Below are 68,610 nucleotides of genomic sequence, written 5' to 3'. Positions count from 1 at the left end.
CTAATCTACTTTCTATTCAAGCTTCGTAGACATGATTAAATCGATGATCATTGACTTGACAACAAGAAAAATTATTTTTATTGACCAAGACAATATTAGAGATCACCATATAAATCACATAGCTAAAGGCTTATCATTTTTACCGGCAAGAGTTTTAAATTCATTCCTAATATCACTTTTAACGACTAGAGGTTTTACTGTAGAAGAGTATTCCTAATATATTGATCATAAATACATAAGCGAAAAAATTTCTCAACAAATAAAAAAGTAATTGTAATGAAAATTCTATCTAGAATTAGCAACGATTGTAATCATCCCTAAAAATCTTATTGTAGTAGAGTATTGCATGCCAACAAGTTGCACATTACCATAAATAGTAAGTATTGTTTGTCTGTTATAGTCTAATAATTGACTTTTTGCATTCCAATTTATCTTCGCAAAAGCTAAACCTTTATCGACAATGTAAAACTCGTAGATACAAATTTATCTTTAGTGAAGAAGATTGTAAACTGTCACTACTATTATTTTTAACGACCAAAACATTTACCATCATTTATATTGATTAAAAATACAAAGGTGGGAATATTTCATATAGATAGCTATAAATGATAATTGTAATCTTGCTTTGCATCTTAGTAATATATACTTTTCAACGATGCTTTTAGTTTTAATTGAGCTCAATTTGTTGTTAAGCTTTTGAAAGGCACAACAAGATAGATAAAAGATGGATATATCTTACTAATAGATTTTTTACAACATATATAGAAAGGGTAAACTAGTTTATTAGGATTTCATGTGCATGGTCATGCAGACAAGTTTAATAGGATTAGGCCGTGTTTATGTGTCAAGTATAAGAATGGGTATTATAGGACTTTAAATATGGTGGAAGATCATCTATTCAATAAAAGAATTGATAAGAATTACACACGGTGGATATTTCAGGAAGAAGAGGAAACATAGAATGGAAATAATTAAGCTGGATGGTGACAATACTAATGAGAATGACTGGGTAGAAAATGTTGATGATGTTGAAGAAATTTTAGATGACGTAATATTAAACAATTAACCTTTTTTAGTTATCAACAAATATTAATAATATATTGAAAAGATTATTGAATATACGTTTAGTAATGGGTACGTAGCACCATTTGGTTTTATGACAAATTTAGAATATTTGTTATCAGTATGGTTGGCTTATTGTCGACATATGGTTTTAATCCATTTAGCAATATTGATGGGTTTTAATTCATTTTGTAACGTGCAACTCCGCCACTTTCTCGTTTTTCAAGTAAATTTCTACAGATTTTTACTTAAATCTCCATATTTTAGGATGCATAGAAAAATGCTTATTTTGTTTTCCTAAAAGCTAGGTGTATACCCCTATTTTCTAGGCAAGTGGTTTTCTCCCGCACACGTGTGAAAATTGGCTTTACCCCGATCATTATCTTTTTTTTTTTTTTGTTCAGTGCTTATTCCCCATTTTCCCAAGCATAAAGTATACATGCATGTCACCAAATTAATGAATTAATTACAACCCATCGTTGCCGAATGGATTAAAATCATACGTTGACAATAAACTAACCATATATATTCATAACAAATACTCCAAATTTATTTATATAAAACCAATTGGCGTTTATACCCATGTTACCAAACATATATTCAGTAACCTTTTTAGAAAATTATTAATATTTGTTGATAATAGAAAAAGGTTAATTAATTAATATTCGATCGACCATCTAACGTTTCTTCAATATCATCCACATTTTCTAGTCAGACATTCTCATTAACATTATCTCATTTTCATTCTATGTTTATTCTTTTACATAAAATATCCATTGTGTATAATTCTTATTAACTCCTTTAATGAATAGATGATCTTCCACCACATTTAGTTCTATAATACTCATTCTTACGCTTAACACATTTACACCTAATCCTATTAAGCTTGTCTGCATAAGCACATGCAATAATAATAAACTAGTTTACCCCTTTCTAATTAATAATGTTGTAAAAAATCTATTAGTAAGATGCATTTAACTTTTGTCCATCTTGTTATACCTATGGAAAGTTTAACAAATAAATTGAGCTCAACTAAAACTAAAACCATTGTTGAAAAGTATATATTACGTATACTAAGATCCAAAGCAGGATTACAATAATCATTTATATGTTCTATCAAGACAATCATTTGTATATGAAATATATTTTATCACATCTATATATTCATTTCCTCTCAATTTCAAATATATGACTATTTTAGAAAATTGTCAAGACTTTGGACAGTTCAATGGGAAGAGATCAAGAACCGCATAACAAAGTTCATGGTTCTCTTGTAGATGGTAGATCGTATTGCTACTTCATGAGATCTCATTACTTAATTACTAATTCATGGAACCAACCAAAGATAGCTACAACGTAAAATAAAATCCAGAACTCATAGTTCCATTAATTACTAACCAAGTCAAAGAACCTGACCACAACCGAAAATAGAAGCATCACTGCTCGTAGCAAGAAAAAATATCTATTGAGCTACATTAAGATTGCGTTTAGATGTTAAAGTGAGTTGAGTTGATAAAATATTATTAGAATATTATTTATTATTATTATTATTGTTTTGAGATTTGAAAAAGTTGAATTGTTTATTATATTTTATGTTAGGATTTAAAAAAGTTGTAATGATGAGTTGAGATGAACTTAGATGAATTATATTTCCAAACGAAGCCTAATATTTAAAAATGTCACCAATAAAGTGTTGGATATATAAAGAGATTTGCAACGTACCCAACGAAGAAAATAAATATACGAAATTCCCAAACCTATCACAACCAATTAGATTATTCCCAAAGTCTCAGAATTACCATGCATGCATAAAAAATAAAAAATAAAAATCCAAAAATCAAATCATAATAATCATTATATAACCATTGAAATTCATACCAATTCATCATGGGATCAGAGGTGGTGGAGGGTAGACGAGCCAATCATTGAGTACTACGAGTAGCTGAGAAAGGAAAACATATATACCAATAATTAAAATGTTATTATGTTAGGCTCAGACTTTAAATTTAGAGAGAGAGAGAGATCAGTTGCGGGTTGCCTAATAAAAAATAATAATAAACTATTGGAATGATCAAGAATACAATCCATTAACCAAATATATATATATATATATATATATATATATATATTTTCAAAGAGCCAAGATCACATGTACAAAAGTTATTCCTTCCCATATATTATTAAAAACCCTCATTTTAGATCGAGGAATACCATGTAAAAAAAAACAAATAACATCTTAATGTTTACAAAAATAAACTCAGATGCTAATAAGCCTCACCCCAGCCAATCAAGCACCAAAAAAAAAAAAAGAAAACCCCAACCATTAACCAAATATATATATATATATATATATATATATATAATGGATGAGACGCAATAAAAAAAAATCTCAAATAATATATCAGAGGTACCTGAAAATCTAAATCGCCAATTGCATCATGAATTTATAACCTTTTTTTTCCTTTTGCTAGCTAGTTAGATGCATGGATGTATTCTATATTTACTGTCATGTGCTACGATTACATGCATCTCTTTTGTTATTAATTATTAATAATATTTGTCTTGTAAAGTGTGTCATGAACGTGTATATCATGTGTGTACATGTGTGTGTCTATATATATATATATATATATATATATATATATATATATTCCGATCGAGCATCGATCTGCGCTCAACATAGAATATTGCAACGTACATAACTTCAAATTTATTTATAAACATAACTATTAAGACGAGCACATGAGAGAGAGAGAGAGAGAGAGAGAGAGAGATCAGAGCTGGGATAAGTGGCATATATATTTAGATCTAAATTTGCTATCACACTTGACAATGTTTTTGTCGCTTGCTGGCAAGGGCATGAAGATTCATTCAATTCATGCGTGGGAAAAGCAATATATAGGTGTTATCGTTGGTGGCCTAGGCATTCATGAACAGGTGAAAGGAAAAGCTGAAAAAGAAGAAAGTAGAAAGGAGAAAGTAATTAGGTTAAGTGCACATGTGTGTGTGTATATATATATATGTGTGTGTGTGTGGGAAAATTACAAATTCACCCTCCATTAATAATTACAAAGAGACGTGATTCAATTTGAATTCTAGCCCGGCCCCATTACCTAGACAATTGTCTTTTGAATTTCAAACTCATGTGGGCCAAAGTGTTGATAGACTTCTATAATTTCTTTATCTTTGTAGCTGGTTTCATTCATGTATGTATGTACGTACCCTAAGAACATAAATGTTAAAAAAATATATATGTTTCATTTAAAAATTGCCATATCTAATCATTATTCGATATATGATCATTAAGGTCACCAAAAATATATGTTTCATTACTCTTATGTCCCATAAGGATTAGCAATATGCTTTATTTAAATTAGTAAAATTATTATGCACATTTATTATCAATACTATACCACATTAAGAGTACCTTTAGCAACATTTAAAAATCGTCATCCTCGTCACGACTTCGTTCTAATGTTGTTGGAAAAATTCACAACTACGTATTTGTGACCAAGATGGACAACCATAATAATTATGGTTGATAAAGTGATATTAGCGATGGATTTATAATCTATTTTTGCTAAGTTTTTACCTTTTGTGAAGATAAATTCGGCCGCAAAAAGTCCATTATTAGATAATAATTAAACAATTATAACCAACTCGCTAAATATTATTATTTATCACAAATTACAACTCATTGCTAATACTCTACCGCAATATGACTATTAGCGATGATTATAATTTTTGCTAATTATAGAATTTTCGTCGCGATTACTTTCTTGGAAAATTTTTCCACCTTTATATTTGTAATCAATATATGTAGACCATGGTGGCCTGAAGTCTTAGTCGTTAAAAATAATATTAGTGACAAGTTTACAATATTCTTCACTAAATATAGTTTTTAGCGACAAGTTTAACATTGTCAATAAAGGTTTACCTTTTGTGAAGATCAAGTGGACCGCAAAAAGTCAATTACTAGACTATAATAGAAAAATAATTATAATTTCACCAAAACTTACTATTTAGGATAATGTGCAATTCTTTGGCAATATTCTACTACAATAAGATTATTAGCGATGATTACGATACCGTCACAATTACTCTCTCATTTGGTATGAAAATTCTCCTCGTATGTATTTACGACTAATATTAATGGCAATAACAATTTTAGTTGTTAAAAGTACTAATCGATAATAGCGACGAATTTAAAATTTTCTTTACTGAAAATAAACATTTAGCTACGAGATTTATATTTTTGCTAAAATTTTGGTCCATAAAAATGATTTTTCTTACTAGATCAGTTCCATGCAGCTTATACATACTATGCTCGGGGGTTTCCTCATATTAACGTTTACATTTTTCTACTGAACGATAACGTACCTACGTTTTCCATCTTTTTAAGAACTTTTTCTGTCTCTCTCTCTCTATATATATATATATATGTTGCTGCATGTGCGTGCTCGTGAGTGTTAGCTAGAGTCGCATATACATACGAATACATGAGAATTTTCTGCCTCAATACTAATATATATCAATACATGTAATTTGTTCGACGATACCGGCCAATAAAAAAAAAAAAGGGCTACTTGATTACATATTATTTCAAAAACCAATTAGTTCTATAATTGATATCTATATGATTAAAACGAGTCTTGCTAGATACAAGCGGTTTGGAGTACCAAATCGCGTACCAACACTTACATGACTTTCTTTTTTTATTGAAAAGACAAGTAAAAAAAACAAAAGAAAAAATTTGAGAGAAGAAAAGGTCTCATGTGTCATAAAAATCATTTCTTTCTTCAATTCACATAATTTCATTAAATAAATACCTTACATATCAGTATCGATGCGCAATTTAGTGGGCGAAATCGCTTGCAAGAAGACTTTTCCTAACAAAGAAGACAGGAAATTTCTAAAGACGTTATAAATGGAAGTTACCTATGAAACTCGTTTCTATAATCAATGAACAATCTTTGTCCTTAACATCAAGTTTGCCTCCATTGATCATAAAGTGATCATCATTGTTGAGACAAATCAGGATAATTAAGTAGATACATGAGATACATTAATTATCAAAAAATAATTCAAAACAACCAACCGATAAGGAGAACAATTCAAAATAGGTTGCAGAAAATCTTCAAACACCGGCAACAACAGCACACGATCGATGAGGATAAACTACCAGAAGCTCAAGGGATTAGATATCTATCTATACATATGAAATCACTTTTTGAATTTTGTATTGATCATGTAAATAAATTTGATCTTGTACAACTGTCAAGTCATGTCATCACATGTTTAGTACTATAATTATCCGTATTTGTCAATAGGCTTTGGGGCCCATGGGCCGACCCAGTGATCATCAGGAATAATAACTGTCCCAAGAGAAAGTGAGCAGGACCGGACCAGTACTGTCAAATTAAAAAACATGAGCGCGGAATTTCAACTCTACCGATATTAATAGGGGTTTAAAGATAAAATGGACAACGTGAAAATTAATAACGCTCAGCAAGATATTCGCCCCCACACTAGCGAGATTATGACCCTAAAAGGCCTGGCATTCCAGTAAAGAAGGGAGAGAGCCAAACCAGAGGATAAGCCTTACCATATGAGAGCAACCGATCCATATAAATATGGATTAAGGTATGCATCAAAAGAGTACTTTCAGAATACATAAAATATTCGAGTTATTATCATGCACTTAGGCATCAGAAGTATCTCTTACCACCCCGAGCCATTTTCCAATATCTGATTGCAGGTTGTTTATAAGGACTAGTACTTGCTGGAAATACGAAACGTCCGTAACAGATCTCTTTGTCAAAACCTTGAGTTTAGATTTTTCTGATCTTTCTAATTATAGTACGTACAATTACTAATACTTGGATTCAAGTACGAGAGTAGTCAGCCATTAATCAATCTGAATACAGTGAAGATTTTTCATTTTTTCATTTCGTAGAGAGGCATGATATATATACAAGTGCCATTTATTACCTCATTCGATCTCTTGGAAATCATGTCTAGTAACTATATTAAAACTTATTATGAACAGGAAATTAAGCAAAATTTGGCACGAAAATCATGTCTAGTAGTACTAGTACTGTCTTCTTACTAATAAAAGCCATGAAATATTGGTTAATTAAGAGACAAAAATAAATGAAATTTAATTAATTAAGGTTAATCTTATATTAATTGTTATAATATATATATATCTCTTTGGATAACATAGGGAATAAAACTGTGGATTAAGAAAAACATAAAATAGCTATATATATATATATATATATATATATATTTTCTGCCACAATGCTAATATATATCAAAACATGTAATTTACTCGACGATTCCGGCCAATAATTGTTGGACATATCAGCTCCTAGATATCAGGACCTCATCCAGATCAATCTGTTACGATGGTTATCTAGTTGTTGATGTAGTTATCTAGTAAATCACTGCAGAGTTCATCAGTATGCTGTTAGTGTTCTATAGTTATCTAGTTATCTAGTTCTGTTAGTAGAGGTTTTAAATATTTGAATTGTTGTATCTATCTAGATAACATAATTTGAACTACTTTGTACTCATCTATATATATATGAATACACTCAAGAAACTGGTATTCAATTGAAGCCAGACTTCATTTTATTTTGGTATTCTGACTTGGTATCAGAGCATTAAATTGCTCACGCAACTCGATCCAATATGGCCTCATCCAATCCCTCTTTTGTTATCCCAAACATTACCTCTCTGGTTTCTGTCAAACTAGATGGAACCAATTATCTGAATTGGATTACCCAATTCATTCCTGTGCTTAGAAGCCATGACTTACTAAGCATTGTTGATGGATCAGAAATCTGTCCATCTCAATATCTTCTTGATTCCACTGGGAAATCTACTTCTGATCTCAATCCAGATTACTTGGTTTGGCAGAAGAAAGATCAATTTATTTTGGCCTGGTTAAACGCCACTCTCAGTGAGAAGATCCTATCCACAGTGTATGGATTGACAACATCTAAAATGGTATGGAATACATTGGCTAGCAGATTTGCTCCTCAGTCCAGATCTCGCATTTCCCATCTCAAAAGACAGCTTCAAACATTGCAGCAGGGCACTAAAACCTGCTCTGATTACTTGATCCTTGCCAAAAACTGGTCTGACCAGCTCACAGCAGCAGGTAAACCTGTTGATGAGGAAGACTTGATCTCTTATGTCATCGGGGGTCTTAATTCTATTTATAATCCTTTCATCACATCTCTTAATTTTGCCACTCGAGACAAATCAATTTCATTTGATGATTTTCAAACTGAATTGCTCAATTATGAGCAATTACTTGAATCTCAAAACAAGACCCTTCCAGTGATGGCACTCAGTTTGCTTTCTTCACAAACAAACCAAAGTTTACCCATGGCAAGAAATCCAAATACCCCACCCAGCAAGGCAAGTCTTCCAACTATAATCGACCTCCTGCCAGTTCACATCCTAGCAACTTCTCCCTTAGGCCACCATCATCCAGCAGCCCCTTCACCTCCTCCAAATTCCCACCATGCCAAATCTGTGGCAAAAATAACCATCAAGCCCTTGATTGCTATCACAGGATGGACTTTACTTACCAAGGTCGACATCCACCAGCTCAGTTGGCAGCTATGGCTGCCCACACTCATGGCACACAAGAAGTTGAACAACCTTGGTATCTTGACAGTGGTGCCAACAACCACATTACTTCTGAATTGGACAACTTGACTCTACAACAACAGCCTTATCAGGGCAAAGATCAGGTCACAATGGGCAATGGAGGAGGCCTGCTCATCACCAACACTGGTTCTTCTATGCTCCTTAACTCCAAAAACAAGTTTCTTTTACACAATATCTTACATTGCCCTAATGCATCTTCTAATCTTTTATCCATCCAGAAATTTTGCAATGACAATGATTGTTACTTTGAGCTCACATCATCTCATTTCTTTGTGAAGGACCTACAGACCAAGGAAATACTTCTTCAAGGGCAGAGTGAAACTGGACTGTATCCCATATATCTTAAGCAGCTGAAACTCAAGAAATCTAATCTTAAAGCTGCTCATATTTCCTCTTTCACTGCATTACAAGGTGTCAAAGCTCCAATAAATATCTGGCATTCAAGATTAGCTCATGCCTCTGAGTCCACAGTTGCTAGGGTCATTCGAGAAGCTTTGCTTCCTATTTCTGGTCCTGTAAAACAGAATAATCTGTGTGAGTCTTGTCAAGTTGCTAAGAGTCACAAACTTCCATTTTCCGAGTCCAATAACAGATCCACACATCCTCTTGAGTTAATACACTCAGATGTTTGGATCTCTCCAGTTGCTTCTCTCAGTGGATGTAAACTCTATGTTATATTTATTGATGATTTTTCCAGATTTACCTGGTTGTTTCCTTTGAAATTCAAATCTGATGTATTCTCTTGTTTTCTTCAGTTTAAACAACTTGTTGAAACTCAATTTTCTGGAAAAATCAAACAACTTATGACTGACAATGGTGGAGAATACCTCTCTACTAATTTCAAAAATTTCCTCTCTGTCAATGGAATTTTACATAAGCTCACTTGTCCTCATACTTCTGAGCAAAATGGGATTTCAGAGAGAAAACATAGGCATATTACTGAGACAGGTTTATCACTTTTAGCTCAGTCCCATCTTCCATCATGCTACTGGGTTGATGCTTTTCTCACTGCCGTATATGTCATCAATAGGCTTCCTACACCTGTCCTTAACAATCAGTCACCATTCTTCACCTTATTCAACAAACCACCAGATTACTCCTACCTAAAGACATTTGGTTGTGCATGTTACCCTTTGCTTAGACCTTACAACACCCACAAATTAGCCTTTAGAAGTACCAAGTGTGTCTTTCTCGGGTATAGCTCAAATCAGAAGGGATATCGATGCTTGGATTTAAATTCTCAGAAAGTCTACATCTCCAGACATGTCATCTTTGATGAATTGAATTTTCCTGCTTCTGATACAAGGGCTCCAGCTGCTGCTTCCTCACCCTTGCAGGATACTTTTCCTCCTCTGTCAGTGCCTCACAATCAGGTTCTTTCTCTAATCCTTGCCTCCTAATTCAGTTTCTTCTTTTCCTATTATTACACCTCCTACATTCACTGTCACAACCTCTTCCTTTGATACATCATCCTCATCTGTCTCACCTGAACTTATTTTTCCCAATGACACAAGCCCACCTAGTCCACATAATGCTCCCATATCAAAAACACAACCTGCTCTTTCTCCACCTGCTCTTCATAATGATCTTATCTCTGAAACCCCACCTGTTTCCTCCTCACCTGATCTCCCACTTCCTTCACCTAATTCCACGCCTCTCACCACCATAAATCTGCCTGCCTCCTCCTCCACTCAAATCATTACACGATCCATGATCAACTCCTCCAAACCTAAACAATTTCCAGACTACCATCTCTACTACTCCACCAAATATCCTCTCCAAGCTCTCTCTACCATCACCTTACCTTCTAAACCCAAACCTATAAGGAAGCAGTGAAGAACCAGCATTGGCTTGATGCTATGCAGGCTGAATATAATGCCCTCATAGCCAACAAAACATGGACTTTGTGTCCACGACCTTGCCATAAGAAAGTTGTCAGGAATAAGTGGGTGTTTAAGCTCAAACAAAAATCAGATGGGAGTATTGATCGTTATAAGGCCAGATTAGTGGCTAAAGGATTTGATCAAATTGATGGGATGGACTTTAATGAGACATTTAGTCCTGTTATTAAACCAGCCACAATTCGATTGGTACTAGCATTAGCTGTTCATCATGACTGGTTTATCAAACAACTTGACATCTCCAATGCCTTTTTACATGGTTTTCTTGAAGAGGAGATTTACATGGAACAACCTAAAGGGTTTGAGGATCCTCATCTCTCTGATCATGTGTGCAAATTACATAAGTCCATCTATGGACTCAAACAAGCTCCTAGAGCTTGGTTCTTGAGACTGTCACAAGCTTTACTTGCTCTCGGGTTCAATGGCTCCACAGTTGATACATCTCTTTTTACATTCCATTTGAACCACATTTCTGTTTATGTGCTTATTTATGTTGATGACATAATAATTGCAAGTAATTCCTCCTCTTCCATTGATCATCTTATTATTCATCTTAGTGATGAGTTTGCTGTCAAAGATCTTGGTTCCCTTTCTTATTTTCTGGGAATTCAAGTCACAAAAACATCAGAAGGTCTCCATCTCAATCAAGGAAAGTATGCTACTGATCTGTTGAATCGCACAAGGATGGCTGGTGCTAAACCAGCTTCCACACCATGCACCTCAGGTTCCAAACTTTCCAAATTTTCAGGGGATCCACTCAATGATCCTACTGAATATAGAACTTTGGTGGGAGCTTTACAGTATCTCACACTTACTAGACCTGATCTATCCTTCAGTGTGAACCAACTATGTCAATTCTTACATTGCCCAACCACTGACCATCTAGTAGCAGCTAAGAGAGTGTTACGATATCTAAAGGGCACCTTACAGTTTGGTCTCAACTTCAACAAGGGCTCCCTGCAACTTAATGGTTTTTGTGATTCTGATTGGGCAGGGTCTCCTGATGACAGGAAATCCACATCTAGCTATTGTATATATCTTGGTCCCTGCCTTATTTCTTGGTCAGCCAAGAAGCAACCCGTTGTAGCAAGATCAAGCACAGAAGCAGAATACAGGTCTATGGCATTCACTGTGGCTGAACTCTATTGGCTTCGCATGCTCTTGAAGGAGCTGCACATACCACTAACTAGTGCTCCATGTCTATGGGTAGATAATCTTGGTGCTTTGGCTCTATCTTCTAATCCAGTATTTCATGCACGTACCAAACATATTGAGGTCGATTATCATTTTATCAGAGAGAAGATCTTTAACAAAGACATACAAGCAGGTTACATCTCTACAGCAGCTCAACCTTCAGACATTTTTACAAAGGGTCTCACTTCAGCCAGATTTTTGTTCCTTCGTGACAAGCTGATGGTTCGAGATCTTCCCATCACCTTGAAGGGGAATGTTAGACATATCAGCTCCGAGATATCAGGACCTCATCAAGATCAATCTGTTACGATGGTTATCTAGTTGTTGATGTAGCTATCTAGTAAATCACTGTAGATTTCATCAGTATGCTGTTAGTGTTCTATAGTTATCTAGTTATCTAGTTATGTTAGTAGAGGTTTTAAATATTTGAATTGTTGTATCTATCTAGATAACATAATTTGAACTACTTTGTACTCATCTATATATATATGAATACACTCAAAAAACTGGTATTCAATTGAAGCCAGACTTCATTTTATTTTGGTATTCTGACTATAATAATAATAAAAAAGGCTACTTGAGTACTTATTATTTCAAAAACCAATTAATTCTCTAATTGGTACCTATACTATTATGCCAAACTGATGAAAACTCAATGCAAGAAAAGAGAAAAAGATGATCGAAGTTAGGCATGAAATCTAGCAAAAAAGGAAGAAAGAAAAAGAAAAAGAAAAGCAGGCATGGTCGATGCACGTACATTGTTGCCATATTGGTGCATATTATATGGGTTATAAAGTGGATAAGGATCTTCTCAATTCAATTAAAAGAGTAATAATATATATTGATCATTTGTATTTCTTAGAAAGATTAGATTGATGATCATACATAAGCTAGCTAGCTAGCTAAACGAACAAAATACAGCAGTACCATGTTTTGAAATAAATGGTAATTATAAGTACTATATATCCTCCAAAAGTACAAGTAGCTTTCTTGTTGCATATTATATTAAGAGAAATACTTTAGTTACAATGAGATTACACAAAATACAAAAATAAACTTACAAATTGACATGGATTGATGCAATATGTTAGATTGTAAAGTTACTTTTATTGTAAAGTAGATCTAACGGATCACATAAAACGACATAAGTTTATGGGTTTATTTGTGTATACTCACTTTATGTATGTAGTACTTCTCTTATATTAATCTGGGTTTAAGTAAGTTTGTTTTTCATTTGCATTATATAAATTGGTAAACTCGAATTAGGGTTTCACATGTATGCATTAATTTTGTGTGTGACCAGGAAGGAATTGCAGTACTTCCGCGAGCCTTGGAAATGGGTGGGGAGCTATTGCCGGCGTGGTGCATGCCATGCAGCGTATTATAATTAAGAGACTATTAATGCACCGGCCTTAATAAGTTAGTAAATTAGGCATGCAGTATCACTTTAATTTCTTGTGTATGCATGCCAAAAACACGAGGGAAAGAGACAAGCTAGAGATGATGATATCATGCATGGCGTGGTGCAGCATGCATGCTGCTTGCAGCCTCAAATTAAAGATCAGAAATCCTTGATAATTACTTAACAAGCTATTCCTTTTCTTCTGCCAAGAATGCTTTAAGTCTTCCAGCTGATATTCTTAAATTTTTACTAGGGTTTGCTAACTTCAAATGAAAGAGAAAATGACAATAAAGTGGGTCTTACAATATTTATTAAGCATTTAATATTATCCGAAAAATCATACGGGAAAAAATAAATATTATATGACCAAACTTATATGCATGTTAGCTATCTCCAATTCACACATAAGACCCTCAAGTTGATCAAATAAGAATATGAAGAGATATTTTTCTCACATTAATTAAGAGACTTAATAATATGTCATCCTTGTTTGTTTTTACAAACTATCTCATCTCATCTAATTATTACAACTTTTTCGAACTCTCACACAAAATATAATAAATTACAATTCAATTTTTTTAAATTCTAAAATAAAAATTATAGTAAAAAATTATATTTTAATAATATTTTATTTAATTTTCAACTTTTATCTCATCTCATTTGCATAACCAAATAAGGCCACTTAGCATATAAATTAAGTATAAACCACATGACTCAACCTCCCTTTATAATATATATATATATATATATATATATATATATTAGGTAGGCCTGTGTAGAAAACGTTAGAACCCGGCCCGTCTGTCTGTGCGACCCGACCCGACCCGACCCAACCAAAAGAAGTAGGTGGAGCAACTTGTAGGTCGAACCTGCTGAAAATGACATTATAAGAAAACTCCAATTTAGTTCAAGTCGTCAAACAATTTGAACCCTGTAGAACTCTCGAGAAAACACTTTCTCGCCCTTTCCTATCTGCCAAACAACCACCTATTCTCATGGCCTCTCCTCAGATCTACTCCTCTTTTAAGTACTCCGACAGCCTCACCGTTGTGGCCATTTCGTTCTGCACTGCCATAGTCTGCGACGCTATCTCCTGGCTCCTCATCTATTGCATCAACTCCTACAAGTCGAGGTCCTCAATTGACAAGGCTACCAAGAAGCTGGAGATGATGAAAACTGAATCCTCCGCCAAGATCGCTAAGAAACCTAAGACCAAAAAGATGGAACGCGTCGAGAACAGCCTCAAGGAGTCAAGCTGCGACCTCTCCCTCTTCAAGTTCAATTCCAGAGCCGTTGTCGCCCTTGTCCTCTTCATCGTCTTCGGTCTTCTTAACTCACTCTTCTTAGGATTTTCACCACCACGCGGCGCCAGCTATCTCCATAATATTTTCAACCAATAAAAAAGGATGGGTCGTGAGAGAGGACCAACCATATGAAGCAACCAAGAGATCAGGGCCTAAGACGAGGAAGCTAGCCCAGAGACTAAAAGCAAGAGCAACTCTCGTGGTGTTTCTGCTTAGAAATTGAAGTGGTTTGACAGCATTAGCATTCATGGAATTTGAATGGAGTGGTTTAAGGTTTCTATTCATGGGATTTGTGAGGTTTTTGTTGGATATGTTTGTATACGATTTGGGTTCCATTACTTGCTTTTAATCTCGAGTCGGGTCGGCACATATCGGATTGGCCCGTGCTTAAGACGGGCCGGGTCAGGTCAGGCCAATACATGAGTCGAGTTGGTCGGGTTGCAACACTAATATTACGTTAGGTAAGGAGCTGTCTAATATTGTATAGAATTAATTGGATTCCCTAGCTAGCTTATCAAACTATTAGAATGAACGAATTCTTACATGCTAGCTTTCATTATTTCAATACTTATTTACGGTAGAAATTTAATTTTTCACCCCTAAATTGTGGTCCCTTACAAACTGACGTGGATTGATGCAATACGTCAAATTGTAAAGTTACTTTTATTGTAAAGTATATCTAACGGATTATATGAAACTACATAAGTTTATGGGTTTATTTGTGTATACTCTTTTTGTGTATGTAGTACTTCTCTTATATTACTCTGGGTTTAAGTAAGTTTGTTTTTCATTTGCATTATATAAATTGGTAAACTCGAATTAGGGTTTCACATGCATGAATTAATTTTGTGTGTGACCAGGAAGGAATTCCAGTACTTCCGCGCGCCTTGGAAATGGGTGGGGAGCTATTGCCGGCGTGGTGCATGCCATGCAGCGTATTATAATTATAATTAAGAGACTACTCATGCACCGGCCTTAGTAAATATAAATTAGGCATGCAGTATCACTTTAATTTCTTGTGTATGCATGCCAAAAACACGAGGGAAAGAGACAAGCTAGAGATGATCATATCATGCGTGGCGTGGTGCAGCATGCATGCTGCTTGCAGCCTTAAATTAAAGATCAGAAATCCTTGATAATTACTTAACAAGCTATTCCTTTTCTTCTGCCAAGAATGCGTTAAGCCTTCAAGATATTCTTAAATTTTTGCTAACTTCAAATGAAAGAGAAAATGACAATAAAGTGGGTCTTACAGTATTTATCAAGCATTTAATATTATCCAAAAAATGATATGAGAAAAAATAAATATTATATGACCAAACTTATATGCATGTTAGCTATCTCTAATTCACATAAGACCCTCAAGTTGATCAAATAAGAATCTAAAGAGATATTTCTCTCACATTAAGAGACTTGTAATATGTCGTCCTTGTTTGTTTTTACAAATTATCTCATCTCATATAATTATTACAACTTTTTCAAACTCTCATACAAAATATAATAAATTACAATTCAATTTTTTTAAATTTTAAAATAAAAATTATATTTTAATAATATTTTATTTAATTTTCAACTTTCATCTCATCTTATGTGTGTAACCAAACAAAGCCACTTAGCGTATAAATTAAGTATAAACCACATGACTCAACCTCCCTAGCTAGTTTATCAAACTATTAGAGTGAACGAGTTCTTACATGCTAGCTTTCATTATTTCAATACTTATTTACGGTAGAAATTTAATTTTTCACCCCTAAATTGTGGTCCCTCTCAATGTAATACCACGTTTTAGACATTGTACGTACTCTCAAGCGGCGGTTCTTAGAAAGTTATAATAACGACTTACATCATGATTTTCTATTCAGATAATCTGACCATTGCGTACGTATTAAGATGTGGACAAAAAAAGAAAAACATTTCATATATATATGATCAAGATCAGCGATAATTTTGGTATAAAATTATCATCTGGTTCCAGATCAGGTAATTTAGAATTATTCAGACTCCATCGATCTACTAGTACTGTACGTCAGTTCAGTTTTGTTAGTTTGCTGGAGTAGTAGTAGTAGTAGTAATACTCCTGCTAGCTAATGCACTCTAGCTAGCTATTCGAAATTCATGAACATAGATGGATCGATCGATCATCTTTGAAAAATCAGGGAAAGGTCGGCTGTGGTCGTACGTACTGGCCGGTATGCTAGTACTGAGAAATTAATCAGCTGGTTGGGGATGGCCGGGTTTTTGGCCTTGCTTTCTCGATCCATCTGTCTCGGGAATGGCTCAATTAATTAATACTTATCCTGAGATTTTCAACCTAATTACATCAAGCTTTAATACTATAATATTGTTGCCTATCAATGGATATCTCGAATGATGCTGTAAGAAAAATAGATTTTTATGATTAATTTATTGTAATTAAAAGATTTTAATTATAAATAATTATTTCGTTGAAATTAACTGGTCACAAATAAATAATTTTTTTTTATAGTAATATTGTGATCATGGAATCTAATGCATGCCCGGCCGGCCAAATCCTTATTCAATACATTTGCAATAAATCCTAGTACTCCCCGTGGCCACCTGCTTGGACATTGCTCTACAGCCTAGACGCCCCCGGGAGGAAATATTACAACTTTTTAGAGTTTTAAATGCCTCTGTTGTGGACAGTACTCTTGCAAAACATGTTGGAGCTAATTGGGGGCATTTTAATTTCTTTAATATGTTACCTAAAACTGCTCTCTTAGTGAGTTTATAACAGATTTTGTTTCTTTAATTAGGTTTCTCTTATCTTTCTAAGATTGCTAGATTTAAATTGTTTAGGTTTTGGTTTCAGAATTTGTTTTGTCACGCGTAACTCCCAAAGCATATTTTTTTTAAAAGGTATTCTTCCGTTAAAAGTGAAAATAAATAACTATGGCACCGACGACGTGCCGTCCTTTCTTTAAAAACAATATATAATTAATTTAAGGCTGGATAACGACTACACTAGCGCCTTCAATTTCCAAACAAATTTTATCCAAGAAAACCTTCTGTCCTGCATTTTACACCCTTATAAAGGTTCGTATATGGTTATTAGATATTCCAACAAAAAAAATGCTCCATCAATTCTTGGGTCCCCTCAGGAAGCTGCCATGCAATTTCCTCCTCGCCTCCAATAGAGTTTACGTAAGCACATACTCCTTCATCCTCGAACTTTCATTGCAAGTCCCAACCGATAAAAATCCTTAAAAAGTCGAACATATCATGTTCTGATCTCTACAATATAAGTTGTTACATGTTCTGTGTTCTCTTGAATTGAAGGACATTATACAAGTATCACATCCAATGGCGACCGACAGAGTTCCTAATAAACCTTCAAAATGGTTCTCTAACAAAACTCTTAGGGTAAGCCTTCATCGTCGGGGATCGAAGTCTGGCTCAGGTTCATTAAGCTCTCCTAGATCTCCGACATCAGCAGATGCCCCAAAGTGCATCACAAGAGAAGAGGAGCTGAGAGAAGTTTTTCGTTATTTCGATGGGGATGGCGATGGAAAAATCTCTGCCCCAGAGCTCAGAGCATACTTTGGGTCGATTGGAGAGCACATGCCGCATGAAGAGGCTCAGGCGGTAATCGAAGATCTTGACTCGGATGGGGACAATCTTTTGGACTTCCAAGACTTTCTGAGGCTGATGAAGAGGGATGGTACTGGGGGTGATGAGGACTTGAGGAAGGCATTTGAGATGTTCGAAATGGAGAAAGGATCAGGGAGCATAACCCCGAGAAGCTTGCAGAGGATGTTGCAGCGCCTTGGGGACACAAAGTCACAGGATGAGTGCGAAGCCATGATTCGAGTCTATGACACAGATGGCAATGGAGAGCTTGATTTTAACGAGTTCCACCAAATGATGATGGCTTAATTAATTACTGAAATATATATTAAAACTCCAGTAGTACTACTGCATAATGTTGCTTGATCATGGTTTCAAAATTAAAAGTGATGCATGATGAGCACATGATTAATCCATGCTGGCCTCCTCTTGTAGAGTTTGAGCTCAAGTAGTTGGGAACAAATGTATGATCAGTGGCTTGTGGCAACCATAATTTGTAAGCTTGGGAGTAGTACATGCATGAATAAAGCATGCTTTTGGATTCGGTTTGATGCTTACAATTTGTCATTTTCTTTGTTCAATTATTTCAGTACCATTGGATTTAAGAAAGAATCATATGCATGATCATCCTAATTGTAGCCATCATGCTCTTCATGTGTTAAAGCAAAAGTTATATCTCGCCGGGGCCGAAGTACTAAAGGGAGGTGCATGGGGACAAAACTAATTATATTAGCTTTAAAAATAAGAGAAATTTGAGCATGAGGTGTCTAATCTTTACTTCCCCGGCCTTTCTAGGAACAATTCTGGATAAATCCATATAGATAATGTTCATCATGAGATCGGCAACATGTGAGGACCTCGAAGATTACAATACATCTTGAGTTTTGGTTCGCCTAAATTCAAGTAATTCCTATCTAAGACTGGCCTCATGTTCTAGATCAAAATTTTGTTTCTTTTTCTAAAATGCTCAAACCGATAATTCATAAGCATCATGTGTAAGACTCTGCAATTATTAGCAACTGTTGGTTTTAGGGGAATTTTTTGCTTTACATAATAATATAATACCAAAATGAAAAATGCTACTCATAAATATTATCTTTCTAGTTGGAGTCCTCTCCTTCAAAGGATGGGGTGTTTTTCTCTCTGTTCCTAGAGAGCAAAGAGTTTAGTCTCCTGGACATTTTGTATGGAGAGTTTCTTGAAAGTATGGAAGAAGAGATTTCTTCTTTTTATGAGGGTCTCAATTTGATTGAAGAAGATCTACAAGAGGTTGCTATATTAGAGGAAGATGTTAAGATTTCTGCTGAGAAAGGAAGAAGATGTCTAGTAGCACTCATTGTAGCAGACAAGGTGGTGAACAGAGGAGCCTTTAAGTACACAATGGCAAAAATACGGAGAGTTGAAGGGCATTTAGTATTCAAAGAAGTGGAGTGGAACGGATGCTTAATCGAGTTTCAAGGGAAAAAAGAGAAAAATAGAATCATGCAAGGGCACCCATCAGTCTTTGCAATGTTTTCTACAGAATAATTGCAAAGCTTTTGGCTAATAGACTGAAAATTATTCTACCAGACATCATTTCCCCAACACATAGTGCATTTGTACCTGGCAGATTGATATCTGATAATGTTATTGTGGCCTATGAAGCTTTACATACCATGTATAAATCCTTGTGACAGCTCAGATAAGTTATCATGGAGATGTATAGCAGATGGCAAATTCTAAGTTAAAAGTGCATACCATCTTCAAGGGGAAATAGTAGAGAGAAGGAAGGGGCAGTGATCATCTGCTAATAGTTATAAAACAGAAATCTGGAACAAGATTTGGAAACTCAAAGGGCCAACGTTGTTAAGATGGTCGTATCGAGGGCAAGCCATGAGGCTCTACCCACGAAGATAAACTTGTTTAAAAGAAAGGTGGGGGATAATCCTACCTGTCCAATATGCATGGAAAGCCCTGAAAGTGTGATACATGCTGTGTGGAATTGCATATCAAGACATAGATGTTTGGGGGTTTAAGCTCTAGAAGATTACATAAATGCAGCACTGAGGAAAAATATTCAGAGAAGTTTTGAATCACTTCCGTTCACACAAGAATGATGAGAAAATTGAAGAGTTTGGAGTGATAGCCCAACATATATGGAAAAGAAGGAATACATGGGTTTCTGAAGAAAAATTCATACCTCCCTGCCCAATGGAGAATATATCAAGCCAAGGATTAGAAGACTTCACAAGGTACTCTCCACAGCCCCTTAAGAAGGCAAACATTGCATCTATGACAAATCTCCACTGGCGGGTACCTCTCTCAACTTACTACAAAATTATTTGGGATGCAGTTATCAACAAAGTTCAGTGCAAAGTGGAAAATGGAGTTATTCATGTAAGAGACTAGGCTGGAAGGGTTATGGCTACACTAAGATCCACTCGGGAGTTATATCCTGATCCCCTTCTAGGTGAAGTCATTGCAATGCTCAAAGCTACTATTTTATGCAATGAAATGGGATTACAGAAAGTCATTTTGGAAGGGGACGCATTAGCAGTGGTAAATGCTTTTAACGGATCTAAGGAGAGATAGAGCTTAATGGGGTTGATTATAAAAGATGCCAAGAAAGTTTAAGTAGAGTGAATCACTGGTAAGGCATGTTCCTAGAAATGTTAATATTGTGGCTCATACGTTAACAAAGAGTGCACTATCTCGTTTGTTTTCAGAGATGAGATGAGTTGAGATTAAGTTTAAAAAATTGTATAAAATATTGTTAGAATATATTTTTTAATATTATTTTTGTTTTAGAATTTGAAAAAAATTGAATTGTTTATTTTATTTTGTTTGGAAATTTAGAAAAATTGTAATGATAAGATAAGAAGTTTTCAAAATTTTTAAAATTTTAAGTTTTAGTTTTGAAAGTAAGCCAGGTAACCTCTAAGGAGAGCATTCAACTAGAGGATTATCCTCTTTGACTTAGGGGCGGAACTATGTTGTAGGTTGGGGGGCGTTATATATTATATAATTATAATTTCAAGTATAAATATTCTTAAAATATTTAAGATTGTCCCCCAACACTCAAACACACAGTATATCACTCAAATATTTTTAAGTTCATTAACATAATAATCTTGATTTGACATCTCTATCTCTTTTGATTTGCCTTTAGTATGCATTGTGCGATTTGTTTAGTTTCATATCAATGATATCATATAAGTTTTTCTTGTCTTTTTGAGCTTACATATATAGTTACACGATTTTTTTTTTCATTTGGGTCATTTTCGACTTCATTAAATTTCTTGCCTATCACTTGTATATAATCTTCCTTTACAACCTTTGATATTGATTTTAACCACATATTAATCAGTTAACTAGTTAGAAATTTCAAGAGAGTTTATTTAATAGTTAAAACAAATCTAGAAGATTCTTGCATACGAGAGGTAGCAAATTTACCTAGCTAGATGATTGATGAGACATTACTAGAGAGATAGGGAGTATGTGAAGAATTTATTTTCTTTTGTGAAGAATTTATTAGTTATTCACATGCTTTTTTTTGTTCACTTATTAATAGTAATACAATTATACAATAAAAAATCTAACAACTTTTATATTATTAGATATTTTTTTAGATTTATTCTTAATCTATAAATTTTTCTTAAAGTTTAGAAAAATATGAGTAAATCGAGAAAAATTGTATAATTTTATGACATGAGATTATTTTTTTATATAGTCACGTGCAAAAGGTATATATTGTTTATGCTGATATATACTGCACACTTTACCGATTGCTCTCCTAAACACCAAATCCTAATTCTGTCCCTGCTCATTGTATTAATTCATTGCTTTGAAGAGAATCAATAAAGATAGTATTTTTCTCAAAAAAATAAAATAAATCTTTCTAACTACTATTATCCCCTTACGTGGTACAATAACTTTTTAATTATAAATAATATTATTAGTAAAATAGATAATAATATAATAAAAATCACAATGAAAATAATATTTAAACGAAACCAGTTTGGATTAAGATATAGAAAAATTTTACTCTCTTTAAAGAGATTTAAGCCATATGTAATATACAGAGTTTCAAAAAAACCGATACAGCAGACCTTCTCTTGACTTATCTCTTTCAGGATACAACAACTCAACTGATTTTCGTATAGCTCGAATCAACTTTATATAAGTGGTTGCACCCAAAGCTCAAATAATAAAAACACATCTCTCTTATCTGAGAAATTCTCAAAAATATCTGCACGCTTTTTTTTTTTTTTTCTTTTGTAAAACATCTCTTCTTGTACCTAAGAAAATTCGGCAAAGCTAAAAACTATAGTTCAGGCTATTTTTTTTCTAGCTGAACATAGAACTTCCCTACGGTATAACACTAGAGCAATGTTATGTATAGTCTCTATTTAAATATTGCAATACAAGTTTAAATAATTTTATCTTTAAAATTTTTTAAAATTATAAAAATATCTATCTTAAAATGATTTTTTTCTTATTTAATAAAATGCATGCACATACAATCTCTAAATGAAGACTGTAAATAAATTTTTTTATAACACTGGTACAGAACTTTTTAAAAAACTGAACATTCGAGATTTCTTTTCTACGGTTATATACCTTGAAACCCAAAATAGTTGTTGGTATTTTTTAATAAATAGTATTTATCAATAACGTTTATCTCTTTAAATTGGTTGAATTTAATATTTCAGTTGCGCATTTGTTTTTTAAATGGCTGAACGTTTAAGTTGCTCAATTGTTTTATAATTGCTCATTATCGTCTGTTTTACAACCAAGCCGTTTGAACTTTAATTTTATCAGTTAATTTCTTACTGGCTCTTAGTTAATAGTCCATAAGTTTCTGCCGTTGGATTTTTCTTTTTAATTTGGTAGTGGCTGATTGTTCATTGTGCCGTTTCTCGGAAGTACGTTACTTTATTCATCATTTCATTGCACAATTACGATTGCACTTGAATTGTTTTTAAATTGAATGGAGGTTGGCATCCAGTGTGTGGTTGTTATTCAAGGGTAGTACTTTTTCTTTTCGGTACGTACGAAGTTAGTATTTTTAAAAAAGAAAGAAAAAGTGTGTATATATTTTTTTGAAAGATTTTTTAGATTATAGAAATGTGTTCTTTGAGTGAAGCTTTAGGTTCAATCAATTGTGTAGAGTTAGTTCAAATTATATGATGATCAATTAGTTTGTTATATCCTAAAGGAATCAAATCAAGATGAATTCTGTTGTACTGGTTAATTTAAGAATTTATACACTGTAAAAGTCTTGAATCTCTTTAAAGAGAATGATATTTATATACTTCAGTTCAAACTGACTTTGTCTTAATTTTAATTTTATTGTAATTTTTATTATATTATTGTGTATTTTATCAATAATAATTGCAGTATAAAATCAAACCGAGATAGCTAGACGTTGGGCCTTCCTTTTTCTTCCGTATGCGTTTTTTTTTTTTTTTTTAAACAAAACAATCAATGGGCAATAAACATAATAAAAGCAACCAAATTAAAAGAAAATGCTTCCAAGAGCTTGAACAATTAACACATAAGCCGGAAAAAAGTAAGGGAAAAAATCAATAGAGAAAAACAAAAAAAATAAAATGTATAAGCAAAGGTAATGATATTTAATAAGTACTATTTATTAAAAAAATACCAACAAATATCATATGAAAAGATGATAAAAATTTATAATTAAAAGGATGATGAATATATAGTATATCTACTACAATATCCTGCTACAAATTCAAAAAATCAGAAAGTAGGAGTTGGGATTATAATCAAGAATTATAATGGAGAACATATGGTAGCTTGTAGGGGTGAAAATGGTCCGGTCCATCATTTTTTCAGACCGGATCGAACCGAACACCCAAAGGGACTGGACTGGATCGATAGCTATCGGTCTGGTCCGGTCCAGTCCAGTCGGTCCAGCCTAATTTTTTTTATTTTTTTTTTATTTTTTTAAATAATTAATAAAAAAATTTATTTAAAATACTAAATTAAATTAAGTGACTTATTAATGTGGATTATGTAACAAACTCAATAAAAAAATATTTTATATGGTCAATGATAATAAATTAGATGAAAATTATATTACTAATTTATATAATTAATATATAATTAACTAATTGATATTATATATTAGTTAATTCATAGAATATTAACAACTGTTAATAACATATTTAAAATTTTATATTGTTAATAGTGATAGGTTAGATGAAGATATATATAAAATATTATTAATTTATAGAATATTAACAAGTATTAATAATATATTTAAAATTTTATATTGTTAATTGTACAATTATTATATATAAAATATTTTTTTTTCATTCGGTCTGGTCAGGTCCGGAAAAATCCTAGACCGTGGACCAGACCGAAACTTTTCGATCCTCTAAAATGTAGACCGGACCAGACCGATCTAAGACTCGGTACAGTCCGGTCCGGTCCAAACCGAAACGGTCAGTTTGGTCAGTCCGTTCGGTCCGACCGGACCGTTTATCACCCCTAGTAGCTTGCAGTGAACCACAGTGATTGTTGTATCACCCATTAATAGCAAAAGCAACAACTATGAAGAAAGCAATTGAGTTGTGCTTAGATATGAGATTCAACAAGGTGATTATAGAAGGAGAAGCAAAAGCTATCTTAGAGGTTGCGATTAATTCAAAGACATGTTGGACAACATATGAACAAATTATTCAAGATGTCAAAGAGAGTTTGAAAGATTTGTATGGCTGGAAGATTAGTGTTGTAAAAAGAAATGGAAATGAGGTAGCACATATCTTAGCAAAACTGGCTTTACCTTTAGAGGAAATGCAATGTTGGATTGAGGAAGGGCCTGATATGATTACTAGTAAGTTAGTAGCTGAAAAACATTGTATTGAATAACTCTTATGAATGTAAGTTGTTCTGTTTCAATATATATATATATATATATATATATATATAGTATATTTCTATCACGATATCTAATAATAACTACCCCGAAGTTAGTTTGATATCTTTTCGTCTTCTTTTAAGTATAAGAGGAATCAGGAGTTCTCATAAAGAGTTTTGTTACATAGAGTCATTTTTACATACTATTTACGCATTTCATTAACGTAATTGGCTAAAGCAGTTATTTTATATTAAAAAAATGACACAGCCAATTATATTAATAGAGTGTGAAAGAGTACGCAAAAATAACTGTATATAGAATTTGTCTCAAACATTATGTCACTACTAAGATTTTTAGTTTTTCCTCTCACCTTAATAATTAAGGATTAATTTGTCTTGCATGCACCATGTTAAAAAATAAACGAAAAACTGTGTTCAAAACGAATGGTTAAGATTGATTCCAGCGAAAATATAAGTAGAATATTAATTTATCCCTCCATTATTGCGATCTTGTGTCCACTTCATTTTTAACAAGATATGTAAGTCTAATTAAACCAATAATTAAAGACTTCACAGCAACCACATGAGTGTCATGATCTTATTCTACTCGTGACATACGAAGCTCCTTTACGGGTAGTGGCGTGTTCAAATGTTTTGGGTCGAATTATTAGAATAATTTTTTTTATTATAAAGGATATTAAATGTGACACTTTATATTTAAGAAGTGAAATCATCTCATCTCATATCAAAATTTTTCATAATTTCTTTTCAAAACATTATTCAAATATAAACATTTTTCAATTTCAAATTTTCAACTCTCACATCTAATCATTATAATTTTCTCAAACTTTTAAATAAAATATAAAAAATAATATTACTTTTTTAAAATTTTAAAAAAATATTATTAAAAAAATATTATTTAACAATATTTTAATTTTATAATATTTTGTTCCAACTTTTTCTCTCAACTTTCTCAAAACTCAATAAAATATCTTAACTCAAATCATTTAACTATTATTCATAATTATTATATCATTTTACTTTCCAAATACATATATCATAATGTCATGACTCTTACATTTCACATGCATATTTTTTATGGATACTAAACGTGACACGTGACATTTCATATAGAACATCATTTGGGTAATGTTGTATAAAGTAGAGCCAAGGTAGTCTCAACAACATGCCTATGCTTTCTTTTAAGCTAGACTTTATTGTAAAATGGCCTAGCTAGCTTACAGAAAATATAGGCATGTTATCGAGCTATATAGCTGTATAGGCCATATTGCAATATAGGGGCTGCAGCTCGCCCTATGCAGCCGGGCAACTTCCTAATCTTGCTCTCCCCCTTCATGGGCAATAAGACACTTGCTAACCGGCACCGTCCCGCATATGCGAGTACTCCCGTCCGATCAACGAGAGGGTGAATGACTTTGCAAACTATTCAAAATTTGCTAAACAATAACTAAACATATTTTTAACCATCAAATCAAAAGGTCCAACCTCCAAATGTATAAATTATACTCCAAATTCACCGATCTAAGAAAAAAATCATATTAAGCCAAAAAGATGCACAAAGAACCATGGTCGCTCCATGGGTCTAGGCTATGAACCACGACCATGCCAAGACCCATGGTTCTGCGCAAAGAACCAAACATATTTTCAACCACCAAATTGATAGATCCTACCTCCAAATCTATAAGTTAAATCCTAAATTCACTGATCCAACAAAAAAAAAAAAACATATTAAGCCAAAGAGATGCACAAAGAACCATGGTCGGCAAGGGCAGGTGAGATCCTTCGGGGCTTCTTTCCCTTTCCCTCAATTGGTAGACTAGGGGAAAGGCTGTGGAAAAACGGTACAACCGGGTTCATCGGAATGCCTGCTTCGGAATGCCTGCGTCAGAATGCAAGTTAGTCGGGGGAGCCAGGTACCAGCGAAGGCTACCCTCTGCCAACAGAGCCTCTGAGGAAACATCGCCCGGATGCCCCTCCAACCAAGCTCGAAAGATCTCGAGCCTCAACTTCTCCCCAAAAGTCGGTTCAGGGCGATTGATCGAGTCGTCGTCTATGGTGCCCTAGTTGGCACGAACATAAAACAGGCGTTTAAAGATCTGCCCGGCTGGGTACTCCCATTTGTCACCCGAAAAGAAGAAAAATTTGAGGGTATATCCTTCGAGATAGTATGTTACATTTCCACCTAGACCAATTCCTGAACTGGTTGAAAATTGTAGATGTGCCGATTCTTCCACACAACATTTTGAATAATAAAGAACTCATAGGCTGTAAGATCAAAGAAATATGATCCTGCCTCCTTCAAAGCGTGGCGCCTGATGACGCAACATGAGACTAAAATCCTCCATGTAGGGGAGGAAGCTGAGGAGGCGCCAACTCAAAGAAGTTTAACACTTCGAGCACTGGATGACAAAACGGCAACCTAAGGCCGCAAAAGAACATGGCGGGGTACACCACCACCTTGGTGCCATAGCCTTTGGAATCCACCACGCCACTGGTGGGGGGAGGCACTACGAGCTCCACTTTCGAAGGGATTCTGTAAGTCGCCCTCAACTCCTACAGTTCGGCGAAGGTTACCACCGATCACCATGAATACCCAGTGAAATCTTCTAGGGTGGGGCCGCCATGCCCAACAATGACCTGAGCACAATGAGAGGCCTCCACTCTTCTAGGGCCATGAAAGAGGGAAGGAAATGCATAAGAACTTAAGAAGGAAAGCAAAGAAAGACGAAGGAACTTTGAACTCAAGGAGCAAGAATCATGGAGTGAAGGAGAAATGGCAGAGGAAGTATAATGGGTTTCTTAACATGAATGAGGTTCCTTATATAGGCAGGGTTGACATTTGGCATCCCAAGGTGCCATCACGTTGCTTATCACCATGTGTCCCTCTCAAGCACAAGAATCCCTCGATTAGCGCAATCGTTGCAAAGTATATATATTGATACGATGTGCGAAATTAATGGCTGCATAACACGAGGTTAATGTAGAAACGTAACTGAAGCCGTATCACCACGTGGGTGAAATGCGAGCAGTTGCTCATCACGCGACAAGAAGGGCCGGGGATTTGACAGATTTGGGAGTTAAAAGGGCAAGGAATTCCCCCCTGACCCATCCAGGTGGGGTAACTGTAAGGGGATTTTCTCACTAGGCAAGGCCTACTAGGTGTCGGCCCTAAAACCCAGCCCAAGGGTGTCGATACCCGCGTACGGAATAGAGGGTCTACTTGGAAGGGGCACTGAATGGACAATAAGACTGATCAGCTTGACAATCCACAACCGTCTTCAAAATCCAGAGGCCTACTCAGAGCACAATAGAAAATGCGGAGAGCCCTCGATCTGTTAGCACAAGATCATCTACGACTCATATGGCCCATACATGGGGCCAGGGAACCACAACGCATTAATGCCACTGCTGCAAAGTTACACACCACATTTATGGAACTGATGCAGAGCCACGCCACATTAAATAAGGTCTAACAGCATATACAGAAAAAAAAGGCACAGACCTTGTGGAGGAAAATACTATTTACACCTTCCTTAGACCACGGCATAAATAGCTAGCTCCAAGTACCAAAAAATTCTCAGATCCCTATACTCCTTTACTTATTTACAAGCTTCCAAGAATATTTACTGACTTTGGCATTGGAGATTACCCAGCTCCCACGCGGCCTTCTCAAAGCTGCAGTCTCCTCTATCTTTTGCTGGCCCGTTATCGAAGACTTGAGTTGTCGAAATTTGACCCAAAAGTATGTGAAACACGACGTTAATAGTAAATGTCATTTCTTGGAAAAGATTCTCAAGTAATCTCTAAACTCCACTTAGTTTCAACATACATTAGAATGAATCTCCATTCATATGATTCTAAGTTTTATACTCTTCTCAAACTATTGCTAAGTAAAATGCAACGCTTTATTACAAAACTACTCACTTTGCATCGTTTCATTTAAGCCCAACTAATGTTGTTCAACCTTAACAGAACACGCTGCTTCACTAAATCCACAACGCACCATTTTCACCCTTCGTTTTGTTTATACTGTTACTCTTCCCTCTCTTCATAAAACCAACCCAGACTTTTTTCCAGCACACATCTTATTTTCCTTTCCCCTTTAAAACCCTTGACCTTAAGGCCCTAACAACTCCCTCCCCTCCCCCCCCCCCCCCCCCCCCCCCCCCCCCCCCCCCCCCCCCCCCCCCCCCCCGTCCCCTCCCCCGACCGAAGGACATTGCCCACAAGGTGTGGGTAAAGATTTTTTAGCTTCCACAAAGACTCCCTAGTGCCCCACCCATTTGACAAGCTCCCCAGTAGATGCATATTCCCAAAGTTTCTCATCCTTCTTTCTAAAATCTACTCTGGCTCAAGTTGAATCTATCCATGTGGATCAAGTAGGGGTAATGTAGGTAATGAAGTGGTGTTCTATCACAACTTTTTCTTCAAACAAAACACATGAAAAATTGGGTGTATTTTGGAGGTGGATGGTAAATTCAATTTATAGGCCATTGGCTTTATTCTTGCCATTACTTGAAAGAGACCATAGAATCTTAGAGCTAACTTCATGTTATGTCACATGGAAACTTTCTTATGCCTATAAGTCTGGAACGTAAAAAAGATCCACTCACCCACCTCAATAGCTAATCCACTACAACATTAGGAGTTGTCCCTAGGATGTAAGTTAGCAACTTGGGTGGAGGGTACCTATAAAATGCGATTCCAATGGAAGTGTGACATGTGTTGTTATAACATCATTCTGACATAGGAATCCACATGTTCAACTTTTTTAGTTTGTCACTGTTGTAGCATCCCAATTAACCCTCTAAACACTAGTTCAATGCTTCAATTTATCAAATTGAGGGTGATATGTTGAACTGAAATTCAATGATGTTCCTTGTAAGTGAAATAGCTCATTCCAAAAGGAGCTGGTAAAGACTGGGTCCCTATTCGAGATATGAGACTTAGTAATCTATGGAGTTTGAAAACACTAGAAAATAACACTTGAACCACTTTACTTGTTGTATAGAGGTGTGAAAGAGGGAAGAAAATGGCAAATTCTGTGAGTTTGTCTACCACAGTTAAAAAAACACTTGACCCATTTGAGAGAGGAAGGCCTTCAATGAAGTTCATGGAAGTCCCAACTATGGAGAGTTAGGCAGTGGTAGTGGGTGCAATAACCCAGGTGGATGAAGTGTTTCATACTTGTTAGCTTGGCACACATCACATTCTCTGACCATCTTTTTAATATCACTATGCATGCCCTCCCAATAGAAATCCATTCTTGACTTATGTAGTGTCTTATGGTAACCCACATGTCCTACTCGTGGGCTATGGTATATATGTTGCAATATCCTGGCCTTAAATGGTGAAGAAGGAACCACCACTAACTTCCCTTTGCTTAGCAATAAGCCATTTTGCACTGAATAATACTTTGGGCCTTCTAACCCTTGCTGCAACTTAGAATGAATCTCACTCAGTCTTAGACATAACAAATAGCTTTGCTTAAGTTCCTCTATCCAAAGTGGAGTTGGAAAAGAAATTAAGGTCATAGTGGTTGTTTCATCCTCAACTCTTCTAGAAAGTGCAACAACCACTTAATCCTCCTTGCCTCTTTTAGAGTCAATTATGAAATCATACCCCCATCAATTTTGATATCCATTTTTGCATAACCTCGGTTCCCACTTTTTGTTCCAACAAGTTTTTCAAAGCATGTTGATTAGTTTTGACCTTAAAGGTCTGCCCCAATAAGTATGGTCTCTATTTGCTATCTGTAGACACTAGAGCTAACAACTCATTATCATAAGTAGATAGTAATAAAGCTTTACCCTTCAAAGTCTTGCTATAAAATGCAATAAGCTGGCCTTCTTGCATAAGCACAACACCTAAACTAACTCCAGAAGCATCACACTCAATAATAAATTTCTTTGAAAATTCTAGTAACATCAAAGCAGGAGATGGCCGACAACTTGTTTAAATAGGAGAAATGCTATGGTAGCTTCATAAGTCCGAATAAATGAGTTTTTTTTTTCTTCAGTAAAACTGTTAATGGGGCTGCTATAGATCAACAATTCTTTATGAATTTTCTATAGTAACCAGTAAAGCTCAAGAGCCCCCTCAATGACTTTAAATATGTTGGTATTGGCCACTTCACCATAGAAGTAGTTTTGAAAGGTCAGCCTTCACTCCACTGCATGAAATGGCATGGCCCAAATACTTAATCTCAACCACCGTAAACTTGCATTCTGACATTTTTGCATACAAGCTATGCTACCTCAATACTTGCAAAACAGACTTAAGATGCATCAAATGGTTAGAAACAGTTTTGTTATAAACCAATATGTCAATGAAAAAGACTAAAACAAGTCTCCTTAGGAAGGGTTTAAAGATATTATTCATCAACCCCTTGAAATTTAGCTGGGGCATTTGTAAGGCCAAAAGGCAACCAAGAACTCATGAGGGCCCTCATGAGTTCTAAATGTTGTCTTTTGGATATCCTCTTCCTTAACTCTGATTTGGTGATAGCCTGACCTCGAGTCCAGGTCAGAAAATACCCTTGCTCCAAATAATTCATTAAGCAACGCATCAATGACCGGTATGGAAAACTTGTCCGTGATGGTTTCTTGATTCAAGGCATGATAATCTACACACATCCTCTAACTTCTATTTGCCTTTTTCACCAAGAAAATAGGTGAAGAGAAAGGATTTTGACTAGGTCTCACCACCCTAGACTTCAACAAGTCCTAAACTATTTTTTCAATTTTTGTTTTTTTATTAGTGAGGCTACCTGTATGGCCTGACTGAGATGGAAGAAGTTCCCTCTTTCAAGATAATGGGATGATCAAAAGTTCTTCTAGGTGGCAACCCCACTGGTTTTGCAAAGACCTTTTTAAACTCATCAATAGTTTCAGCTACTTCTTTTTGAGAGCTCTTAGACTGTTCCTTCTAATCCACAACTATTAACTACAAAAACCAACCCTGTCTTCTCACAAAAGATGACTTTCAAACACTTACCGTCAGCTTGCACCTCCACACTTCCAAAGCTAATCCCTTGCAAAACCACATTTGTCTTTCCCATAATGCAACTCATAGACATTCTGGTAAAGTCCCAATTGATGGGACCTTATATTTTCAGCCACTGCACCCCAAGTACAATGTCACAACCCCCAAGATTAGCACATGAAAAGGACCTAAAAACTTTTAGCCTTGTATATTAATCAACTCTTCAGACTTCCTTTGCTCAACACTTTATCGTCATTAGCCACTTTAACTTGTAAGCTTGAATTCTTCTAAATTCCCAATTTAGCTTCTTGAGCCACTATTGGATCCAAGAAATTATGAGTGCTTCTTGAATCCACTAGAATCTCCACTGAATATGCCTCAATCCTCTCAAATAATCTCATGGCATTATTATTAGAACACCCTGAGACTGCATGGATGGATATTTCCAAGTTTTCGTCCTCACCCCCTTATGTCTCCTATAAGTTGATCTCTTTCACTATCATTTAAAATTTCTACATTTTCTAGTACAAAATCCTCTACTTGTAAAAGATTCAGCTTTGGATTTTTTTGTACATGTGTTGCATTCCATTTTTCCTCACAGTGATAACAAAGTCCCTTATAAGCTATGGGCCCAAACCTCATCTACAAGGCCTTCACAAATGTATCTCACCCTATGAAAATTTCACAATTGACAGCATCTTGATAACACATCAGAGCCTCACCCTCGATATGGTAAGAAGCCATCAAAAGCCTCCGACTCACTAATGTTTGATGGAATTTAAAGTATTAGGTGACTTAAAAATCCACCCAGCAGGATTATTTCCAGCAAAATGGAGAAATTCAAGCCTAACTCCCCTTGGCTAGAATCCTCTCTCATCATTATTCATCACTCTGGGCCCATGAGACCCCTCCTTAGAAGGAGTTACTTGGTGAATTTCAACTAATATTCTAATCATATCAGTGAGATGGTCTAATATGTTGGTAATTCCATGGATGGCATGATGATGATCATCTAACTGCTTCTAAAGTGCTTTTTACTGCCTTTGCGAGCCTTCTGGGTGTAACTTCAAATCTACTGCACACGTACCTTCTGCCATGAGAGGATCAGCCTCTCTGATACCAATTGTCAGGGGCTTACTTCTTTTCACTAACCAAACAAGATTGGAACAAGAAAATGCAAGAAAATAAGAACTAAAGAAGAAAAGCCAAGAACGTAATTGTCAATTTTTGGAAGAGATTTTCGAGTAATCTCCAAACTCTCCTTAGTTTCAACATATATCAGAATTAATCTCCATTCACATGATTCTAAACTTTATACTCTTCTCAAACTACTGCTAAGTAAAATGTAATATTTTATTACAAAACTACTCAATACACATCATTTCATTTAAGCCCAACTACTTCTCTTCAACCTTAACAAAATGCACTGCATAACTAAAGTTGCATTGCACCATTTCGCACCGCCGCTATTGTCCTTCATTCCTTTGCAAAACATATCGCTTCACTAAAACCACACCTCAACGATTCACCCTTCCTTCTATTACCGTTACTTTTCTTTTTCTTCATAAAACCTGTTGAGAACGTGTTTCACCACTTGGCACTCTCGATCTCCTGCAACCAAAGGGTAAGAAGGCTTGGGGGTGAAGAAGGGGAACTTTCGATGCCTATGTCAGTAATGGTAGGAGTAATCTCAAAACTAATTAATGTTTTGCTTTGTTTACGTACACGGTCCCTTTAAATAGATATTTTGCCTTCTTCTGATCATTCCGGTTTAACTACTTTATCTGTCATTTGAAACTTGAATTCCCGTCCCTCGGAGTTATCTATCTGTTTTTAGTGGATAAGTACCCTTAACAGTGCTGGGATAGTTGGTGGAAACTCTCTTTATCAGTTTAGCTTGAACCCTATTAGGTTAGACAGGTTCCTAGGCCTAAGGTGTCTTGCTGGGGCGGTGGAGGGCCAGGCCAGGTAAACACCATGCGGGCTTTGGGAGTATTGGAGCCCTTCCAAAACCAACCCAGAATTTCCTTTCTAGAACACCTCTTACACTCGAGCATGGTAGCAAATTGAGCGGGTGCATGGTGCCCTCCCCTAGTAATACTAGTAGTACATGCAATGATAACAATCCAATGCCCTTATGATTAAATCTTCCATGGATTTGACATCATGCTCTAGTGTGGTAAAACTGTTTGCAGAGTTCAGAAGAGTGTTTTGCAAAGGCTGAGGATTGTTGTTGAGACATTTTTTATGTTTTGAGATGGATGCTGCCAGTTGATCTGCCCGGGATTTGGCTTGTTGGAGATACCGATCACTGCAGGTCTTGGATTCATACCGAATATTCTTTAGTTTTCTATTCAGGCCGTGAGCAACGCCAAAGTGAGGAGCGGCATTAGCAAATCGAATATCTCGCTTGGTTAAGTCCATAAATGTAGACAAATTAAATTAAACACCCTCAGTACTAATTGCAGCATTATTTAAGCTTGAAAAGATATTTATAGTTATAGAATGTGTAATTCTTACGTATTCTTTTTTTAAAATGTGAGTATATATAGAATTTATATAAAAAAATTAATTTTTTAATGATGAATCTTACTCTTTTTTAAAAAAAAAATACGCGACACTTGTAGAACTTATAATTGTGCGTACATTATTTTATTTAAGCACGGTAAAGATATTTTGTTCTATTTTATTCAATGTGACATAAGCATGATTCAAGTACTGATAGCCATTCCGACTAAAATCAAATATGTTAAATATTGAAAGTATTTATGCTGGATCATTATGCTGTTAGGATTGGATTGATATAATGGTTTAGCCATTCCCACTAAAAACATCGACCCACCCTTAATGATTTAGCCGGGCAAATTACTAAAGAATGGTGGTAGCGGGCCGCCAGAGTTTACCGTTGGGCTGCTAGTTATAAATTTGTTATTCTTTTTCTTTTGATTTTTTTTTAAATATTTTTTTAACATTTTTAATTATTAAGAAAAAGATAAAAAATATATATATATAATTTCACTAATAATTACTTCCTTCACCATTAAGTAAAAAATTACAAAAATTAAAATACATAAATGGTAAGATTGAGCGGTAAGTTTGAAAGACTCTACTAACATTTTTCATTACTAAATGTATGGTTCTAATAAATTTGTGTAGAAAAATACACAAAAAAGGAAGGGGCACATGTATTTATTGTTCCTGGTCATCTCATTCCATTTCATGCCTATGTGAATCCACAGCTGTGCTCTAATCTTTTCGTGAAAGATTGATGGCAACTTAGAACTTCATTTCTCCTTTTTGGATCACAAAGAACGATTCAAGTACTGATCTTTCCCGTATGAAGTTAAGATTTTGAAAATTATTAAGATTTTGAATAGTGAGATGAAATGAGATTATCTGTGAATAATAGTAAAATGATTTATGAGTTGTAGTGAAATAATTTGAGTTGATATGTTTTATGAGATTTTGGGAAAAAAGAAATAAAAAGTTGAATAAAAATATTATAAAATTAAAATATTGTTAGAATATAAGTTTTTAATATAATTTTTGTTTTAAAATTTGAAAAAATTGAATTGTTATTTAGATATTGAAATAAAATGAAATGAGATGAGAGGCTTTCAACATCCAAACCAGGCCTAGTCACAAACAAATTCCACAAAGATAAACTTACAAATTGATAGGGTATGATGTGAATATTATTAGATTATAAAATTATTTTTATTATAAAGTAGATCTAACGTTTCATATGAAATTATGTCAATTTATAAATTTATTTTTTGTGACTGTAGTACTTTTCTATCAAGAACTATGATTTCTCTTCAAATATAAATATCAGATTTTTTCAGAAGTACGTGGTACTTTGGCATCATCGTCCTTTACGCTTAGTTTCAATATTTTCATTCACTTTTTTTTTTTTGTAAAAATTTTTGTTGTCCTTGATAGAGTGGTCGTTATATAAAGAAAATAATTTGTAAAGTTTTAAAGTATGTAAATTCCACGTAGTCCCTTTAAAAATGGGACCTACTTAGATCTAAATGAAAAAACTTATCTTTTATTATAGACTCGGCTTATTTTTCAAAGAGACTGAATAATACTTGCTAATCCTAGGACTGTACTAGTATTTTTATCATTGTGTTAGTATATTGTTAAAATATTATGTCAATACCAATAATTGGATGCCACGTATAAAATGGAAAATATAAAATAACATTTAATAAACAGAAAAAAAAAATCTTAGATTTATTTCACAAACCAAGTACATCCTTAGAGTGTTTTATGTATAGATTTTTAAATTCTAACCATTTTTCAAATTAAATGATAATGATTTTATAAATCGCAACTATTTGATATACTAAACAGTAACCACACATTAATTTACGTTGGCATTGAACATGTTTAGTATAAAAGTCATAAATGCTGACTATTACAAAATCTCGATAATTTGATTTTAAAATAGATAAAAACCCTTATAAGTTGTCCTATAGTAATCTACATCATGATTGATTTCTTTAATTCCCAACGATTGCTTTGATGTTATCAACCTTTTGAAGTTCTACCAATACACTACTGGACTGGTCTGGACGTCACTGCTGCTAATACTCTCTACAAACAAACATCTAAAAGACAGCACTTTGCCTAAACAAAGACTCTACTTCACCCTTCATTAAAAGTGATGACTCAACTTCTACGGACAAACCGTCTAAGAGACGAACTCCTTTTTTATTTTTATCATACAATAAGGAAAACAAGAACGAAAAATGATGGATTACAATTTGAACCAGCTCTGATAGACTTTGACGGTGTGTGAAAGCAACAAGTTTGTCCATTTTTAGTCACAAAAGTCAGATCTGAAAAGATCTGGTGGTGATAATTCCAGTAATCCAGAGCGTGATCATGCACAGTGATTTCAGCAACATCGCCACTATCCTCCAAACAATTTGCGGCCTAAAAGTCTTCTTGTGCTGACTTTTTCTACCTTAAAGAAAGAAAAATAAACTAAGAAAAGAGGGAATGAGAGAGAGGAGGAGGAAGCCAGCAAAACTCAGAAAGGCTTTTTCTAGAGTGAGAGAGGGTTCTCAAAGGGAAATATGGCTCTGAAGAGAGATTTAGAATATTTAACATATTGAATTGGAGTTTCAAAGTGATAAAATGCTAATGTGACAGAAGTCATCCCATTTATTTTGAAATACATGATTGAGATTTAGCCATATCCAGCTGATAGATCACCTTAAAAAGTACTATTATTAAGAATTAAAGAGATCAATCAGTAGAATAAGTCCTATTTGTATTTGAGCAATCACCCACATTCTAGTCTGATGAGATGAATCTTTAGCTGAGTAAGTCTTGACTAGACGAGAAGAAACGTGTATATATTCGTTGAATACTATGTTCCTATATATAGGAGTACAAGGTAGCATCATTATGGAACCAGGAGGAGATTACAAGAATTGCACATATATAGGAGAGTTCTCTCGTTTATTTTTCTCCTGAATTCATATGGGTTTGGGTCCTATTGAACTACATATGACATATGACAGTTAAGACAATACATTGATTCACGTGGGAGGAAAAAAAACTAGGATAATATCACTGTATAATCTATGGAAAGCTTCCTGTCATTCGAATATGGTCAAGAGTTCTCTTCAGACCGTATTTGAGCACCGCCTGGTTACCTAACCTGAATCCATGTCCATAAGCTGATGATGTATCGGACTCGATCTGGTGTTTAAAAAACTCACCTAGTTTCTTCTCAAAGTCGGATCTTTTACCCTTTTTTGACGATGTATTAGAGGATGATGAGGATGAGGAAGATGGTGATGAAGATGATGAAGAGGCAACATCACTTCCAGATACTGAATATATCTCAGAGTCCAACCACATATGAGCTAAGACCTGGCAGATACCTTCTTCAACCTCTGGACTCAGATTGGGGTAACCTGTCAAAGATTTCTATTGGGTAAGTTCAATGCTAAACACATCTGAAACACAAATTATTGTCCATGGGAAAAATGATGAGAGGACAGGCAAACCACCTTTAAGCCTGAGCCACGCATGCATCATCTCGTGAGCCAGGATTGAACCCGTCAATAACCTGAATGTGTTGAAGTCGTTGGTCATGCGCAAAAATCTTAAGCAATTATCATCATTTGCAAAAGTATATGTGTCTAGGTGCAAATAAGAGAAAAAGTACCTTGGGAGGCCATATAAAACAAGAATTGCTGTCACTTCACACCGACGACTCAGCCTATAAGGCTCAGTTATCATGTCTATGATCCGGTAGCCTGCCCCAATCCTTGGCCTCCTTAGGATCTGGTAATTTAATGAAACTAATTATGGAGTCTGATCCATTACAAGGAAAGAAAGCTTGTTTTCAACACTCAGAAAAGGCTCTTACAGTCGTAACGGTCTGTTCTTCCGACAAACAAAGTCCTCTGGTCTCAGGTAAGTGATGATGACCCTACCACAGTAAAAAGTATAAGATAATTAAATAACATAAAAATCAAGATTAACACCCTCAAAAGAAATTAAAATGCAGATTTGATCTATGAAAAACTAAATGCATCAGCCTTTACATTCTTTTCTCCCTCCATTGCCTCATTTAGTGCTTGTCTCTCAACCAAGAGCATTGGGACTTGCTGCTCCACTTTCATATTTAAACCTTCATAAAATTCTTGTATTTCAAGGTAAAGAGGTTGACATTCATGAGTATCCATAATGGCTGAGTCTAGACACTCCAGACATAGCTTCCGACCATCATCAAGCAACAGATATCTCGTGTCCCTTGGCTGCATGGATTGGAAGGTTAGCATTATGAATGGCAATGATGGAAACAGATACTCGTAGGTGTTTCTGAAAGATGTTTTCCAGGTAATGGAAGTGGTCCTCACATCTCATCTTTCTGCTTTATTGAAGGTTTAGTAATTTCCAGAGGAGGAGGAAAGAAAGAAGAGGGGGGGGGGGGGGGGTGCTGTGGTGTTATGTTTTGCAGAACTGACCTCCATTCTTTCACAGCTACAACAACGAGGAGTCCTATCGCGTTCATGTGAGGGGCAGTACTTTTGTAGCCAGAAAGGATGTGCCCTATACTCGATAAGACCTGCTGAATTTGTTGGGATCTGTATAAAAAAAGAATTAAGTAAACTAAAGGCAATCAAGGGCAGCAAATTTTTTTTTTTTTTTTTTTAAAGAGTGAGGACCCCATGTCCAAGAGTGGCCCCCTATCCCGAGTTTATTAAAGAGTCATCACTTATGGCAGAGGAAAACCATGGTAACAAATCTCAAGTACCTAAATTTACTAAATAAAACAATAACGCCCAAAACCAAGGTGCTATACAACCAAAGAGAAAACGATGCTAAAATAAATACAATCAGACCAAGCCCTCCAGAAAAAATCTCAAAAAGACCTCTAAACAAATAAAGCTCATTTCTCTCTAATAGAAGGCATACCCAAACTATCCATACGAATCAAACCTCGCAAACGGCTTTGTAAAACTTCCAAACCATCAAACTCTGAATTAATTCCATGAGAACCTTCTTTCGCCAAAAAATACGCTACCATATTTGTTTTGCAAAAAATGTGCCTAAAATGAGCGTTGATCTCATGAGCAAGCTCTTTGGTCTCCACCCAAAAATTCCAAAGAAACCAAAGTCGACAAATTCCTGATGCAAGCCAATTCATGACAACCGATGGATCCGATTCCACTAAAACATCCCTCAATCTCAATCTTTTGCATAACCGAAAGCCATCAAGTAATTCTCTACATTCTGCAATAGTATTAGTTGCTTAGTCATAGGAGTGCGCAAAACTTGCTATAACACTACCATTGGAATCTCGAATGCCATATCAATTTTCAACATCATATTACCACCTCGCACCTTTCAATTAATGCTTTGAGACAATTTCTGAGCCAAAGACATATTATAAAAAATGCTCCTACTTGGAATAAACGTTGCTTGCTCCGGCGCAATAATTCTTTCAAGTATAGGTGCCAATCTAGCAACCATAATCTTCGTCATAATTTTATACACAACCGAGCAAAGGCTAATAGGCCGAAATTGTCCAAATCCAACAGGTTCCTCCCCCTTAGGAATCAAGACCAGATGTGCAGCCCCAAAAAAAGTAGAAATAGGTTGTCTAGCAAAAACATCCTTAGCCATCGCAACAAGGTCATCTTTAACAATATCTCAAGCCATAATAAAGAAACAAGTTGAAAACCCGTCAGGACCTTGGCTGCTATCAGGAGGGATAGACCAAAGGGCATTTTTTACCTCTTCAATCGATGGCATCTCACACAAAGAAACATTTTCTTCCATTGTCACCGAAGGAACCAGCAACTCAAGTTCCAGCACACCTAAATTAACATTTGTTGTTAAAAACAAATGCTGAAAAATACCCACAGCCTCATCATGCACTACATCAGCCAATTCCAAGACTCTTCTATAGTCAAGAGACATTTTTTCTATTTTTTTATTTTTTTTCTTCACTCTCATAACATCATGAAAACAACTTGTATTAGAATCCCCTTCCGTAAGCCATTTAATCCTGGACTTCTGACAAGCCTCCCTGTGAACCCACTTCAAGTGTTCTTGTTTACAATGCATTAACTCATTTTCGGACTGAACAGAAAAATTCCTGCTCACTTCTTCTTCCAGCCAAATAATCCTATCTTCCAACCTTTTGATTTCAACTTCAACGTGGCCAAATACTTCTCTATTCCATTTCAACAAAACACCTTTTAACCTCTTTAATTTTTTACTGATCTGAACCATGGCACAACCTTCAACATTAGCCTCCCAAACCTGCCTCACCAACAGAAGAAACCCATCGTGAGAACCCCACATACATAGAAATTTGAAAGGCCGAGCACAAGCCTCTCTATAGCTGAATAAGTACGTCAACATCAGAGAGTGGTTTGATGAAGTTTTCGGGAGATAACTAATATTCGCATCCCCAAATAAATTCAAGAATTGCATATTAACCAACACTCTATCCAATCGAGCCCAAATTCACCTTCCTCCAAGTCTACCATTGAACCAAGATGAACGATTATCTTTGAAAGGAAGATCAAGTAAAGCACAATCATGAATGCACTCATTAAAATCAGCTTTAGCCCGAGATGCCTGTAACAAACCCCCAACGTTTTCGCTATCATTCTGAATAATATTAAAATCCCACCCAATGAGCCATGGCACCCCCTGAGAGTCTTGCAATCTGAGATATTCCCATAATTCCAATCTTTTATCATGGAAACAACAGGCATACACAAAAGATGTTAACACGACAATTACCATAAGAAAACCATCCCGAAATAGCTTGGTCTGAAACCGAAATCAACTCAAACTCAAGTTCTTCCGCCCAAAACAACCAAATTTTACCACCCACTTCCGCATTATTCACAAAAGACGGTAAATGCAACCATCTCACCCATCTACTACATTTATTAGCATTTAGAAAAGGTTCTAAAATAGCCACCACCAACAGCCGACTTTTATTTAAAATACGTCGAAACCTACTTTTCGATGAAAGAATCCCCTAATATTCCAGATCAGTATATTCATCAAAAAATCAAATGATTTTTAGAGCGTGTATGACGCTCCAAAACAATGACAGATTTCTCTTTTCTAACCACCTTCACCTTTTTCAAAAGAACATGCATTTCTGGATCAGAATAAAAAAATTTTGTAGTCAATTCATTCAACTCACCCTCTTGTTCCCCATCAGATACTGTCCGGCAAAGAACATCCTCCTCAATCAAATCCTTGACTGCAAAAAATTCTTTTTCTACCAACCCACCTAACTTAGTGCCTCATCAACCACCCTCAGCGAACTCCTGGGACCAAACTGAACCTTAATCTATTGTACCTCTTCATCCGAAACCTCATCAGCCCTATCACACCACTTTCCTGAATTTTCTACATGTGCCTGGGCAGATGGGAAATTTTCCAGCAATCCAGCCTGCACAATCTATTGATGCAGGTGAATCATAGGAGTGCTAGAACTGCACTCATCAGATTTTCGCAACTCAAGAAGATCCTTCTTCGACAAATCCAGTTCCGCTTAACTAATGACATCCTCACAATTCTCATGCGCCACTCCCAACTTTGAAACAAATAAAATTTGTTCCGATCTACCAGCTTTTGAATTTCTACGAGGCTGTATGATCTCCAGAATTTCATCATGCCTAGACTTTGAAGCCTCACCAATCACTACCAGCGCAATTGGCCTATGCTCCTCCTCCTTATTATCCACCTCCTTCCAAACTTGTTTTACTAACTTCTTATTAACATCTCTTGCCGCTTCAACATATTTCTGTTTGACCTCGGCATTCAAACGACCTCGTTTACAATTGAATTCCATATGTCCCTGTTTGTGACAAAATCCACAATAACTCGGCACCGCTTCATAGAAAATTTCCTGAAAATGACTAGAAGCCCCATGAGGAGGACCCCGCCAGAATGAATGCCTGAAAGGCAAAGAGATATCTAACTCAACACAATTCCGAGCCGCCTCAGGCCGAGTAACACAAGCCGTGGCGTTATCTCTCTTCAAATATTTACCAAAACCATCTCCAATACTACGCAACATTGATTCTTGAAAATAATTCGGAGGTAGACCTGGCAAAGTCATCCACACAGGAACCTATGGCGAATCCTCATCTTCCACATAATCCGGAGTCCAGTGAAAAACTCGAAAAGGAACTCCAAGGATTTCAGAATTCCCTCTCGCCATCACCGAGATAAAATCCTCTTCCTTAGCCATTCGAACCAACCTTAGCCATTCAAACCAACACATTATGTGGATTCTTCAATTGACCAATAACTGGTACTGTCTTCAAACCCCACCGATTATTGATAAATCTCCAAACATGATCAAGCGAAGGTCGTCGACGTAGGAATTTCAAAACTACCGAGAAACGAAATGGTTCAGCAGATAATTGCACTTTAGCCTCTGAGAAAACAAAGAACATTTCACCATCTTGAAATTTTGGATCATGATGAGGTATATTTACGTTCGGCAACAACTAAGGATTGGATCCCACCATATCTGCAAAATGACTCACTGATATATCCTTCAAATCGTTACCCTCACTCGTAGACACCCTCTTCTCTGAATTGCAAATCAAACCCTCTTCTTCAATCTCTTTTCCAGCCGGCAAAGGCACAGGGCCGGCGCCCAGCGCCATGCACGATAACCCTAGATCACCTCAAGGTCGAGAGAGAAAATCACCCATGCTACGTCAATCAAGGGCAGCAAATACTTGGTGTGATGTAGGCCATAAAGAATTATTTATCCCGTGAAAGCTAAGAACCTTTAGACAATTTAGCATATCCAGAAGTAGGTCTGCTAATCTCATATTTAAACATGCTTGACCAAACTCTTAGAAAGAAACATCCTAATTTCTTCCAAAAGTTCACACTAGGCCCGGTTTGGATTCACAACCCATCTCAACTCATCTCAACTCATTTCACTACTATTCACTAATCTCACTACTATTCACAACACATCTCACTACTATTCACAACTCATCTCAACTCATCTTCGAATCCAAACAAGGCCTAAAACTAATAAGGCACCATTCAGAGATTTTATCTTTTTATATATTTATGAAATAATTTTAATGAATGACTCTGCATGTCTTCTGAATAATTGAACTAGAGGCCTAAAAAATTTGCACAGGCATTTTATTAGAGAAAAATTTATTACCAATCTCAACCTTCTAAGTTATTTTTCAGCTGTTAATTTGTTGAGATTATCATAGTCCAGATTCGATTTACATAATGTTTGATCACAAGTAAACAAGATGGAATGAGAACAATAAATCTGGGTATTTTGGATTTTAAGCAACATATACTTGATGGAATAACAGAACATTAAAAAGACTTACAAAGTTCTTGCAAACATCACATCTTGGGTGATTCTGCTCCTTAAAGCACGATTTGTGATAAGGGTGATTGCCAGACATAGAAAACTGTCATTATGAAGATTTCCCACTCAGTAATAATCATTGAACCACCAAAATGGAAAGGAAATCCGACAAGAATTCAAGCATTTTGTTATCTAGTTCCAAGCTAGATTTTCAATTCACTTGAATTAGTAGCACCTCATAATCAGTAATAGGTTGATTGCAAGCACGACATCGAAAACATTCTGGATGCCAAACAGCACCCATGCAACTCAAAAACCGTCCATGGCCAATCTCAGTGTTGCAGCCAGCACAGATCCTGCAAATAGTTTTGTCCAACAAACAGGTCAGGCTTCCTTTCTCTGTCCAACAAACAAGTTTCAAGAGGTGTTGCTATAAGTACATCTTCACATGCAAATTCATGAAGTTATATGACACGTTCCAAACCCAACTTTTCAGGGTCACAGTGAAACAACTCCTAAGGTATTTTCAATGAAGGTGATCTCCTGTTACTACAGGGGTATTCCCAAATTTTACAAGATAAAAAAACAAAGCTACTGTTTCTTAGATAAGTTTTTCCAATATGATAAATTTGCACATCTTCATATGCTCATGTTTCTGATACTCCAACAGTTGGATGTTCTTTAGAATCCTTGCACAATGTCGAACATTCAGAAAACTGGAAATCATACGTTTTTCAATTAAATAATTAAGTCACCAGCTAATATCGACAGTATTTGTAAAGAAATGGCTACTGAGCAATGCGATAATTGATAAAATGGCTGGAACATGATATGAAGGAAAAAGTGAAAACATTTTAGAGAATGATGCTTATAAGCCTTGAGTTCGTCTTCTCAACCATGATTCCCTAGGTAAGTTAGCCTAGCTCACTGCCAGGAAATGCAATCCTGAGTATTTTATTATCTTCTCTGTTTTTTTCTTTTTGTTGGTCTTTTACGATAATTAATAAAGATTTTATGAAAATTTTACAAGATTAAATATATATGATCATTTCTATGAACTCGTTTAGCAAATATAATCTAAAATTCAAGAGTAACAAAATCCAAAAATAATCGCCACACAGCCAGTCAGTCAAACAAATAAGATAAAAGAGTGCTTTTAAGAGAGTTCCTATACAGCTCTATCTCATTAAAAGTACAAATATTTCTCTCTCACCAAATGTTACACATAATGTGAAGAGGCACTGGCCTTTTCATTGCCCCAAGCATCTCCACCTTTCTTATGACAAGTTTCCCTTTCCAATATGCAAAAAAAAGAAATCTATCACAGTCCCATCACTGCAATCCAAATAAAGTTTAACTCCAATGACCATGATTCTCTGTACATATTGCAACCTAAAAATCCTCTTAACACAATTCTTACACATGCAACATCTTTTCCCAATAATTTCTCAACCTCATCCCAAATTCTCAGCCATCGACATTTACCGGGCAGTTATCAGTCCAAACAATACTACTTTCTTGCTAGCTTTCTCTTTATTTTGAAGCTGCTAAATTGAACTTGTTGAAATCGTAGCAAACTAAGGATTAGAGCAACTAGCATATAGATAATAGTGTACCACAGATGGCATAATGACAGCATATACCTGTATCCACCAGACGAGAAGAATGGATAAGGTTGAAATATATTTCCGCTATCATATCGAGGAGGGGACTCCACACTCATACTTTCCTGAAGAGCTTTTGCAAGTTGTTCATCTTCCTCCAATTGAACTTTAGCAAGATGTTCATCTTCCTCGGGTTGAGCAAGATGTTCATCTTCCTCGGGTTGAGCTCTAGCAAGATGTTCATCTTCCTCTGATTGAGAATCATCATCTAAGAAAAGAATGTAAAAGATGGGTCAAGGATACCATTTATTTCCATATATGTAAGTTCTGCATCAGAAGATAACTCCTGGAAGAATTATGTAATACTGTTTAAGAAGACTGTCACTATTCATTATGGCTTGTGTGCATCCATTTATGCATTCATTTATTCCCATGGAATAACTATCAACAGCATTTTCACACTTGGAGCAATCTGGCAAGCAACATATGTTAAGCAATTGAGAGGGAAACCTGACCTGTAGAGGAGGAAGAATGAGGCAGTGGCGAGCAAAAGAGTGCAAATTTTATCAAATACATCATAAAATGTACTCTCTTATTCCATTCATGCATATTAATGATAAAAAAATCTTATGACCAGTTTTGTCAGAAAAACAAAATACAGAAATAACACATGATTTAACAAGAATGAATATAACCATCTGATAGAAAATAAAGATCCAACATATGGGCATATATAAACAATTCACGTGGACATTGCAAGAAATTGAGGTATTACATTGCACTTCATAGCAAACATCTTTCAATGTGATATTGTAAGGTAATTATATCGCTGAGTTACCACTCTTATTTAATAGAATCATGAACAAACCTACCCAGATTTGAAACATGCAAGAGGTCAACACAGACAAACCGTGCAACTTACCAATCACTTTTTTCCCTTTATGGTCTTCTTCTGCGAGGGAAAGTGCAATAGCACAATCAATTTCTTCTTTCTCGATATCTGTCAGTTCATCCTGCATTCAAGTTTTCCACAATAAGATAAACAGGCTCCATATAATTTAATGTAAACACTTCCAATTTATGCAGGTTTACAAATGTTGTTTTTTTTTAATCGATAAAAAAATTGAGAACCAGCATGAATTTGATCTTGTAATATGTGAATTTTATACAACAAATCACCAACTGTTAAAGAATAGGCTCGCTTAAAAATATTATGGATGTGCAGGACCATTGAGCTATCCATAAGAAGCAGAATCCATGATTACCACTGAATTACGAGCTTCATCCCAATTTCTTTCTTCATGATATTTCCCATGATATTGCCCTTTATAGCTAGAACCTTTAAGAATCTTGGTCAGCCAACCCATAACATCAAATGTTATTTGCCAGTAGCTTGGCAAGCTTTTCCCTGCACCAAAGTTGTTCATTTGATTTAGAGCAGCATACTTTGACCACTGAAAGGAAATTTGATAGGTACATAGAACCTCTCTGACCATTGCAGATGACTCGTAAAACCCTAGATTTATGTATACAATTGTTTGAGAAGTTCATATAGATGCCAACAAAGAGGATGAAAATCTAGAATTACTGTTACTGTTTGGTAAAGTTTAATATATGGAAGAGGCTTCTGCGTTCAATTGAAGTTCTATCGTAAAGCATACTCTTGAACAGGCATCTCCAATATAAAGGTGAATAAAACAAAATAAAAAATAAAGTGGAAGGTAATGGCAATCTAAGAACGAGTAACCATATTTGCAGTGAGATTGAGGAACATAAACCAAAACTATGCATGATAAAATGATTTGTCTTAATATGGGACACACAGTCTAGAAATTGAGGCAGTAGTTCTATTGAGCAACTGAGGAATTAAAAGGAGTTAAGTTGAAATTTAAAGAAACTATAACGAGAAAGGGATATTAGAGGGAAATACCAAAATCGTCATTCTCTCAGAGTTCACTGGCCTGAAACAGCAACCATAGCTAAGGTCTACAAAAGATTTGGAAAATATCAAAGAGACTAATCCTTCTGAACTAGAATTCTTCTCATGTCCAACCAGCAATATATATTTATCCAATCTAAACAAAATGACTCTATCCCTCACCAATGAAAAAATTCAGAGCAAGTAATAAAAGAACTCTACTTATTTGGGGAAGAAGTTGAGGAAGATCACTACACATATTGGGGAAAAAAGGTAATCAAAGAACAACTGAATCACCCACCACAGATTCAAATTTTCCGACAAACGCTTCGATTCCTCAATTTTCAAATATGATGCGGAAACAACGGCCTAAATAAAATAATAAAAAAAACTAAGAAATCAGCCAAACAGCATCAAAGACCCTCTATTTATACAACCTCCAACAACCCCATCCAATTATTGATTATGAAGAAAGTATAGTCTCCCAGATTGATACTGTTCATTAATGTATAATATAACAGGTAAAAATGAAACGAAGTCAAAAGATAAATACCAAGTTCCAGAAACTCGCTCCAGATAAATTAAGAATCTGCAGAGACAATAGAATCTGATGAATCTCGATCAGATAAAATCCTGAACACCCATGAATGCAAAGCCACCAAAGAAGAATTAGAGACACCAAAAGATGTTATCTTTCATAACATTGATTGCCTTTGGCCTCGCGAAGCAGTGACCCTTCCAAACACCTTAGAAAGAGAAACCGAGGAAATAAAGACAAAAAGAAAAGGGTGAGACCAAAGAGTAGATGGGAGTGGAGGACGACTTGGATCCTACGCATAAGAGGAGAAAAATAAACGGTAAAAACGAAAAGCCAACACGACTGCTGAATCTGGATGCTGTGGGGAGAGTTGTGTTGATTCTAACACTACCGTCTTTTCTCGCTTGTGGGTCCTCTATCCTCTACCCTTTCTCCACCACACTTCCACTAAATGTCAAATACCCCATTGAATCTCTCTCTTTCTGGTTGACAAAAGCGTCATCACCAAGAGAAAAAAGGGTCCATTTTTTGGGATCTTCCATTCAGTTGTTTACTTAACAGTGAACCGCGACTCTGTTTTCCTTTGCATTACCAGCAGCCCCATCTCCAAGTGGTGTGGTTCAGTTCCAGAGGGACCCAATGTTAACACCACAACATGATTTTGCCACGTGGCCAAATTAACGGCCTACAATGTTTTTTTTTTTTTTACAAACAATATTGTATTTCTCCTTTTATTAATAATACTGTTTTTTTTTTTCACGTATAAATGATTCATGCATGCAGCATGCAAACAAATCATGCCTAATGTATGGTTATATAATTGGCTGGTGATGCAATGCGGTAATAGTCTCAATATATTTTTAATTCAAAGTAGTTAGATCTGATGTGTCAAGAGACAACTTTAAAACCCCATCACATGCGTCCTAACCACTATGTTACTTCCATCCAACGTCATGATCTCTCTCCCTCATCCATGGTCTATGATTAATTATATATAATTTCGGTAAAATATTACCTAAAGATAGCACAATTATGAACTTCCTCCATGTCCTAGACCAAGTCCAAGTAATGCACTTATGTTATCCTCTCCTTAACGGTTTAAGTTTTGGGAGTTGTAAATAAGTTTCGTTTGGTTACGCAGTTCAGATAAGATGAGATGAAATGAAATATTTTGTTAAAAATTAAATAAAATATTATTATAATATAATTTTTTAATATAATTTTTGTTTTAAAATTTTAAAAAATTAAATTATATATTATATTTTATATAGGAATTTGAGAAAACTATAATGCTTATAAGATGAGATGAAATGCGATAGTTTGGTTTTATATAATAAAATCAACCTTTATTTCAATTCTAATATAATTTCTCTCTTAAAAATTAATCTGTCCCTTTACTCAATCGGTATATATCCACGCAATGACATCTCGATTGTGAGAAATTGGTATACTTACCATAATTAATTATTGAGTATTTTAGATAAAGGGTATCATATTTATGCAAAACTTTAAACTGCAAAAAAAAAAAAAAAGTATTTTTATCAAGGGTTGTTGCAATCACATTAGTTTATTGTAAAATGAGTCATTGTAAATAATTAAACAAATATCATGTCAAGATTCCTTACAGTTTTTTTGCCTTAACATTTTGGCTCAATTTGAATAGTGAGATGAGATGAGATGAGATAGTTTTAAATAAAATTTAAATAAAATATTATTAGAATATTATTTTTTTAATATTATTATTATTTTTAGATTTGAAAAAAAGAATTGTTTATTATATTTTGTGTGAGAATTTAAAAAAATTGTAATGATAAGATGAGATAAGATAAGATGAACGGTTTCTGTATCCAAACGGGATCTTAATAGATTGGAGTCTACAAGTTATGTTTATTTTCTCGCCAAAATTATGCATATTTTTTTGAAATTGTAGAAAGTGTTGGGAGTAAAAATACTATTCAGAATCCTAATACATAAATATATCAAGCTTGGGATTCCACCATTAATGTAGCATATACATGTGCTACTCTAGCACATAACTCTAATAGGTTACATATATATATGACTTGGTCACCTTGCAATGTGCATTTGGAACCGACTACGTATGCAATGATGCAAGTTGAAGGCAAATTAACGAGAAAAATGTGCGATGTAAGTTAAGTGATTTGATTAGCCGTGGATGTGGGTAGATGATGACCTATAGCTAGATAGCTGTCCCTTCAGATCGATGCGATGGAATCACTTTTCCATTCGAAAGCAAACCACTCTCTGCCGACCATTTTGTTTTTTTTTTTTTTTTCTTTTCTTAAAAGCCGCCATTATCCTTTCCTTGCATCGTATGTCACTGTCCTACCTCTCTTCTCTCTTCCTCTCCATGTTATTCGAAACACAAAATGCCGAATGTGTATATATCTGATGGCGATGTCTACTGTTGTGGTTGGCGCAATGAAGAAATGGTTAGGCTCGAGTCTATATGCCGAATTTCTTTTTCTTGAAAAGCTTCCAAATTAAAGGAAACCCCATTAATTAATGTCTTGGAGGAATATAATCTGCAGCAGTCACATTACGGCTAGTGGCGCCTGCATTCTGGTTCGTTCATCATTTTTCAAAGTTTATTATAATTGCAAATATAGAACTGTTTCTAAACTTTGTAAGCACTCCACTTTATAATAAAGCTTTACCTTCGGAGTTAAGACACAGATCGATCATCGTTAAGGTGAATAAATTCCAATCAGAGTAGTACTGTAGATACATACATATAAATTAGCAAATGAATATACATGATACAAATTAAAGACTTGTACAGCTATTAGGTCATAAAAAATTTACCGTTCAGACGGTCTTCTTAAAATAAAATTACGTAGTACCACATGATTTATTAAAAAGAACAAAAAAAAAAAAAATTATATTCAAACTAAAATGGCATCCGAAATTATATTCAAGCTTATCTCATATATAAATATATATATATATATATATATATATATTCAAATAATTCAAAGCCAGTCATGATGATAAGTTTTCCCTTATTAATACGTAACAAAGTGCGTAGTACTATTGATCAGCAATTCATTATCAAAGGCTTATAATTGGGCTATGGAAATCAATATTATACATGAAAAGTAAAAAAAAGGGAATTTAATTAATTAGATCCTCAAAAAAAAAATATATATATATATATATATATAATTAGTTTCCCATAATCATTAGTTTTTCAGATTTGTTGTGGTCTCAAAGTTTTCCTTTGTAACAATGCATATATAGTATTAATTTCTACATGATCAATTTTCCATAAAAGTTAAGATAATATTTTTTTTATGGGAAAGAATATGCAACTTTTTTAAAAAAGTATATCTAACTCGTTGGTGGTGTCATTTTACCCAAAATTTGAAGTTTACTCACTCAAAATTCCATGGCATTATAAATAATCAGTACTCCCCAACGATTATATATGTCTTCTTTCAATCCCTTGCTGTTTAATTAACCACGTAAAGTAAGGGCACTTGCTACCACAAATCATTATAAGAAAAACAAAATTTTGTAATGAATTATTTGTGACGAAAATAACTATTAACTCTGAAAATAAATTTATTTTAATAAAAAATAATTATTTTTGTAAAAAATAATTATTTTTACAAGAAATAACTGAACATAACTAAACAGTTTTGTAAATACAATTAATTAACAAATTAATGCTTGCAGCTACGTGGGGTCTACAGAAATCACTTATATAATTAACCATTCACCTAACGCTCTGTCATCAGGCGCTCCACTAATTAAATCTCTTATATTCTCTACAAAACTACAAACAAAACAAGCAAGTTGTCGTCTTAATTAGCTAGCAAAAGGCCATTAGCATTTTCTAGTAGATGATCAAACAATCATAATTAATGATGCTGATCATCCTGATCATAATTAGATCACTAGCTCCTCATGTTTTGTATGAAAAAGCAGTTCCATTAATTTAGTATTAATATAAAATATTAGACAAATTAAAACAAAAATAGATCGAAGTACTGTTCAACCCATGCACTTCTCATGTCTTTTAATTTGTTTGTTGTGGTACTACTCGCTAGCTCGGTCCTTCTGTTTCTTTTATTTATTGGTTTGTTTGGGTACTGTTTAATTAAGTTTGACTTGTAAAATGACAATGCATTTTCAAATTAAACTCATGCATGCAATTGCATGCTTTCTTTGAGCTAGGTTTAAACTAGCAGGACCAAGCTATTAAACCGAGTTTTTCGGTTCATTATGAGTTTTGGGTTTTGGTCCACCCCACCTCAGTCGACGTAAAATGGGAATTCTAGGCCTAATTCAGAGCTAGCTAGATGCATGCATGCATGCCTTTTTTTACGAGGGGATGGGAATCATGGAGAGAGTACAAGGCCACCCCACTTTTATAACTGGGCGTGCCGTCCAGTAATTTTATTTTTTATTTTTAATTTTATTTTTTGTTTTTATATTTTTTTAATCCATTTAAATATTTTTAAAAAATAAAAAAAATATATCAATACATTTAAAATTACTTCCTTAACCACTAAATAAAAAAAAAAAAAAAAAATTTAACCAATAGTCAAATTGAGCGGTCATAGTGGAGTGGCATAATAGACTTTCTCAAGCTTTAATTGCATTGGGTTAGGTTTAATTACCCCTCTCCCATGCATGCAGCCTGAAAGTACTCCTTCCTCATTGGGAGCGTCTGGCTTACATGATGTCACGCGTGTTAAGCATAACGCTAGCATTTCATCCCAAGTCAAGGTCGAACCGCGAACGTCTTTGTTTCCATGGGCCGATAATCTAATCTATTCATGTATGGTTAAGAGGTTGTAGTAGTCGAAGCTAACCGGTACAAGTTTGGGAACTGCCTGTTTTCCATGTAAGGCCCGGCTATTGGATTCCAAGACATGAACATCATGGGCTCAAATGCTAGGCCAGTTTCTATTACTATATATACCAAGAGGTTTTGGCCCCATGCTCAATTTCACTGCTCCATATCAAAGCCAATGACCGATCTCAGAATGCTTATTTTTTTCACTTGGTTTATTCCTGATAATTGAATCATTGATCGAACAGATATGGAACTCCCAATGAAATCTTTCTTTCTGAACCCAAAATGCTAATAAGAGAATATCTCTCTCTCTCTTAGCTATCTCCAAACACCCAAATACCTAAATCCCATTTCTGTATTCTCCACACCCTCATTTCCTTCTGTCCATGTCCACTTGGTATTTCTTTTATAGTTTTCATTTTCTATGATGAACAATGACCGATCGACAACCTTCTGGTCATCACTAGGTGACACACACCGTACCAGCAAAATCCTAGGACAACAATCTATAAATTCCAAGAAGCGGCTCATTATTACGAAGGGTGGGGTGTGTCTCACGCACCATTTATCTTTGGAACACTTATAGTTAGGCCTGCAACCTGATGGTAAACAACCGGGTCTGGAATTTGCGCCAACCCAGCCCGACCCATATGGTACAGGTCGAGTCTCTTTCTTTTCTTTTTCTTCTTTTTCTTCTTCTTTTTTTCTTATTTTTTTAAATTCTGCATGTTACATGCCATAGTGGGGGGATAATTACTATTGGTCTTCTTTTCAACATAATACAGTTAGAAATAATATATATATATATATAAACAAAAACCATCTATTACAAAAACTATCTAAATTATAAAATATGAACACCAACTGATAAAGGATTAAGGATCATCTAATGATCAAATTATAGTAGCTTTCCATCTCTTCCTCCATATCTACCATTATAAAAAAAGTCAACACCAAATCAATAATAGCATATCAAATAATTCAAGTCAACACAAAGTGGTTTAATTTCTCTAACAAATGAGTGAAAATGAAAAGCATACCATCATTTAGACCAAAAGCCTTGAGTTACTTATCATCAACATAAATAAAGCTTGATTTTGGATCAAACTCTAAAAAAACACATGGATTATTAAATGATATAAAAATAAACATTATGAAAAATTTTAATAAATATGTAAATAAGAAATAAGTTTATTACTCAATTCCGCCTCAAATCTTTCAATATTATCCAATAAGGCACGAAGATCAATAAGTATCAGATCCTTCAACCAATTTTTTGTACAAATGAGTGCTTTGAATGTTTTTGGAGATAGTGAACTACGAAATGGGTTAAGCACACGATCTCTTGCACTGAAGGCTGACTTAGAAAAAACAATAGAAACAGGAATGGTCAACACATCCCGTGCAACTCTTGCCAAAATAGGATACTTTACTTAATTGATCTTCCACCAATTTAAGATATCAAAACTTGGAGCTCATGCCTCATAACCATGTTCCAAGTACTGATCAATCTCCGATTTATTCATAAAATTAGATCAATAATTTGTCACTCATACTCAATCCAAAAACTCTGTTGAGAATCAAAATCAATTATACTAAGATCAACTGAGGAAGGAGGCTCAGAATAGGAAACTCCACTTAAAAATCCATACACAACACTATACTCTCCGTAAATGTCAATCATTAATTGTTTCACTTTTGCAATCATTTCTTCAACTAAATTACCACCATATATTTTTTTTGAACCAAAAGTGTAAAAGACTAAATTTGCATCTTGGATAAAGAACAACAACATTAACTATCATCAAATTAGTCTTTTCGATTGATCCCCAATATTTGTCATACTTAATCTTCATATTCGCTGCCATACATTTCAACATTGCATCATTACTTTAATTGATTTTTTACAAATGTAATTGGATGCCGCAAAACTCCTTGAAATATACATTAAATGTGACTTACAAAGAGCCAGAAAGTCTCACAATAGCATCATAAAAAATCTTCAAAAACTTTATCAATATTCTAACTCTCCCAATCTCATAAAAATGAAAAGATTAAATTAATGTCATCATCGATTTTCATCAATCATAAAATTGGGCAACCAAGTTAGACATATAAATAGTATTGCTCTATTTCAGATTGATTTTGGGGATGAAGCAATGAAAATAGGAAATGATTTGTATTGTCAAAATAAACTTCACTTATGAATGTCATGTTTAGGTGGATGTTTTTTTGGTACACTTGATCATAAGAGTTAAATTTATTTGAGCAGTTTTTTTTTTTTTTTAATACTTAGGGATATTTTGAATTGATTGTTTATTTAACAATCTAATGGGGTGACATACATTGTATAGGATATTAGTTAAACAACTTAATACATGTTGGATTACTAGTCTTTCATTCACATGTTGGATTACTAGTCTTTCATTCCCTTTAATATTACTTGGTTTACTTAATTGTAAGAAGAAATGTATGCAGAAATATATTATTTTAGCAATCACAAAGCTGATGGGTGATAAAAAAATAAAAAAAAAAAAAAAAAAAAAGATGGGATCCAAGGTTCTTGGGCAAATCCTGACCATGCTTCAATCAAGAAACGACTCATATGCTGTGTGCATAGCATATGCTGAAGTTGTCTACACATATATAGCAGTACTAAGCTTGTGCCAAGAACACTAACAAGTTGCTTGCCTTATGTTGTTTAGGTACATTCTATGTATATATGTTGATACTTTAGTTGACTCATATGTATGTGGAAAAAAACACTTCTCAATAGCTTTCCATGCATATATAGATGAGATGAACTCTAAATGAAAGCAGTGTATTTTTAGTAGATATGGGATATGTGTACATATTTTGACTTTTTGTATTAGGCCTATATGTGTAATGATTAGTAATTGGCATTGCGTTTACATGTAATTGAAATTTTGATTTGAAAATGATTTGAGGTTAACTGAACTTTTTTATGACCAATTTCACGGTTCGTAAAAATAAAACTAAAACATTAATGTTTATTTAAGCCATTTTATGAACTATTTATGTTCCTATCACAGTAAACATATCAAGCATAGTTTCCCGATCAGAAATTCAATGCTAGTTAATAACTCATTTGCGGCGAAATATTTGTGGCAAGGAGATTGGATTTTTTTGTAGCCTAAAATTTGAGGCAGAGCCTTAATATTTGGTGATTGTTGGAAAGGCATAACATGGACCATTTAGCAACTACCGTCCAAAGCATCTGTGACATAAAAGCTATCGACGCAAATAAATTCATTTTTTTTTATGCGAATTTCCTTGTAATTGTGAGAACTTAGGATCCTATAGTGTTGCAAAAGATTACCCCATTGCGGCAACAAATTTCTCTTGTGATGACATACATGTGCTAGAAAAAGTGAGAATTCATTTGAGGCGATATTTAGTTTTTACGACACCATCACTTCACCGTAATTATTGAGTTTTTCCTACCATATTCAACGTCATTTGCGTCTATCCTATCCAACTTTAGCGGCGACATATAACACTGGAAATAGTTTGCATATTTGCGACGGTATTTAATAAATTCGACGTGAAAAACTGTTTGAGACGCAGTGGTACGTACCGTCCACCTAGCGTCAATGAGGAATGGATGGTAACAACCTTTTGCGGCGTTGTGTAGGCCTTAAAATTGGAGTAAAAAGCAGAATTTCTTGCAATGAGAGACTATGTGATTGTGTTTAGTTGTACATGATATATATGCTGCAATTATCTTTACTTTGATGATTATTTGTATATTTCTATACCAAGTGTATGTTGCATTGTTGTATAAATTAAATTGAAGCATATACTAGCTTGGTGTGGAAAAACCAGACCATTTTCTATCCAATTCTTTCAGTTCATGATATACATGCAAGATCGGGATCTTGAATTTGAACATTAGAGTTAAAAGTTTGGAGCATAATACAAGGGAGAGAAGAATGCTCGCATTGATGGTTGTGTATGCTTTAGCTTGGTTTATTATATATCTCGATGTTATGTAAAGACAAAGCTGAGAACCAGTTGAAAAAATACACTCCACACAAAGATTGAGGAAAGACCAAACCAAGGAATTGGACAAGACAATCAAGGAGCTAGCTAGACAAAATAACTAAAGATATATATTTGCAAGAATCCAAAGAGAAAAGCCATATATATTTCGTGTGTCGTCGGAATGTCTGTCCGTGGCGCGCGGAGCCACATGCATGGATGCTAGGTCGCCATCTATATGTCTCCCAAGTCCCAAAAAACAAATATAAAAATCAACTTATTTCAAACAAATTTTAGTAAAAGAATCTCTTTGGCTCTAAAAAGACTTCGAAAAACCAATTGATCTAACTCCATATAAAATTCTTGAATTTCTGCAGTCCCAAAAAAAAAAAAAATAAATAAATAAATAAAGAGTATCTCCTTTGCTAGTTCACAAGTTTGACCTCCATGAAAAATCAAACAATATTTAAACTTCTTGGTAGGCATGCGCTGGCTAGTTACTTATAACTTCTTGTCTTCTTAGTTCGTACTATTTATTGGTTTTCAATGTGGAGTAGCAGTACTGTGATCAAGGCATAGAGATAAGGTGCAAATTAGATGATGATGATAAGCTCAAGCTGCGTTGGGGGTTGTTTAGACGCCCAAGACCCAGTAAAAGTGAGCTTCGTGAGACTTTACAAATGGCCTGAAGCAGACGCAGAGTTCTTAAGAAACTTAAGCATGAAGTACGAGAAGACATCATCAGAGACGACGGGTCTTCGTCGTCATTCTCCTTTCAACACTAGTGGAGCATATGTCTACCATGAGAGCTTTGCTTCGAGGCAGAGGTATCTCAGAAGCTATACTTTCAGCAAGAAAGAGACGTTGACGGAGAAAACAAAGAGGTGGTTGAAGGAGAAGCAGAAGGCCGTACTGGTGAAGAGCACCAAGTGTAAGAACAAATTATCTCATGGTAGCATTAATGGCTCCTGTAATTCTTTTCTTGGAGGCGTCTTTAATGTCTTGCTTTTCTGTGTGGCGACGTTAGACGTTGGTGATGATCATGATCAGTAAGAAGAAGGGGCAGATATATAATTGCTTAATTCCTAGTAAAACCTCACGAATTTGCTCTCGCTAGCTTTAATAATTGGTACGTAGTTTGGTCTATGATTGTAATATTAATTATTAGGACCTCGTTTGATGGTACTCGGCCTACTGCATGCATGGCCTCTTCTGATTACCAAGGCTTAATTTAAGCTCTTCCTTGAAGTTTTGACCCAATATTATTAGGAAAATACTATTTCCACATAAAGTTTCTACCGAAATTTTTTACCGAAATTAAATTTTATTTTTTTATTTAATGATTAAAAAAGTGCTTTTAAATGAATTTGTGATTTTCTTTATATTTTTTTAAAAATATTAAAGTGTTTAAAAAAATGATTGAAAAAAAGAAAAAAAAAAAAACCATTTTCCTTTCGGTGAGGATTATTTGTAAGAAACCATGTGAGTGTAGCAGAGTCCATATTATTATGGTTGAAAAAAAATGAAAGAGTAATATTATATATCAGAAATGCTTTGGGTCCTGAATTCGGGATCCAAATAGTATCCCGATCGAATGAGTTTTTTTTTTTTTTACTTAGTGATTAAGAATGTATTTTTTAATAATTTTGTGAATTTTTTAATTTTTTTAAATGTTTATGATGATTAAAAAAATATATAAACAAAAGAAAAAAAAAGTGAAATGTACTATTCGGTAAACTCATTCGGACTACTTTTTCGATGGTTATAACAGGGCTCATTATATATATTCGGTACTTTCAGAATAGCAATACATGATAGGAGTACTCCTATCTTATCCTATATATAATCATGTTAATTATAATTGAGAGTTTATACAAATAATTTTAATTGCATGGTATATTATGATATAATGAGAATATAATGTTATCTGTATTCTTAGAAAAGTTCATTACAAGAAAAATGAATATTTATGACGAATTACTTGCAACGAAAATGATTATTTATAATGAAAATAGACTTATTTTAATAAAAAAAATAGTCATTTTTATATGAAATAACTGACACTAAATAAGAAATTTAAATTTTTAAGGTAATTTACCATTTTAAAGATCTTGTGCGCGCGGTACTGTCATGGAGCATTGTTCTCACACAGTCCCGAAAGATATGGTATATATAATAGAATTTTCTAGTGGCAACTTTTGTTATTTCTAGCTTTTTTTTTTTTTTTTGAATAATGAGATCAGCGAGAAATAAGGTGGAGGCGAAGGCACATGTAAATAAAATAAAAAAGAAATTGACATAACTTCATATATATAATAAAAAATCTCATATCGTCTAAGTACAAGTTTGAATGCATAAAAAAAAAAGTAAAAAATATAATCAATTACACTAATTGAACTCATTGCCCTTTTATTAAATAAAATTAATCAATTATGGCATCCGTGCTAAATCTTTCAACAATTTCCTTCCCAATATAGACTACTAAATAATCTCCATGAAAGTCATCCTCCATTTTATCTCGAAAACTTGTCTTAACGATGTTCATAGCCGTGAAAGCTCATTTAATAGTTGCTGTTGAAACTAGAAGTATCAAGACAAGTCGAATCAATCTGTCAATTAGATAATAAACCTTCGCATTTCTAGTACTTTTCATTACCCGATGTAAATCAGAAATTGTGGACAAGTCTTGTAGATCTAGATGATAAGACACATCTTGCTTGTAATATTACAACTGAAATTTTAGTTGATATTTTTCTTGTTCAATAAAATATTTTGGATAAAACTTTCCTACAAGACCAGATATATTTTCAATGTTAAATGATTGATAAGTACTTTTAAGATACAAAGACGAACTAATAAGTATGAGAATCTCCATTGCCTTCTCACTAACACTCAAATTTGGAGGGGGCCAACTTTTATCAAGTTTTTAAGTTCTAGTAATCCAATATTTTTTTTTTTTTGAACTTTTTTGGGAGGACCTTGCTTCATCCCGGGTTTCATCTACAAATAAATATTATAAAAATAAACTCACAAATTGATGTAACATAATTTAGTGCGTTAGATATTATAAAAGTTAATTTTCATATAAAATAATAAATCTAACATATCACATCGATCCCAAATCATGAGTTTATGAGTTTATCTTTTTGGAATTCTTTTGTGAATCTAACACTCATTCTCTCGTAAATAAACTCAAAAATTGATAGATAATGTGGTCACCGTGTTAGACTGATTGGAATGAAATTGTAATATATAGCATAGGAACTTTCATTATCCCTATTGGGCTCGTAGAAAGATGAACCCCAGCTCAGGCCTGTAATTAATATGGGTAATGTGCCCAATTCTAAATTAGTCAAGATATCCTTTTTCTACGCATAGTCAAGAATCAAGATAACTTTAATATGGACTGAGTAAGGCTGGGCCTTCAGTCATCATGTTGAACTCCAGTATTATACTGGACCATTAAGATGTTAAGTACTTAGAGCTGAATTGATATTGAGATGGGCCTAACTAATAATGACAAACTTCTCACTAAAGAAAGAAGAAACCCATGCACGAGGGAGAAGAAGAAAGCAAGCATCAGAGATTCAGAAGCTTACGATCAATGTAGAGAATTAAAATATATATATATATATAAAAGAAAAGCCTGAGCAGTTTCCAGTTATATATATGATTTTCAAATCAAAGACTTCGTACGAAGTGCTTTGTTGTAAGTTTACTGAAAGGTGAAATGATCTCCCTAAAGCTGGACCCAAAACTTCAATCTAGTTAGTGGCTGCAAGTCAGAATAATAGACATGCATGAAATATTGTGATATCATTCGATATTTATTTTCTCCAAACTCAGCTGAAACCTACCATATGATCTTATTGACATCAAATGCAGCCTTCTGTTTGCAGAGATTGTGATTTCAAACTTTACAAAGACATCAATCAAAATGGTTGGAATAGCAGCTACGTACGTACGTACTTGGCACTGTAGTTTTCTCTGTTTCGTAGTTTTTTCACTTTGGAGTATGAATATGAGAACATGATCATCATGATATTGTCGAATGTAATTATCATAAGTGCAAGCTGATCTTGTCTTGTCAATTTTCACGCTTGAAAGAGCGCCTTCACAGCAAGACCGAAATCATACAAAGCGCAACACTTTTGGCACACCAAAAAACTTTTTGGGAGTAAAGATTTCTGACTTAAGTTTTGAAAATATCCACAACCAATTAAACTTGATAAAATTTTAATTTCAGTGATTGAGAAATGCCCACGAATTGACTGTTGGAAAAAAGAAAAAAAGAAAAAAAGAAAAAGAAAAAGAAAAGAGCTTTGGCAATGGAGCCTTTCAAGCTTTCATCAAGTAGGACAACAAAATGGTCCATCCAAAAACTCAAAAAGTGGTTTTGTATTCTCTTTGTTCTTTGACGACCCAAAACAAGACCCACCTCGCATGGCTGTAAGTAAGTAAGAGCCTCAGCCAACCCACTTTTACACACATCAGAAACCCTGATCACTACTCTCTCTCTGTCTCTCTCACCCATGCTATATAGCTCTTGCCCAACAGCCTGGCACCTCTCTTTTGTTGACACGAGCTCAAATGCCCAACACCATTCGATCCACTTTGGACCACTTCTCCCACGTGGCCATGGCCACCCCTTGCCGGCAATGCCACGTGGACCCCCTTATATAAGGAATAGATCAGGACCACCTTATATGACAGGAACCCCCCCATTTTGTTTCAGAAGTGCTATGGCTTTCAATAATTTCTGGTCGTTTTCTCCATGGGGCCAGACCTAAAAGGGCTCCCAACCCGAGACTGTTGCACCCATAATTTTTAATGCTCTTCTTTTGCTTTTAATTTTTTGTTTTTCTTTTTGTTCTGGCATATGTCATTTCATTTTTGTTTTTTTTAATCTTTTCGTAAAGGTGAAATTGGAAAAAAAAAAAAAGGGTAAAGTAAAATTATATGAAGGAGAAAGTAAATGTATCTCGAAAAGAGTGGAGCCATACCATGAGAATGTTGGTCCCTTACTTAATGTAATCATCTCAGAGGAAAGTGACCCACTTGAGAAGGACATGGCTGTTTCCTTCTCAAGTCCCAAGAAGAGCAACCCAGCTGCCTTGGATTAAGATTCTGCCATTATGGCTCTAATTTCCTGATTAATTTATCTAATCCTAGTTTGTAAATTGTAAAATATTATTGTCAACAGTCAAGATCAGGAGTGCTTTTTGGCCTTTTGCACTAGATTCTTTATATATATATATATATATATATATATTCAGTGATGTCCAAGCTAGCAAAATCCTGCCCAACTTCTTCAATTCTATTGGGTTATATCACAATTAATGATTAAAGATTTCAAAAATAAAGTAATTAGATGTGTTATATTTTGCTATATATAATATAAATACATGATCAGAAAACTTCTTAATTGGGCTATAAAAGGTGACGAATATGTTTAATTTACACTTGGCCCCACGTAGAATATTGTAAGATCGAGCAATTTCTATGTTGTTTGCTTGTTTCCCTAATATATATAGTACTAATCGTTTGATTTTAATTTCCTGATATAAAACAAACACAAAATCTTGAATGCGTAGTACCGATCTTCATCATGTGGCCGGGCGTGCATGACATTTTAATATGAAACTATATATATATATATATATATATATTTATATATATTTGATGATGTACTACGCTATTCTAATGATTTTGTCAAAATATTATATATAGATTAATGCTGATCAGCTGCCTGCTGGACAGATTTCAACTTTTTAGATCAATTATGAAAGAATTAAGAAACCGAATCAACTAAAATAGTAGGGTTTGGTGGTGCGAGAGAGTCACGAGGCTTCATTTTTAAGCAAAAAAAAAAAGGCTAAGCATCTCATGTGTATATATATATATATATATATATATATATATATATATATATATATATATCAGCATGCATCTAGCTAGAGACAATCAAGATATAAACCAGCTCATGATTAATCAAGAGATCGAAATCATGGTTAGTTAGGGCTTAACATCATTAGGTAAGGCTTACCTAATAATTTATTATTGCTGATTTTATGTGTGAACAAGCGGTATATATATATATATATATATATAGTACTTAGGCTACAATTAATTTCAAATTAATATGATTATACATTTTAATTAAATCTCGACCGGCTAGCTAGCTCTTAATCAATTACGTGTTGTTAAATTTGTAAAATTTAATTATAACTAGGTCACGCGTGAGGATATGGAATTATATTTTTGGAGGGTCGACCTTATACATATAATATATATAAGTGACACGTACGTACGTAGCTAGGACGTTGGAAACGCAAAAGTTTTACAACCTAGCTAACTCTAGTACTTTTTACTATCTAATTGATTTTAATTTTATGTTATAATATTTGACCTAGATATATAGCTAGCTAGCTAGCTAATCGTGACGGCAGCGTCTTTATTATACAAATTAGTCAACATATATATATATATATATATGCATGCAAAAAGTTAAGACCAGACAATTAATTAGATGAGATTTGAAAATCACTAATCATGTTAATTTAGTACTAAAATTTTTATTTTGTAGATCGAACATACTAATTGACATGACCCGTTACAAAATACAAGAAAATTAAAGTAGTTGAAGATCATTAGTTTGAAGATTTATAATAATTAAAAAAGCAAAAAAGAATAAAAAAAAGAAAAAAAAAAGAAGCTTATAATAAAGTTTGATAGATCTTTAAACATAACTAATTATTAATAATCAAAATGAAAGTTCTGATATTCACATTTAATTTGAAAACTCTCCTTTAATATTTTTTTGGATATATATATATATATATATATATATATATATATATATAATATAATGCTTCTCTAGCTTTCTATATATAATACACGGAAGTTCCTTCTGCTCGAGGACAAAGTACTGGTGTCTGACCTGAGTCAATGAAACGTACGTACCAGTAAGGCTAAGGCCCTTTTCATCTCAGCAAGAGCTGCCCAGGTTTTTTGGACTTCTTGGCTAGCAAGCTATAGGTACGTTCCTGTCTTCAAATAAGTACTCATCAGTACTGCATATGCAGGGCAAATCAATGTGCACAGCTGCATGCATGGCACGCTATGTGTGTGTGTATATATACATATATCGAGTCTGATTCATGTGCATGACTTAATTTGTCACTCATGAATTAAATAAGACAAAAAATAAATAATAAAATCTAATTAATAATTACTTAATTTGACAACCAGAAAATTTACCAACGAATGAGAGATCAGATATATTGGCTAGCAGCTTTCAGGTATATATATGTAGTGCATGTGAGATCAGCTGAGAATCGATTTTTTCGTCTTAGATTATTTCTCATTAATTATACCGAATATTGATATGACATATTTTAAAATGTCTAAACGGCAGGCATATCACTCATGGTTTGAAATTAATAGCAGTCAAAATATTCTTAAAAGGTTATCATGTATTAAGCATCAAGTAGTGATCATGAAGTTGTGGTCACCCCAAGAACAATGTCTTGTAACTCAATCATGTTAATTAAGTAGTGCTGTGTTCAAAAGTGAGAAGAAAAAAGGGAGAGGGCATCCCGAAAAGGAAAAGAATAATTTGAGTGATAGTAAAGGACAAAGCAGAGGGATCAGGGACCATCGTTTTTCAATGGACTACTGTCGTGTCGATCATCATGCATGTGTAATAGCTCGCAGTTTTATGAGATCAGAGAGAGAGATCAGGGCTGTGATCAGAGGCAGGTGGTAGGGGCTAGCAGAGTGATGGCCGGAGAGATCAGTCTACCATTTTTTTTTGTCTGACGTCTCGACCTTTCGCTTTAAATCATTAATTTCCTTTTCCATGACCTCTCTATTGGGCAAAAGAGACAGTTAGAAATTGGCGTTGACGCCTCCTCGTACATCAATTTGCCGGTTGGATCACTCACTTTTACCCACTCTTTTCTTTTCCCCCTCCCCTTCATGTGGATCTTTCAGCTTCTTACTTTCTTATTTTTTCCCCCCTAATTGATCCTTTCTCGTTTTTACCCGTCAAAGTACAAATTCTAATTATGCAATTTAATTATATGTATTTTGTATAAGATCAAGTTTTAAGGAATTTCAGACTTTTCAAGCCAATATATATATATATTATATATTATATTATATGATCTTGATGTTGATATATATAAATGGTAAGATTGTCTTATTTTCTAACGTGATGGTTCATTAAAGACCAGCCATGCATGATTAATAATAAACTTTTTATAAAGGCTTCCCCTTCATTTAAAGATCCCTATGAATTAAAAGCACATGGTCCAAGTTTTGAACTATATATATATGCTGATCAACTCCTGCCATTAACTTTTTTCCAGTTCTTATATATATATATATATATATATATACACACACCATATATATGTTGCAATATATATATATATATATACATATATATTCAATGGAGATGAGCAGAGATTCTCTCTAGTTGTTTTATTGAATTGGATGATCCAATTTTTAAAAAATATAGACTTAGTATGTAGTAAGCTGCCTTACACCATTTGTGAGAAGTGCTATAGTCACAAAAATAAGTTTATAAATTGACATAATTTCATATATAATGTTAGATCTACTTAATTTATAATAAAACTAGTTTTACAATACCACAACAAATCACTTCATATGTTTATAGATTTACTTTCGTGAAATCGCTTAATTTGTAACTAAAACATTTTTCATAGTATTTTATCCGGATAGTATGGAGTCTATATATATATATATATATATATATATATATATGAGCGTATGTATTATAATTTGGTGTGATCTATATATAATCGCTTTCTACAGTAGTAAACTATATATCTAATTCGATTAAATTGAAAAAGATGTTAATTACGGCCTGATTGAGGACAAATAGTACTAGTGCCTAAAATTTTGATAAAACTAATTATAAATATTCGTGGAGAGTCATGAAGACCATATACGTACCAGATGGAAAAGTTGGTGGAAATGCAACTTAAATTCAAATGAGAAATTACTACTACTGCATGCAGGTCCTTTCAGCATAATTAATTGCCATGACATATAAATATAATATTTACGATGCATGCATGGCGCGGTCTTCTGGCCAACACAGAAATTTATGAAATTAGAGGTTAAAAACATTGATGACTTGCTGTCTGTCCGTATACATGACGTTCCTACATGCACTAAATGATCAGACTGAATTAAATTCTCTGGTCTGCCCAAAACATACAAATAAATAAGATGTTTTGTTTGTGTCTTGTGGCTATAAAGTTTGTCCAAGCTGCTCCTTGTACTTGGCAATTAATGATTTATGCACTGTCCTAGCTAACATTAATCATGTTCGAGTAGAAAAAAAGAAAAAAAAAAGGAATTTAAAGTTTGTTAGTAACAATTTATTTCATGCTTTGATCTTCAACTCGATCGATAATGGCTTCCAGCAGAACATTAAACAGATCGAGCGGTAGGCATTTATTTATTTATTTATTTATAAAGCAACTTTATAATTAGTACTTGTAATATTAATGAGCCTAGCTAGCTAAATTGTGATCTTCACGAATTAAGCCAAATAATCAAGCAATTAACTCGATCCATCGAGTTGAAATTTCAGATCTGATATATATAGATCATGAGAAACGCATGTCACTATAAAAAAAATAGATTTTTGTAATTAATTTATTACGATTAAAAGATTATTCGTAAATAATTTTAGTTATAAATAATCATTTCGTTAAAATTAATTGATTGTAAATAAATAATTTTTTTGTAGTGTGTCCACATACGTACCCAATTAATAACGTAGACGACTCATGTAGATCAGAGGTGGGCCAGCATGCATGCACATGACACACATACCTGAAACTATATATGTACGTTTCTTAATTTTGCATTAATGTCAATTGGCCGGGGAGAAGCAGAAGAAATTAGATCAGGCGATGTTATAGATATAGCCAGTTCAGGGTACGTACGGACATCATCAGCCTGCCGGCCGGCATGCATATTCACGCCAACATTATGGGAATTTTTTCTAATATTAAGATTTCAATTGATTAGGTAGATAAGATGAGATGAAAATTAAAAATTAAATAAGATATTATTAGAATATAATTTTTATTTTAGAATTTAAAAAAATTAAATTATTTATTCTAATTTGTGTGGAACTATAGAAAAATTGTAATAATTATATAAAATGAAATGAAATGAGATGGTTTGTAATTAACATGTCTTTTAATAAGGTAAAAAACAAACTAAAGGATTTATTTTATAATAAGAAATATTTTTAAATTAACATCATGTAAATTTATTTTTTTTTAACTATTTGTACTTCACTAATAAATATTTTTTAAGATATATATAGTACGTAATTATCATATACATTAATTACATGATGAGTTAGGTGCCATATATATATATATATATATATATATGTATGAGGTAAATTAAGAAGATGGATCAAACCATTCCTTCCATGCATCAACAATTAATTCATGATCATGTGATTTAACACGGTACACATCGATAGGTTAGTTTTATATATATGTATATGTGTGTATATGTATATGTATATGTGTGTATATATATGAGGAATTTTATGAATAAACCACTATTCACTATTCACACCCCACACCTATACTTTTTTTTTTCATAAGGTATATAGTATATATGGGGTAATAAATAGTGGCTGATGAGAATAATTTATCATATATATATATATATATATATATATATAAACTGAAATAAGTCTCTACCTCCTCTTAGGTTACTTTTGCTTATTATACTACTAAGGACGCCGAAACATCCAAAGGTAAAACCGTAAAGGAAGAAGCACCTGATAAAGAAGAAGGAGATGCTTCATTTTTATCTCCTACAACTTCAGATATGGTTGCACCTATTTATCTCAACTAACTTACCGTGATAAATAGAGTTTTTGAAATTGATTTAGTTTCTTTATTTAAATAATATAGTTCTACTGAAAACCGTGATAAGAGAAAAACTTATCATACTACTTTTTCTAATTCTGAAAAATTACGTGTTAAAAGAAAATGGAAAGAAAAAATATATGCCCTTCAAAAGCATATACTTTTTTTTGATTTTCTTGAGAACCATTATGTTTCTAAACATAGTTTTGTCAAGGAAGAAGGCAAGACAGTGGTTAAATCTAGTTACCCTCCTTTTGAGACAATTATTATTTCTCATAATGGAATTGAGGTAAAAGCCTCCCCCATTAAGATGCCCAAATGTTACTATTATAATATAGACAAAAAAGATTATTGAACAAAACAATTTTGTTAACCAAACTTTCCTTGTTATAGGACAGCAATTAGATCGTATTGAAGAAAATGTAGTAAATCAAGATATGTAGGTTCTGAGATACCAATTCTTCGTCAAACTCATTGGCTTGGGTCCTTTTGAAGAAAATCTGGAGATCTTAGGTTTTAAATCAATATTTTGATAAATATTTTCAAGCAAATCAAGATCTTTAAGAGTGGAAGAATCATTGTCGATGATTCTTCTGGAGAGAGATAAAAAATAATAACTTCTTTGCCATTGCTATTTAAAGTACTAGTAGAGAGTTGTTCTTTCTTAATATCAGCAAACATTTTATTGATTTTATCAAGAGTATTGGTCTATTTGTTTTTTAAATCAAGTTTTGGCCTATCTTCCGGTAAAATAATCAAAGCTCTGATAAAGAAATAAGTTTTGGAAATATTCTGGTACCACTCTTGCTAAGACCTTATTCAAAGGCTTGTAATTAATCACTAGGATGGATGTTCTTCTCTCAATCTCTGTATTTTTTTGGACACAAAAAACAGTACAAGATTAGGGAGATTTA

The 68,610-nt window shown here is 34.2% G+C and overlaps 4 protein-coding genes and 1 pseudogene across 7 annotated transcripts; 4 read left to right on the top strand and 1 right to left on the bottom strand.

Annotated features, from left to right (window-relative positions):
- The first annotated feature begins 8,235 nt into the window (after positions 1-8,235).
- On the top strand, positions 8,236-8,360 carry LOC121247908 (annotated as a pseudogene).
- Positions 8,361-14,240: 5,880 nt separating this feature from the next.
- On the top strand, positions 14,241-14,645 carry LOC121246520 (calcium load-activated calcium channel-like). Its single transcript, XM_041144698.1, has one exon. It carries the CDS (start codon positions 14,241-14,243, stop codon positions 14,643-14,645), a length of 405 nt encoding a protein of 134 aa, XP_041000632.1.
- A 3,091-nt stretch (positions 14,646-17,736) lies between these two features.
- On the top strand, positions 17,737-18,683 carry LOC121247812 (probable calcium-binding protein CML41). The gene has a single exon (XM_041146263.1). It carries the CDS (start codon positions 17,871-17,873, stop codon positions 18,441-18,443), a length of 573 nt encoding a protein of 190 aa, XP_041002197.1. The 5' UTR covers positions 17,737-17,870; the 3' UTR covers positions 18,444-18,683.
- An 18,674-nt stretch (positions 18,684-37,357) lies between these two features.
- On the bottom strand, positions 37,358-48,475 carry LOC121246272 (protein DA1-related 1-like). 4 transcript variants are annotated; one of them, XM_041144377.1, is made up of 14 exons: positions 47,963-48,432; positions 47,693-47,760; positions 47,404-47,459; positions 46,739-46,881; positions 46,396-46,486; positions 45,513-45,741; positions 44,105-44,225; positions 43,889-43,972; positions 38,999-39,118; positions 38,576-38,788; positions 38,398-38,460; positions 38,194-38,312; positions 38,036-38,094; positions 37,358-37,939 (listed from the first exon to the last, which is right to left on the bottom strand). In XM_041144377.1, exons 4-14 carry the CDS (start codon positions 46,838-46,840, stop codon positions 37,602-37,604), a joined length of 1,539 nt encoding a protein of 512 aa, XP_041000311.1. In that variant the 5' UTR covers positions 46,841-46,881; positions 47,404-47,459; positions 47,693-47,760; positions 47,963-48,432; the 3' UTR covers positions 37,358-37,601. The 4 variants fall into 4 exon arrangements, with proteins under 4 accessions (XP_041000311.1, XP_041000313.1, XP_041000314.1 ...); XM_041144379.1 differs by lacking the exon at positions 47,404-47,459; XM_041144380.1 differs by lacking the exon at positions 47,693-47,760.
- Positions 48,476-57,072: 8,597 nt separating this feature from the next.
- On the top strand, positions 57,073-58,004 carry LOC121247004. The gene has a single exon (XM_041145335.1). It carries the CDS (start codon positions 57,354-57,356, stop codon positions 57,807-57,809), a length of 456 nt encoding a protein of 151 aa, XP_041001269.1. The 5' UTR covers positions 57,073-57,353; the 3' UTR covers positions 57,810-58,004.
- Positions 58,005-68,610: the final 10,606 nt, after the last annotated feature.

The sequence above is a fragment of the Juglans microcarpa x Juglans regia genome, chromosome 1S (genome assembly GCF_004785595.1).
Source record: "Juglans microcarpa x Juglans regia isolate MS1-56 chromosome 1S, Jm3101_v1.0, whole genome shotgun sequence".
Classification (NCBI taxonomy): Eukaryota; Viridiplantae; Streptophyta; class Magnoliopsida; order Fagales; family Juglandaceae; genus Juglans; species Juglans microcarpa x Juglans regia.
The sequence above is the reverse complement of the archived record's forward strand: the minus strand, read 5'-3'. Positions and strand labels throughout refer to the sequence as shown.

Bases quoted from the DNA above. Each gene is read 5' to 3' on its own strand.
- LOC121246272 (XM_041144378.1), bottom strand. From the start codon at position 46,840: ATGGGTTGGCTGACCAAGATTCTTAAAGGTTCTAGCTATAAAGGGCAA. The intron at 38,095-38,193 runs GTACTTTTTCTC...CAACACATTCAG, and splicing joins GTTTTATATGGCCTCCCAAG to GTTATTGACGGGTTCAATCC. The intron at 37,940-38,035 runs GTGGTTTGCCTG...AATCTTTGACAG, and splicing joins TGCGTGGCTCAGGCTTAAAG to GTTACCCCAATCTGAGTCCA.
- LOC121246520 (XM_041144698.1), top strand. From the start codon at position 14,241: ATGGCCTCTCCTCAGATCTACTCCTCTTTTAAGTACTCCGACAGCCTC.
- LOC121247004 (XM_041145335.1), top strand. From the start codon at position 57,354: ATGATGATGATAAGCTCAAGCTGCGTTGGGGGTTGTTTAGACGCCCAA.
- LOC121247812 (XM_041146263.1), top strand. From the start codon at position 17,871: ATGGCGACCGACAGAGTTCCTAATAAACCTTCAAAATGGTTCTCTAAC.